Raw genomic sequence first — 72,089 nt, 5'->3', positions numbered from 1 at the left:
GATGTGAGGAAAGAAAGATATCTGGTGGTTCTTAATGATTACAGAACCTTTAATTACTTTTGACAATTTATATTCCCTAAAATTGTGTTAATGATTTTAGTCCTTTCTTCCTTCCTGAACCATGGAATGTTTCTCTAAATAGATGAATGTTTCTGATGTTCTTATATTTATTTTTCTTATCAGAAGAAATGCTCCATAGAAAATCTTCAAAAAGTGGGAAGATTTGTGCAAACAGTAAGGTAAACAAACTTCGGCAGTAAGAGATACTTACAATTTATTCATAGTAATTTATGTCCTATTATTACATTTCCATATGTAGCATATCAAGAGCATTCTATGATATGCTTAAGATATTTAACATTGCTTGGTTTCAGATAATTCAATAGAGTCATAATTTTTGATTATGCCTTCCTTATAGAGAAGTGAGCTACCGGAAGATTACATAAAATATTATTTATTCTTCCCTGTTTTAACTGTCATGGCAGCTAAATGCAGTATAGAGTTTGCTTAATTTTTTTTTTTTGGAGACTGAACTTGCTTTATTTTGCCATAAAGGTACAATTCTTAGGTGGTGCTTGTTCCTTCATTGAAGCTACCTTGAATCGAGTACAGCCTCAGCAAGATTTTAGGATTATTCATACGACTTCTCAATTCAAAAATGTTTTTCTGCTAGAGGAAATGTTGTTATCTTTGGTAAAAGGCATCTAATCATCCTTGTTTATTGATGGTGACAGCATTTTCTTTCAACAAGCAAGCAAACAAAACCACAGCAAAGCTAAACAAGCCACACACAGAAGGTCCAACTGAAGTGTTCTAAAATACTCTAGAATTGCTTATTGTTGGATTCAATTTCTGTGTGTAATAATAGCACATTTTTCTTGTCTTTAAACTTAAACTGGTGTATTGTTGCTCTAATTATTTATTATATATTGTCTTCTAGGACAAAATGCATAACTCTTCTTCTGCTTTCATGGATTCTTATTATGTTTCCACTTAACAATATTTGCCAGCAGGAAACAATGATAAAACATATTCATGATTACTTTGATCTTTCTCATCTCTATCTGAATAGTCTTGGTTTTGATGTTGTCCTGCTGTTTATTTACTTGCTCACACAGCCTAGGAAAATAAAAAATAGAATCAATACTTTAGAGTCTCCTATCAGCTGTTGCTAAAGCATTTATGAGCAATTCTTGCTCTTTTCTCAGGCCCCCTGTTCTGTTCAGCATCATCAGTCCTCCCTTTTGGTACTGATTAGTGTACTTCTACTTCAGAAACAGAGTGCTCCATTTATCTTTCTGCAAGGTTCTCACTCTTGGTTGTTTGACATTAAAATACATGTTTTTTGGATTAAAATGATAACAACCACTGTTACTTCTACCTCTCTCATGTGTTGTTACTGCCTCTGACACACCAAGTTAGAAGCTACTATAAAAAACAGGGGATAAATTCCATCATGTGCCTGTTTAATGCTGCATTCTGTACCTTAATCAAATATTGGAAAGCAGTTGTGCCAGTGCTGGTGTTTAACTGCATTTAGGGAGAATTTAAGTGAGCATTATCTTCTCTCTATTTCACGGTCCAAGTTCAACTCTATGCTTCATGCATTAGCCAGAATGATTTTTTTTTAACAAATATATTTGGCTATTATTTTAAAGACGTTCAGTGGAGTGTACAAAATGAAAAACAAATTAAGGTGTATGGAAACCCATGAAGCTGAATGGGATTCATTTGCCAATATCAACATATATTCAGAGTATCTTGGTCTCCTTTGAATATTGCCTCATGTGAGTAATTACCTTAACTCAGCCTTTTCAGTGAGTTACCTGCCAAGGCAAAATCAACAAAAAATGTCTTGTGCATTCAAGATGGAACTACAGACTGGTTATTTTTAGTATTGTTATTGAAATTGAATTTTCATCCCAGCAGCTAAAAAAAACCCACAGAAGGAGGAAGCTGTAGTGTTTCATGGACTGGTTTGCAGAGCAGTGCTCCTGGTACATTTCCAATAAAGTGAAGTAATAATTTATTTTTTAAGTGGTTTGAACTTACCGACATTCTGCAACCTATCTCTATTTCATGTCCTGCCACTTCTAAGAAGTAGACCTGAACATCATTCATCACTCCCTGTTCAAACAAAAAGCCCGAATCCAATTTATTAGAACAGAATGATGATAGCCTTTAATTTCTCTATGGAGATATTATTGTTAATTAAATCAAAGTCCTTTCCATATGTAGTGCTAACAGTCCTAGCCCTGCATCCATTCTCCAAACAGTGTATGACATTGATGGACTAGCTTAATTAAAGTGTGAGCATTAGAGAAGGAATGTGGAGAGCTGGAGTGATCTTTACCAACCCACCTTTAAAAATTGCAATAAATATTTAAAAATGAAATGTTCATAACTTTTGCTGAGGATACCCATTAATGAGACTGGACGGAAATTCAAGACAATTATTCAAAGTAAGGTTGCTTTTGGTTACACCATGGCTTTTATTTTCTTTTCAATTATGTTATACTGTCTTACAGACAGATTAAAACCAGAATGCAACTAGTGCAAAAACCACTTTTTCCACAGCTAACAGTGAGGTGGGATTCCTTCTGTAATTTGACATTTTCTTGCAGTTCTTGTTTTTTAAGGTAGCAAACATTTTTATACAACACGGACAGTATTTAGATGCACACAGTAATTGCTGTTAGACTGCACTAACTCCTAAAGCAAAGCATCAGGACTTTAAAAATACACATAAATAGCTCTAATAAGCTGAATTACTTCCTCCAAATGTTAAAACAGTGGTTGGGGATTGATCTATTGATTGACACTTCTAAATTGATATGCTGGGAACTGTATAGTCAAGGAAGGAAGTGTCAAGACTCATTATGAAACATTTTTTTAGTGGTGAGATATCTTTGACTTGGGCCCTTACTGTTTCATTTATAATTTTAAGTTTGTTACTTCACCATTGTCATGTTTGAATATCTTTCACAATATCTGCAAATTCAAGACCAAAGTTTAGGAGACATTGTCAAAATTCTTCCATCTTTAAGAACATCCATCTTAAATACTTTTTAATCAGTTCTGTTCTGAGGCTGAACTGTTAATTTTATATCAGTGAAATATATGCATGATTGGAATTTTTGAGATTTATCTTCTTAGTATTTACTTTACAAATTTTTTTTTTTACTTTTGTGTATTTTAATAGTTCATGTGGCTTCAGATTTTTATTCAGATTCAGGAGGCTTCTGCTTGATTTTGCTAGAGTAGAATTGAACTGATAATATCAATTTTTTTTTTGTAAGAGCTACATTTAAATGTGACTATTTAACTTACACTGGAAATAATTAAATTACTCAGACCACATGACATAACTTTGGTGGAATTGAAAAGTGCTAACTTATTAACTGCTGCAAGTGCCAGAGTATAAAAGAAAGGGAAGAAACCATTTTAATAGAACATCAACACTGAATGTATGAAAGTGATCCTCAGTATTTTCTAGAGCCTCAAAAAAGCATTTTTAATGTTAACACAATTTCTCCCATCTGTCCTCCACTTGTTAAAGGTCCCTAAAATGATAATGGAAAAGATGTCTGTGGATGGGATGAGGTAATATATTTAAATCCCTTTTCTCGGAAGATTAGAGTGACGCACAATATTTTAAACCTACTAATCTCTGTGATGAGTGCATATGGAAGTCTTGCACGTCCAATAGTTTTTAATTAATATGCAGTTATCTTTGCACTTGGGAGGATGGTCTAGAGGCTGAGGTACTTAGCTTGAATGTAAAAATCCAGGGTCAGTTTTCAGTTAAGGCACAGATATCCTTTGTGGTACAGGGTTGGTCATCTCCATTTGCCCCTGCCCTTGCTCTCCATCTCTAATGTAAAAATTTTATTTCCCTCCCAGAGCTTTGTAAGTCTAAAGAACTGCTCATAGGTTTTACAGATTTGGATAGTGTGATGGAATATCAAGTATCTGCCTACAAAGACAGATATTATAGCCAGGTGATTTGAGAAAGAATCCACCAGATAACATTAACCACATCACTTAACGAAGGTACTGATGCACCTAGTAATTGTGCAATAAAGTAAAGATCTTTACCAAAATATCCACTTCAAGTATAATAGGGGAAAATCAGAACAATCACCACCAAAACCATCAACTTTTCTTGGTCACTCAGTACAGCTGTGTGCGACCTAATTAAGTGAACACCGCCTGGTAACGTCAGTACCAGATTTAAATGCACAACTAGCCTTTTTTTTTTCTGGCTGGTGAATAGACAGAATTAGGCCAGATTCAGGTAAGAAATATTTTCTACAGTATGTTTTCTTATAACGTTTCTAAATGCCAGGAAAGAAAAGAATGGTTTTATTTATTCTTTAGCCATAAATACCAACCATAAATGCATTTGGGAACATGAAATAAACACTGCAGGCAGCCACTAAGCTCTTGCTCTGCAGTTCCTGAGCCCTGCAGTTCCTGAGCCCTGCAGTTTCTGCCTGTGGGCATGCTCTTAAAATCAGAAGTCGTGATAATGTTTAAGTGCTAATGACCTGTCCAGAGCCCACTCTTTACAAAAGACTCCAACCCAGAATTTTGAGCAAATGTGCCTCCTTCTTATTTCAAAGTAGATTTTTGTCATTGTTAACTTGAACAGAAGATCCTTCACAGGAATATTTTGATTTTTTTTTGGTAAACCACTTATGACAGGCAAAATGAGGCAGTGCAGGTTGTCAAGTCTCTATATCCACGTGTACATAAATTATGTAATGATATTTTTGCAGAACTCAGAGTCCCTAACCTACGCCTCATTCCTATAGGTTAAAGAGAATTAAAAAGTAGGACAACTGGTATAGTTTCACCTAAGTTCCTATAAAAATTTAGATTTTAGTCCGGTTTTATATGAATTTTTAGTATGTGATGGAAGATGCATAATGGTCTCTTTAATAAAATATATCCATATTGGTAATAATTTTAATTTCAAGGGAACGTGATAAAAAATTACTTTGGGATGTTTAAAAAAAATGAAAAAATCACATGCAAACTATTAACTGAACCTTCATCTAAACATTCGTATTTTAAACACACAGCTACAGACTTCCTTTCAATCTCTTAAGCTATTTGCAGGTGCTGTGATTTTTCTCTTGCTCTATTGTTCCTGAGAAATTGGCTGCGGAGGATGTACTGCATGATACAAGTTTGAAACAGAACTTTGATTTTGCCCCTTTCAGTCAGCCATCTCTGCAGTGATGAGATGCATCAGCTTACCACTTATTTTCCTTTGACCTCTATAAGATGCTGTTCTGTGAACAAAAGAACAACGTTTGGTGGTCCTGCCTTCTGTGAGTTCCCTATGCTGGAGTTCTGCAGGAGCAAATGAGCTCCACAGTGATTTTCTCAGGAGAATGAACAATAAAAACCTGAAACCCTGAAGCTGCAAATCACACTGAGTACCCTTCAGAGGCAGAGTTTGCAGCCTGGATGGTAATTTGTCTGACATTTCAGTTTTGGAGAGTGACCTTTGTGAACCGTTTCTGCCCGAAAATGGAGTGCAAAAACTGTGATCATTCCTTTAGAAGTGTCTGTCAGACAAATTACAATCCACCTGGCAGACAATTAGGAAACCTTTGGTGTGCTTGCATGTCCAGCTCACATCCAGAAAACCTACTTTGTACACAGTGAAATTCTGCTTTTCACTGAAAAGTTAAAAGATGCTGTTTGGAATCTTTTGTGAAGAACTGTTGATAGGCTACTGAATGATGAACTAGATAGGGTTACAACAGCTGGACTAATGATAATATTTCTATGCTTTTTCTGCATTATAGATTATGCTTTTTCCCTCAGCACTAGAGATTCTGGAACATTCAAGAACTCTCATAAAGTCCTGGACTAATGAACACCTCCCTAGAAGTATAACCTTCTGAATTTGCATCACACATCTGTATACTCTAGTGGAGTTATTGGGCTTATTTATTTAGATTATTGCTTTTTTACCATTTTTCGCTTCAGCAATACTTGGCCAAAAGCGTTTGTGTTTTTGTTGGTTTTGTTTTGTGTGGTTTTGTTTGTTGTTTCTTTTTGTTGTTTTTGTTGCTGTTTTTGTTTGGGGCTCTGGGGGGTATTTTGTCTTGTGAATCAGCATTGTTTTTTATACTTAAAGCACTGGCTCTTTTAAGACAAGTTAGCAGTGTATTTGCTCTGTTATGTTCCCAAATACAACCCTCCTTACATGTTTCCAGTAACTACAAAGCAAAAATAATCGATTGGCTTCGATATGTATGTCTACAGGGAGATGAGTTAAATCCCATTTCTCCTGTCATTACTGAGGCTCCACTGCCCCTCAGGCATTCATTTGAACTGTTAGAGCATCCAGCACATTGCAATTAGGGTTATTCTGAATATATTAAACAGTAGCTAGAGGTGCTCCTATGAAGGGTTAAAAGGAGATTTGATTGTAAATAGCCTGTAAATGACCTATCAAGAGCTGATTCTTCAGTGAGCTGTTTTCATATACCTGGAATCTGCTTGATTATCAACAAGGTATGATCTGAGCATACAGTTGTATGGCTGGCTATAACCCCTTGAATATAAAATTAAGTTTTTTAAGGTGTAGCAAAGCACATAAGCCCTTGCCTAGCTTTAAACACTCAAGCAGGTACTTTTATGCCACGGCCATCTTACAGGCGCTTTAAGTAAGTATTTTTGCAGAATCAGGTCTGCATGTATTTACATCAGTTTCCCTATTTGGATGTAAGCAACAGAGGAACCAAGCAAAATATGGAAATCTGTGCTGAAAAAAAAATTGTTCTGCATGAAATTGTTAAACAATCAAAACGATAAAACAGGTAATTTTTTTTAATAGCCATTGTATATAAAGAGGAATAGATAAGGAATAAAAAATGTTTTCAGTTAAAAAAGAAGAGAAGAAAGAAAATTAAAAAAGGTTTACATTAAATTGGAAACTTAGTACCATATGCAAGTTATCTATTCACATAGCAAATGTGCTTGAAGCATGATTGTCTAAAAGACTTAAAAATACATGATTGCACTGAAGAAAAAGCATTTATAATTTAAATTAACATAATCAGTGCTTGTACCTGTAAGTAGTAAATTTTGCTTTTAAGTAATTTTAATTATTAAATAGAATTAATCTTACATTGCAGGGAGGTTTCTGTAAAAAACAATGGAGACAAATAAGATTATACATGGTATATTAGAGCTAAGAAAGATTAAGTGTCATTTATTTATTAGATTTCTTTATACCTAGCAGTCTTTAAAAAAATAGTTAAGTCTTCTCTTTGTGAATGAGCATCTTTATCATTAGCATTCTGATATGTAGTCTCTCTCATTTCATAGATTTGCTCTGGATATGTTAGCTCTAATATCACCAGGATTTGAATCAATAATAAAATGAAATGAGCAAACACAGTAGTGAGGACTTTAAATGAGAAAGAAATAAGACTTCAGAGCAGATAGTGCAGTAGGAGTTCCACTGAAATCAATAGGCATTCACACATTGAGTAACTCTGCTGGAACAGGATTCCAAACAACCCTATAATAATTTAATGAGCTCCTGTAAACTGTTTTTCTGAAACACTGAAGGCATTTTTCTAATATGAATATAGAACATACAGGTTTTGTGTGTTCTATAGCTTACTCAAGAAAATATTTAAAGTAAATCTGAGGGATTATCAGGTCTTGGTTTATGAATCACTGTGATTGCTGGATTTTTCAGAAGCAGCTTGTTAACCTAACATCTTTTTCCTGCTCTAGACTGTAGAATAGTATATGTAAATATCTATGAAGTGTCAGAAAAGAACCAATATACTTCTGCAATACACATGTACCGAATAGAGTAGGTCATAGACATTCACTGTATATAAACACTTTGGGATTTAATAACTTTGTCTATCTGTGAATTATCCATGACCTGCTAATGATTTTTTTATATGACTGTGTGCGTTGTATGTAGTTCATCAAATAATCTTACAACCACATTAGGCTTGTGGAATTTTGTAAGTGCTCCTCCGAGTGTAATTTTCAGAATGAGTTATTCATGTTGGTTACCCAAGTCACAAAAAAGTGTATCCATCCTGCTATTCGTTGACCTAATGTCTGCAAACAAGATGACTGGAGTAATTGGATCTTTGTAAACAGGGTACTAGTTAAGAAGAAAAGCAAGTGTTGTGAATCTTAAAGCCTTTACGGTCTGTTTTTTGTACTCCTTTGTACTGAAAGAGCATCATACACAGCAGAATACCATCTGCAGTAGAAATACAAACTCTTTTGTGAGTAAAAAGGCATAAGCTAGATTTATGAGAAACCTTCTTACTATCTAGCCCCTGCAAGCAACAGATGCTTTGGAATCCTTCTCTGAGCTTGGTAAAGCTGCTTGTGAGGCAAAATGGTCAGTCACATTTTACAGAGTCCTTGTTTTATATTTTGTATTGTCCTTTCCAAAATCTCTTTAGTAAGCTTTCTTTTGCCTAAATTTAGAATCCAAACACAAAACAGCTTCAAAAGACCTAAGCTGTTGCTCTCTTTTAAGCGAGCGTACATGTAGTCATATTTCAAACTATTTTCTTCGTATCTGTAAAAGTTTTTTTACTTAGTTTCTTAAGGAAAGGATGATTTAAGACCCCTCTGTCTCTGTTCATCACTTTTTCCAATAAGTTTTGAACCTAAATAGCCAATTTCAATCAGATCAGAAGTAACTGGTAAATGGAATGCAAAGGGAAAAAAAAAAAAAAGGTTACCATCTCCAGTGAAAGAAAGCTTGGCAAGACTGGCATGTTGCACACCCTTTGTGGTAGCAGCTGTGGTGTTTTATGTGATGAATATAAGAGTCAGAATTCATTGTGGTGTTCTGAGAAGGCTGTGAGGGCACTGAGTTGTATCAGACTAGGCTTCACTAGCTCCATCCTTGATGAAGGTTTTGTTCCATTTTTTAAATGAAAGTCAGTATTCTCAAGTGTCCATTTGACTAGAGGGACAAAGAAAAATCTTGGTTCTTTTGCATGTTTCATGATAGAAACTAATTCCTACTAATACCACTACTCTCACAGTTGTGATTTCAAATAAGGTGGGCGAAGTAAGTATGTTGGCTAATGGAATATGACTCCAGAGGCCAAGGGAAACACAGGACACCCGAGAGATAGTGCTCAGATGTATGGGCATGTCCTCACTGCTGATGCTCATCCTTTACTATTCCACCTCTCACATGATGCTTTAATATGGGCTGTTTCCAAGGGACATCGTGAACCCTCTTGTACAACTATCAGAGTGTTAATGAGGTTAGGAAAGTGACTTTTCAATTCTATTCATGAAAGGAAAAGAAAGATAGAAACTAGCCTGTGCATTTATCACATAAAACAAACTGCCACTGTAAGCAGAATTTTGGAAGTAATCCATTTAGGATTGGATAACCATCATTTGAAAAATATCAGCAAAGAAAGCAAGCAGTGGTGAGTGAGGGCCATGGGCTAAAATTCAGTTTCTGATATTGGGTAATGCCAACAATTCTGGCTTCTTTGCCCATATGTTTCTATTTGAATTCTACTAGCTTAATTTTGTATGGAAGTGTCAGTCCAATCTTCACTTTTTGGGAGGGTGGGTTATTCCTAAAGGCTAACTCATTTCTGCAGCTTCGGTTTCTTTTTTACAAGTAGAAGGGTAAAAATAAAGTTCTGTACAATATGCTGCATACAGATATTTTCCAAAAATAGCAGCTGGTGCATTTTCTGCATAGAAGAAGAATACACCAAATAAGGAAAAGTTATGGAAAATTGAGACAACTATTTTAACAACATTTAATGGTTTATAATGGCTTTTAATAGTAGGATATAGATAAGGGATCTAGACAAGAGTTAATTACTGAGAAATATCTTAGGGAAAAGAAAGTAATAGCAGGGTTGTAGCAGTTTTATTTTTAAAAGTTTCAGTACCAAAGTCTATTATAGAAAATATATTAAAAATCATTTTTGTTGGTTTACATTTAAAGCTGTGACACATTTTTGAATCATTCTCTGAGGCAGGCATTAGGAAGAAGATTGTTGGATGATTGTATCAACACCTTCTTTGTTTATTAAACACGTAGACTAATGACAATTACTTTATTTGTGAGTTTTACTTTTGAAAGATAATGAAGCGGTTTTACTATGGTAAAAGTGTATGATATTTTCTTACCTGCATATTAAACAAAGGTAAGCAGACAGGGGTTTTTTTCCCATTAAAATAGGAAAGGTAAAGAAAATAAAGGTGTGAAGGATTCTTTCCTCACTTCACTGGAAGATAAGCTATAAATCTGCCACTTCCTTGAGGTATGTCAAATCGTAGAAAAAATCTATTTATATGATACCAGGACAGTTATTCCTGAATCTTAGCATCTAGAGGAGCTCAAAGGTTACATGGAAGGAAGATGATCTTTATCTGAATGCTGGGAAGCCACATGCTTTTCTAAGTGTTTATGGAATCTGAAGTTTTATAATTTACTTAGACCTCATGCTCCAAGGGAAACAGTAATATACAAAAACAGTCTTGGTCTCTTCTCCCAGGTAAAAACTGACAAGACAGGAGGAAATGGCCTCAAATTGCACCAGGGGAGGTTTAGACTGGATATTAGGAAAAATGTCTTCATTGAAAGAGCGATTAGGCATTGCAAACAGCTGTCCAGGGAAGTTGTAGAATCACTATCCCTGAAAGTGTTCAAAAATCCTGTGGAGGTAGCACTTAGGGACGTGGTTTAGTGGTGAACACAGTGGAGATCCTGGGTTAATGGTTGGACTTGCTGGCCCTAGAGGTCTATTTCAATCTTAATGATTCTGTGAGTCTAAATTTAATCCTTTTGTGGGTCTTTCTGTTGATGCTCGGTTACTTTATCACCTGTACTGGATTAGACAAAGTGTGGTGTTGCTGCTGCATTAAATGAACAAAAATGAATCTCATGTTTCTCTTGACCACCTGGGATTAACAAATCCGCACCCTCTTCAGAAGAAAGTATTTGTTTTTAGGCAACTCAGCAATCTTTAACAGCACCTTTCTCACTTTCATTTTTTGGCCAAACTTGCTTTCTCACACTTACGCACATATTAGCTCTCTTACAGTCCTGTGTTATTGACAACATAATTGCTTGCAGCAAGTGCTTCTGCTGTGGGTAGTTCTGATAAACATTGTAAGTATCTGCAAGGTACGTGCTGCAAAACAGTTCCTTGAGTAACTAATCTGTAGTCCTGTGCATTGTGTGCGGTGACTTAAATTGCTCAAAAGTCATTTGAAATCATGCAAGGAGAATGGCAAACTGCCTTAACCAGTAAGCAGAAAACAGCAAATAAATCCTCTGCCTGAAATCATATCCTCTTACCCTTTACCATACTACTCACACCTCTAAGTGGGCATGTCCATTTCCACCACCTCCGCTCTAAAGAACTATTTCCTAATGGTAAGCGTTTCTAACTAGCTTTTCTAAGAATTGAGCATGTGTCGTGTTTCTTCCTAAAGCAGAGCTGGACAGGAGTGATAGTCATAGAGCTGTTTGCTTTGCCTCATTTGTATTTTCTTTAGCCCCAGGAAAGAGATGTGAAACATGAAGTAATCTGGCTGGGGCTGCAATCTCAGTAGCCATCTTAACTTTGCCCTTGAAGCTGATCCACTATGTAGAAAGGGGTGCAATAGTCACAAGAAAAGAGATAGCACAAGTGACACAATGACTCGCACAGCTCAAGCATGCCTGCAGAAGGACTGCTGGCATCTACTCTCTGCATGCAGCAGCATTTGTGCAATTTACATTCAGCTGTCAGTGACAGCCCAGAAAAGAGGACCTGACTTGAATGAAAGATTACTGAATGCTATTTTCACCCTCTCTTTGCATTTTAGGACCAAGGACACCAGTTTGTATCATTTGACATTAGCTCTTTACTGCACACATTTAATTTAGCCAGGAAAATTACTTAGCTAAGCTTCTGTAGTTGTCAGCAGAGTCTTTTCCTGATTACAATTCAGAGCCTCTTTGCTTTTTGCTTTGAATTGCCTTTTCACTGACTGCTGGAGGAACTGTTTCGGTTTTGGAGACAACACTTCAGGAGGAAACACTCCGGAATGAGTGTCCCCTCCGAAGGGAAAAGGGCCTCCCCTTTTCCTCCACCAATGAGACAAATGGGTCACAGCAAGTGAATGTGGAAAAAACAAACTGTTTATTAACACCAAACAAAACAGGGTAGAACAGGAAAAAAAAAACCCCAAACCTCAAAATACAAAAAGTTCCCGGAGAGGGAACAGACACCCGGGCTCGGACCAGCCGGGGCCACCCCGCAGGCTCCCCGGACCGGCGAGGAGGGAAGGGAGGCAGCGGGGCAAGGGGGAGGGAAAGGCAAAAAGAACAAGAAGAACGCACCAGGACCTTTTCCCAGCTATCCGGAGCACAAAGAAACCCAAGGAGCAGCCCAGCGCTCCCGGCGCGCTCCCTCGCCAGCCCCAGAGCCCCCGGGCCGCTGGGCCCGGCCGCTGAACTGCCCCGCGCTCGGCCCGGCCCCGGGCCCGCCTCAAAGGCCCAGCGCCCTTGGGCAGCGAGCGGCGGCTCGGGAATAAAGCGGCTTCGGAACGGCACCCCGGGACAGGATGGACTTTGCCAGGTGATATATTTGCCAAAGTAGGTACCTGCAGACCCTCTCACCAAGTATCCAACCTGGTATGTTTTAACTGCACAGTGAATGACTATTTGATTTGCCCCCTCGTAGGCAAAGGTGGGATTGCTTACATGCTGGTTTGCCTTAGAAGTGTCAATTCCTTTTAAGTGAGGTAGTTCTGAGGGCACAGAAAACTTCCGTCAAATTAGGAAAGAGTAGTAACTTGTAAAAGAATATATCTTGGTAATCCTACACGGCATACACTCTGGCTTTAGGGGCCTTCAAGTTAAGCAGGTGCTGAGTCAGGTATTTCAGGGACTGGAGCTCTGGATTTGGTATTTCTACCTTAGTTCTGTAGTTGGAGTCCAAGGTTGCCTCTACTGACTGTGTGCTCTGATGTTTTAAGTTGGCAATCTAAATTTTAGTGGTAGAATGTCTGGACCCAAGCTATCTGAAACCAGAATTTATTCCCTTATCATTTACTTCATGGCTGCTGTTACATCGTTGCTGTCGATATTTTAAATTTATTCTTTAGGTCCTTGTCTTGCTCTGGGAAGTTGGGATGAAGTTTTTGAGTTTTGTGGTGTGCTGCGCTGTTTGCTGTAAGATATTGTATCTTGCACATGTGAAGTAAGACATTTTCCAAATAAGGAAGGGACAGGGAAAGAAAAAGATGTTAATTGCACGCTTGCTAAGAAACTCAGATAAATGAGTGTGTCAAATAGAAAAGGACAAAATTGAAAGGAAAAGACATTGGATTTTCAGGGTTCTCAGAGGGCATTAAAACAATAAAAGTGAAAAATAATAAAATTATAAGAAGTGTTCAAGAATCTCTTTAAAACATTAATTGGGTGCTAAAAGTGAATACACATGCGCAATACTTCCTTTTAACAGCAGTAACCTGAAATGACCACCTGCTGTCTCTGCAAGCTTTCAGAGTGCTTGTCCCCTTTGCAGCTTCTTTCCTTTGATACACTTTGACAGAAGAATCAAGGCCTGTGGCTGCTCGAAGTGTGGCTTGGGAGCTGTAGGCTCCTCATCAGTTTATGATCTATTTTTTAAGACATGGCATTTTTCCTCTGAATGGCATCCTGCTGGTGTTGTGTAGTTAATCTGCTGGAGTACTATAGGTTCATGTGCCAGTATAACTTCTTTTGTTGGTCAGAGGCAGGGTTAATAATGATAATAAATGAACAGCATTTTATGAAATGTCAGATACTGTCAACTGTGAAAACCACGTTGATATTGCTTATTTATGGACTACTGAGTTAGAAAAACATTAGCAAAATACCATGATAGTCATAAAACTACACTGTTTATCTTTGACTAACATGTGCCTGAGGAAGGGGAACTTTCACAAATATAGATGTGGAATAGAAACCTAAGTGAGAGAACTGGTTACTACTGACAAGGCAGGAGAGAAAAGGGGGAGGAACATTAAAATTGTCTTGTAAGTGTACGGCTTGTAGGAGACAATTAAATAAAACAAAAGTAACATCACAGAATCATAGAGTGATTTGGGTTGGACGAGACCTTAAAGACCATTTATTTCCAACCACCTGCCATGGCAGGGATACCTTCTGCTAGACCAGGTTGCTCAGAGCCCTGTCCAGCCTGAACAGCTGAACAGTTCCAGGGACGGGACATCTACATCTTCTCTGGGAAACCTGTTCCAGGACCTCACACCCTAACATTAAATAATGTTTTCCTAATATCTGTTCTAAACCTACTCTCTTTCAGTTTGAAGCCATAACCCAAATATTAACGCAGTTAATCTTTTTTATCAACTGAGAACCAGTTGAAAATAGTGATGGCTGCTTGGACTCAGAGTCCAAGCAATATTTGTAACATGAAAGCACTGTACAGATGTATTACTGCCACAGTTACAGTTTGAGATGAGACTGAGCTATAGAGAGGGCAAGCAGCTCCCTAAGGATAGCAAATGTACCACTACATGTGTTGAGTTCAGAGCCGGAGCAGTGCCAGAGGTCCAGGTTGCCTGGCATGGGGTTTAGAAGGGCATGTGAGCAGAAGAAAGGGACGATGATCTTTTAAAGAAGGCATCTTAAAAGTTGTGTGTAAAATGAGTTTGAGCTGCTGGTGCAGTCCAGTTTCAAAAGGATGGGGAGGGTGGAGTGGCTCATGTGAAAGATTTTCTATATCCTGCCCTAGAGCTGCACAATACATGCCAAAGCTGTGGTTTTCTTTGGAGAGGTGGTGGTTATTTCCTCTAAAAGCCAACTGCTTTTCAGCAGGTAAAAAATAAGACATGTTAGAAATAAGACATGTTATACTCTTACTGTTATATAGATGTTGTTACAGGCCCAGCGTGGCCCTCAGGCTGGCCCTGCCTCAGTTTCCCCTTAAAACTTTGTAATTCTCTCTCCACAGGACAAGTAAAAAATTCTTTACCAATAGTGTATTTAACAAAAAAAAGGGTGTTTGACACTGGATTTATATTTTCCATAATAGGAGAGTGCCTACATAGGAGAGTGCCTCTAAGTTGAGGATTAGTCATTTAAGCTTTCCAAATGCAATTTAAATTGTAAATGTAAACTATCAGAAGGAAACACCTGTAAGTATTAAACCAGACAGTGCTGACTTTCAACCATATCAATAATTTGTAACAGGACAATGAATTTGTACCATCCAATCAAAACAAATAAAGAGTATCTTCTTATTATCATAAAAGCAATAAAAAGACTTGCACAGCATTCTTTAGCTAATTTGTCTTTCATTCTGCACCATAAAGATAACAAAGTGTGCTGTTCTCTTAGAACATATTGTTTTACTCTCTATATTTTTCATCAGTATAGTCTGGAGTATATTGTTTTTTAATTTGCTGATGAAAACCGTCAATTAGAATTAGCTTGAGTGCTGTGGGAGGATAACGACAATAGATATGAAAGGAACAGAATAGTATCTAGCATAAATTAATGATGCATTTATTGTTCATCTCATTAGCTTGGTGCAGGGCTTATTCTATGAGTAAATAACTTACTGTTGTATCAAAAGCTGGGAGAGTAGGAGGATTTGGTTGGGGAACCATCTAATTATAGTCACTCATCTTAGAATGAAGGACTCCACTCCTTTGATAAAAATCTGATTAAAAGAAACAATATTTTTCCAAATGTCAACATGTTATATACCGTTGCAGCCTGTGCAAATATATTCTGACACCCGTGTCATTTCCTGAGTCTGTCTAAGGCTTGTAAAACTTTCTGTTGAAAAAAAACCCCAAACTCACAACTTAGGGAAGACAAACTGCCTTAAACCTTCTGTAACTCTTAAAAATGCTTTCCATTTAGAGTTCCATAAGCCTACATATAAGCACTTGCAACTATTTCCAATTGTGGAAAAAAATTCTCCCTCATTATGCATCCCAACCTTCTAATACAAGTTACTATGCTAACATTTTGATTATGCTGCTTTTCTATTTCTCTAATCAAGACAGTTATTATAAAAATGACGAAGCCAGAGTTCCAGCTACTGTCACTGGCAACAGTGAAAATTTGTTGCTTAGCAAAGTCTGAAAATACCCATGTGCCTTAGTAAGTGTCTGTTCAAAGGTTTTTTCTTTGGGGACCCATGGATGGATCCTGGGCACTTAACTCGTAAGACAGTTAAGAAACAGGATGCATTCCTGTCACTCTGTGTTCCAGACAGTAAGGAAGGAGGACGGACACATGCAAATAGTTCTATTTTCATGTGCAAGTGTGTTTAATCTAGATAGCTATACTAATAATTCTATGTGTTTGTATTTTAAAAGGTGTCAAATATTAGTATTTTTGAAACTTGAATTTTCTTTAAATGCAGGAAACCAGGAAAGGACAATAAAATTGATTCTGAGGGTTGGGGTTTTTTTTGCACAGAAATGGCCTGATCACCAATGGAAAAATTCTTAACTAGCTACGATATGTTCTCTGTAAATCACTAATAATGTGCCATTCTGAATTCTCTGATGTATAGTGGGTTGTTTTCAATCTTAGGAAAAAGGCAGAATTTTTGAAGATTTACCATCCGGTTGCAAAAAAACAAGCAAAAAAAAAATTGTGTAACTGAGTCAGCTGGAATAAATTCAAATAGTCAGATCAATGTGTAGTCCTTCCTCCCATCCACTGTACTGGAGGTATGTAATTTCTAATTAATGTTTAAAATGCAGTTCGCTTTTACTTAATATTTAATTCATAGCTATAAGCAAAGTATGTAATCTAACGGTAACATGAATAATATCTCCATTAAACAATATGCCACCTTAAAAGTATGTGAAAGAGGAAATACAAAGGTGGTTTTGTTCTCTTCTGTAATAAAAATAAATATTTCAAAAGCTTATTTGTTTCATCTTTAACTAAACTAAAATTTTATGTGAGATGAGAGCAGCAGAGTAAATGGGGCAGTAATATTTTTTAAGACAAAACTTGCAAAACATAAAGTCTGAAGTACGTGACAACTCCATGCAAGCTGACAATTTTTGAGTATTGCCTTTGAAATCCAACTGTTGTGCCAGATCTCTGACTTGATGATGAAGAAAATGATCTCCTCACTGTTGAGACTAATTTAATCAGGACTGTAAAATTTGGGTCTGTCTCATCCAAAACTAGTCTGCACTTTGTAAGGCAAGCTAAAAAATTCCTTAACTAGAATTAGATTAATTTGATTATTCATATGAGTTTTGAACTGGAATTAATAATAATAATAATAATAATAATAATAATAAAAAGAGGGAGAGAAAATTAAAAAAAAGGAAAGAATCCCCTAGGCTTCTCTGGGTAAATACACAGTGTAATTGTTTTAGTAAAAGCAAGAGAACAGAGTCAATTGGACCATGTTTGCTGTATTTATCCCTCCTGTTGGAAGGAAGAGAAGAAGCACCTCAGAAACATCCTATCTGGTCATTTAGAGGGAACAAAATATGGGTTTGTATCTCTTAAAAAATTAAATCTGAGCATGGAGCGTTTCTCCCTCTTATCAGGAGACACATTCAACAATGCTGACTTTGTGGTTGGGAGTATAAGGGGTCATAAAGCACTGCATTATGTCTTGAAGTACTTCTGAGCTTATAGTTTTATCTCACAAACTATTTACTGTGTAAATCGGAATGAAGAGTTTTGTTCATATTGGATTTCTTGGTGGTGGGAAGAAATAAGGTTATTTCAGGCTTTTTGTGCTGATTATGCCCTTGTACTGGATGAAAAATAAAGGTCATATTTAAAAAAGAAAAACAAAAGGATAAAAGAGGAGTAAGGATTTCTTTATTTCTATTGTGACTTTTCTGGCTGGCTTGTCTGTCTTGCCACGTTAGAGAGTCTGCTTGAATCAGTCGTAGGGGCCAGTCTTTTAGAAAGTGTATTAATTATGGGCTTTGTTCTTAAAGACCCACATATAGGGCCCTCTTTAAATTGTCAGACACAGCCTTAGAAAGAAATTATAGAAGTGTGGGAACAAATTTTAGCAATATGATCCAACCTTGCAAATTCTTTAGGTTTGCATTCTTCTTCGCACAGAAAGTTTAATAGGGGAGAAAAAAACCCCCAACCTGTAAATGTCGAGTTTTAAAATTTATAAAAAAGTGAAATATGAAAAAAAGTCTATTTTGATGACAGGCTGTGTAGAAGAAAGAGAATAAATAATGAGAGCTGTGCTTAAAGTGGCAGCCTTAGATTCAGTGTCTTTCTAGGAATGACAGGCAGCACTGACTTCTTGTTATTCAGTGACAGATGAGGCTGGAGATGCCTTATCGCAAACCGAAGCAACCTTGGTTTAATCATTAATAAAGCAGTGGTAAATTTCTGCCAACACAGACAAACTTTAAAACAAGCTTTAGGTTTGGGCTTGGACATGTGCTAATTTGAGCAAATGGCTACATGTTGAAGGAAGAAGCAGGGGGAAGCAGCAAAAATGTTGGAAAACTAGTCATCATCTTCAGTGAATAAGTACAATTGCCTGCAGGTGTTCAGATATTTCACTTCTGAACACTGAAGGCAGTGGAAAAATGCTTCCAATCCCATGTGTTACAGAAGACTGATAAAATTTATTCCCTCTCTTGAGACTGAAGAAATGTAATCAAGCATGGAAATGCTCTTCGTGCAGGCAAATCACACTGGCATGAAGGGAAGAAGAAAATGGAACGCGAGTACATGAATTTTTGTGGTTGGGTTGTGGGAGTGTGGCTTTAGAGATGGCATTGACAATTATTTCCCTTGAGACTAAGAGTTCATAGATGTTTCTCTGATATTGGGTTAAAAATCAGACTCTGCATAACAAATTTATTTTCCATGTTTGTGTCTGGTTATGTAGACAAGGCACTGCTGAGAAAACAGTAGTTGTGTAGTGCAGAAAATCCTGCTCTCATCCAGGCTCTGGCACGTGTTTCTGAGTGCCACCTGCTGGCTTTGGCCTCTCACACAACCTCAGTATGCAGGGATTTATCTGAAAGTGTGTGTGCAGTGCCATTTCCTGGGTACATCTTTAGAGAATATGATTCTGTCTGCCTGTCAGCTGTCTCTGGGATATCCAGACCAAAAGACAGCAACTGTGTATGCACTCCAAGGCTTTCCTAGTGTCCATGTTTTACTGGATGAAACTCTAGGTATTGCTGCTCATCTTTGCTCTGCTCTACTCATGACAGAAAGGCAGTAAGGAAACAAAGGAGAAAAAAAAAGATGAGAAATGCTTATTATTCTGAACAGGAAGAGTTTATCTTGAAAACATGCTGCCTGCATAAATGTGTGAGAGCGCTCTTGTAGAGCTATCTGTTCTTGTGTCCAGGCATAACTCAGTAAAATAGGCAGTAAAAGTCATGCTAATAAATCTCTAAAGGACTTTACCTTCAGAATCCCATCCACCATTTGAGCATGGCATGTGTGCTCTGTTTAAAAGGAGAGAATAGGTGCGTGGTAGAAATGCAGCTTGTGGAAATCTAGGTCTGTGATGACTATTTGGCTACAACTGCAGCCTTAGCTACATGATTGGGGTGTTGATAAAGCAAAATACAGCTTGTTCCTTGAAAGGGTCTGCTGTGAACAGACACTGTCTTCCACTGGATGGGAAGTGCCATGATGAAAAGCACTTGTTTATTCTCCTGACTCCCACAGAGACCAGGCAGGAATAAAGTGGCTTGTAACTCAAATCCGTGTAACTCTCAGTGGATTGCTATTTACAAACTGCCAGAAGACAAGCTGTCTCTCCCCGTGGCATTCTCTGAGGAGGCCTCCGTTTTATCTGTGACATTCATTACACATGTGCCTGCACAGCACCTGTCAGTCACTCTCAGCTAGAGAGACAACCATCACTTCCTGAGACATTCAGTGAGTTAGCTGAACAAATTTAAAAATACAGAATGTTGGAATTGTGTGAGTTATGGATAACTAAGAAAGCTCTGGTAACGTAGAGAAGCATGTACTAAGCTCTAGACTCTTTGTTCTCTGATTTTGTATTTTTGTAGTCCCTATTCAAGTGTCTCTGTTTTGAAAGTATTTGAGAAATATATTCCTTTGTTTTTAAGCACTGTTTTAAGGACTGAGAATTTAAAATGTGGTATGGTATGATTTGAGTTTTGTTTGGTGTGTGTGGGTTTTGGTTTTGTTTTCTTTTTTTTCCCTTCTGTTTCGGTAACTAGAAAGTTTTTGGGTTTGCTTTTTTTTTGTTTTGTTGTTGTATCTTGCCCAGAGCTATGAACACAGAGAGAGTGCATGGCCCTGTGGCAGTCACAAGGAATCCCACTTCTTTTCCTGAATCCTCTGCTGGTTTTGACAAAAGTTTTATCAAACTAGGGATGTCTTGAGTGAAATGTTTCAGGGTCAGTTCTTTGGCATTTTTAATGAAAATTTTTCAGCAGTTGAAAACTAGCCTGGCTTATAGGGGAAGAGAAAGCAGCTGTAATACATAACGAAACAAATGGGAAGAAAAGAATGTTGATAGCAAAGAATAAATGAATATAAATGAGAAGTTAGGAATTGAAGACATTTGTAAAGGAAGCAGAAAGACACGAGAAGAAATGGCCATTTAATTAAGGACTTAGAAAAAATTTTTAAAGTGGAAAAATTCTAGTAAACCTGGTGCTAGCTTGCCACTATGCGTAAAAGGCAGAAAGGTATGTAATAATACAGGAAAAACAGAGGTAGTCAACAAATATTTCTGTTACATGGTTTACCAACCACGTTTCTGAATTATGTGTTAACCTGTCCACTTTTTCTTGGTGAAGATACCAAGTTTCCCAGCTCAAGTCTGTTCAGTGATCTCCCCTGGGTGGATTTGGGAGGCACAGAAAAGTGCTGCCCGGGAAATTGTTGATTAAGCACAAGTAGGTAGGGGTCAGCAGTAGCAGAGAAGTTGTAAGGTGGTAAATAATAAGAAATGAGTGGGACAAAAATTACTTAAGTAAAGATTTGGGATTTTCAAGGTTTCATTTTGAACAGATTTTCATTTGTATCTAGATACTTTTCTCCTTAATCTGCCAAATTGCAGCTGTCCCTTCAAATACCTAGGGTTTCTCAGTAGTCTCCATAATGGGAAACAAACAACTTGGCTTTTTTTGTGTTTTAGAAGACAGATGTTCTCTTCTTACAGCCCTTTTTACTCCCCAAGCAGGCATCCCATCTGTTGCTCCCTTATTGTCTAACTTGCTGGCTTTCTGAAGTGAAGCTTGCTACAGGTTAATGCATAAAATTCAAAGTTAGTGCTGATCCAGAATGCTCCTCTTGGTTCTCTGTGGAAAAGGAACAGGATGATGGGCATATGATGATGCTGAAGCTGAAATACCTTGTTTCAACAATTAATGAGGATGACAATGGGCCTAACCTTGGACCTCTTAAAATCAGCATTTCTTTATAGTATGTCCAAGTGTTACAGAAAAATTGTCCCAGAGGACCACTGCCATTGCTTTTCAATAAAACTGACACTGGAAAAATCCAGAAGATGAGAGGAAATCTATTGTTGAGCCAATACTTTGAAAGGGTGAAAGAGGTTACAACGGTAATTATAGGCCTGTCAGACTGACATGCATCTTAGGCAAAATAATGGCATGGCTGATATAGGACTCAATTATAAAGGATGAAATAAGGGTAATAATAACTGTTAGACTTGTGGAAGACAGATACTGTAAAGTTGATATGACACCTTTTTGATGAGATTACAGTTTGGGTTGATAGGTCTAAGAGAGCAGTTGAAGTAAGGGAGGCTTTTTTATGGGAAAAGGGGACTTGGGAGGGCAAAGAATTTTGATTAAGCAGCTAGAAGAGTACAAAGTCATCTCAGTACATACTGTATGCATGAAGAGTGGCTAAATGAGTGATGAGTAATCATCAAGCAGTCACAGGTCTTGTGGTCTTAGTCAGGGGTGGCCAGACAGTATTCCAGGGCTTGCCAGTGGCCTGGAATAAACACCATCAATGTGCAGATGATGCAAGGACCTTCCTTGAATCACCGATGAGTCTGTCTGTATTTGTGTGAAGCAAGGTAAAAATGCTCTTGTTTTCCCCAGGTTCTCAAGTACTTAAGGGATATTTTGCAGTCCTCTAATAAATACAGGTGTGTCTAAAGTTCCACCAATCCCTGTGGTAATTCTGTCAAGTAACACCAATTCCCTCTTGGCAATTTAGAAAGAATGCTTTGCAAAAATGTGAATTTTAAAATAATATTTACTATTATTACCTCTGCCATATGAATATCCTGGTTAATTACAGGCATTCTATTTGTTCTTTCACCATGACTTCCTCCATTTAAAAATTTTTCCTCCTTGGTAAAATGTATTGAGATCTGCTGATGAGATGGTGTCTGTTCAATAATATTGCAAGCAGAAATATTTTACCTGATGCTGTAGCACCAGTCTTTAGAGAATTTGAATTGTAGACAATCTTCAAAGACATTTTCCTCTGTCATCATTGTGCTTTTTCTAAATTGCATGGGATGAAGATTCTGGGAGTACAGGCAGTGTAAGTGAGAGTTCCTTGAGGTTAAAAAACCCCAAGTACCCCAAATAACTTTGGAAAACTGTCATTTCTAAACATTTTGTCTGCACAATTGCTAATCTTTTTAATCAGTTCAGTACTCTTGTTGTTGGGTCCCACTCTACAGCACACAGCCGTCCTTCTCACTGAAGCTGAATTGTGTTGTTATTTTGATCAGCTCAGATGAGTAGATATAAAATTAATAATATTAGCAATATCTTACTGGACCTTCATTATTCATCTATCTTTTAAAATATTTTATGAATATACCAGGTGTCTGAATTATATTTGTTCTGTCAAAGGCTGTAGGGGAAGTAGTCAAACATTATAAATTCCAAATTGTATATTATTATTATTTTTATTATGTTTTATCAGTATTTTTGTTCTTCACTTCTTATCTATGAACATCAAAAAATATATCTCTCTGTAATGAAGAATTGTTGTTTATTGTTTGGCAGTTCAATTTAGACATGCTACACTGTAGATTGGCACATTTCTTTCCTACTCATTAGCAGGGAGTTCTTTAGTCTCCTCTTTCTCTGCTTTTTTTAATAATCACAATATCCCACTTTTCCAGTGGGACTTAGCCTAAGATTGAGCAAAGAATTAGACTCACATCAGACAGGCTGGACTTATAATAATGCTGAAGTAATATAACATGAAAAATGGGACCTTCCTGCTCTACATATGGTTTTAATTATTGTTGCTTTTGGAGTCCAATTAAAAAAAAATACACTAGAATTCAAAAAAATACACTAAGGAATAGAACCAATGTTAAAAAATCTGCTTTATCTTTTGAAATGGAAGTATTCTGGTCCAAACATGGTTTAAATAATCTGCTGTTTAAAAATTATATTGGGAACTGTTTATTGAATAGGAGCTTTTGAGATTTCTTATTAATAAAAATATGGATTTTAAAATTTCTTATGTATATTTGCATTTTTATTTTTACCATATTGGCAAAATAATAAAATTGTTTTTTAGCTATTCGAGCACCAAACTGATCATCAAAGGATTGTATTGGAGCCATATAAGCAATCTCTTTTTTTTTTTTTCCTTGCTACTTTTATTAACTTGGAATTTTTGGGTTAGTTAATGTAAGTAAAAAATATAAGAACCAAGTCTTAATATTTTCTCTAAGTATAACCAAATGAATTGTCTTCATACATTTTTATGACATGATATTCCTAGAATATCATCCTAATTTGCCACCAGATTTAAATAACTTTGGAATTCAAACACATTTTTAACCTAGTGTCAGTTTAATTTGCTGATGTTGTATGGTTGAAGTATTTGCACAGATTTGTCTTTTAGTTAAGGATGGTCAATATATGAGAGAAAATAATATTTAAGTTGATTGTGAAGTGATTAAACAACATTAGGGTATGGTCTTTTTGATGTGCTCTTGCTGCACTGGTAGTACAGAGGTGATCTGTACAGCCCTGTTAAAACTGTGTGGTAGGGACCTATACACAGCTAACTGAGGATTGATCATGTTCAAATTTATTTAACTTCAGTTAAAAGTGTCCTTTTTCTTCATCAGGACTTGGATCAGGTTCAGTGATATTAACACAGTTAGAACATCTTTGTACCATACAAGCAGCCTAAAACATACTCTTGAGGAGTTTGTTACTTTTATTCTTACTTGCTGTGGATTCTGCCAAAATATGATTGTACTTTGCGTACTTAAACTATCTGAGTCTATTTTTCTTCTCAAAACCTCTATATGTCAGGCTACACATTTTAGGGAGGCATAAACGTTTTAAAAGCTGTATGAACAATGACACTTGGAGAGTACCTTTATTCAGGTACTGTTTGTCTGTCTCTCAAGCTTTCTTGAGTGAGCAGAATTTACACATGTAAATGTCTTGGTGTGCCTGTGCCACAGTGATTTGCCTTCGGGCACATGAGAGAAATTAATCAAAAGCCCCCGACTGAACTTGGCTGTTTCTGCATCCTAGGTCAGCCTCCTTAACCACCATGTCACTCCTGCTGTTGTGCTGGACCTAACCTTGATATAAGATATGTGATTATTGTCATAGGCTAGCTGGCTCAGTTGAGTACATAAACAAGACATGTTTTGACTTAAACCTATTTCCGAGATTAGAAATAAAACATAAGACTGTGGTTGGATGTACCCTTTCATTTCTTGATTACCTTGTAATCCAGAATAGATGTCCTAAATTTTAAAGCTCGCAAGTATAGCTGACTCAGAAAGATAATAATTTAACACTGAGGGGTTTGCTGTTCCAGTTCTCTGCTATTAAATATCTGCACTATTAAGTATTGGGAAAATGACAGGACTGGGTGACCTCTGATCTTTGAAACAGAGGTAATTCTGCATATACTCAGGTTACTCTGACAAAATTTTGACCTCATTATGAATAACTGTGAGATTCTTCTGATTTCCTCTGCTAGAAAGGTGCTACCTGATTGCTGCCTTTCCTTGCTGGTGAACCATTGAACGATCCTGGTATTTCTTCTCTTTTTGAGGGCAGAGGTGAAAGCTGTCTGATTGCTTGTCTGCTAATCCCTCCCCAGTAGCTTTTGAACCACCTGTTTGGCTTCATCTGGTTTGGAACGAAGGTAGGAATCTTGAAAGTGCAAGTTTCATGAAAACCCAAAGCTGTGAAGAAAGAGCAAAAATGTTTGTCCTCCCCGTGCTCTTAAGAGAAGTCCAGAAACAACTCAGCTGTTACATACTCTGGTTGGTTGCAGGCAGCAGGTCAGTCAGCATGAAAGTAAATTGTCTGGTGACTGCATGCACTGTCTGTTAGCAAGTGGAAAAGTCACACGGATGCTTGTAAAGGTGGTGTGGAGTACAGCGGGGTAAAAAAGGAAGCCATGAGACAATAGATGGCTTTATGGTAGTAGAGGTATAAGGGGAAGGGAAGACAAACATCAATAAGAAAATCTGCCTCATCATCTTTCTGAGCTCAGAAGTTCTCTGGGAGTGCTAGTCATGGTAGTATTGTAACAATGAAGCTATTTGAATGACAATAGCACACTTCTTGATATTAAAAAAGAAAAATACAGTGCTGTGAACGGGTCTTGGTGTGGGAAGGAGAAATGCAGTTCAGAACTTATGTCATTCTAGACTGTAGAAACCTAAATTAGTGAAGTTAGATTCTAGAAAGATCATTTTGAAATGACTGCTGGGTTTTTGGGGATGGGGCTGTGAGAATGTGTACTCCAGTGCAGTAAGGTGTTGTGTATGCCACTGCAGTAATGCAAGGCACTCTGAATGTTGGGCTGCTGCATAATTCAGATCACTCTTTTTAAAACTTGTTAATGGAGCTCTTCACATCTTCCTGCTGCAGAGTTTGTTATACTTCGCTGTAAAAAACATCTTCCCTCTATTTTTTTAAAAAGAGGAAAAGGGAGATATCTGCATAAAATTAAGCAGGAATAAATTTTGTATTTACTATTTATAGGAATCTAGGTGGGTTAGCTGAGTAGTAGTTTCCTATGTAACAGTATAGCTAGCATTCCCCTGGCCACTGAGTTGTATAGTCTGTTCTTGGGAGTCTAGTTTCCAAGCAAATGCTGGAAGCACACTGGAAGGAACCCATGGTTTTGACAACTGCACTGACCTTTCAAACTGCACTGATCTTTCAAATATGTGTTTCCATGCTTTCCTTGCAATGTCAAAAAAGTTGTACAGATCTAATCCAAATTTAAGTTATAAACATCTTTAGTAAAATGCTGTTTATATCATGTCCCTAGCAGAAAAGGCATTTTTGAGTATCAAAATTTTCCTATTAAACTTGACTAAAATATGTATTCTACATTTGAGATTTGAAATCTCTGTATGGTTACGCCTTGGAAATGAAAGGGGGGGAGTAAGGGATTTTAACAGGAAAGAAGCATCATGAATAGTGAGTGTAATACGCAGAACAGCACAATAAAATACAGCCACAGAATTTCTTTGGGCAACTTGCAGATGTTCTGGTGTAACCTTAGTGGGAAGTAATGTAAATGTTTTCTCGTTTAGAATGTTCCAGTTTTCATCCATTAACTGGCAAGTGGTGAAGTTAACTTTAACTTCCAGTGAGAAACACCTGACTTTTATTGGTGACTACATTTGGTGTAGCAGGAAGAAATTTGCCGTTCGCACATGCGGAGGCAAACAAAGAACTCCATCAGATCGGGATGGAACTGGGGCAGATTAATTAGGTCCCTGAGCAGCCAGTCAGGGACTTCTGGGCTCTCTGCTGTGCTCTCACACTCTCTTCAGAGCCTGGAGTTTGCAGATGCACGAAGCAATGGCCAGACTCTGCTCCTGTTACAGTATGTGATAAAACTCCCAGTTGAAGCAAAGTTAAGCCAATACTGTGCGTATCTGAAAATCCATCCAAAATGTTCATCAGTGGTTACTCTGGAACATGGATAATGAAAACTATTTGCTGCTAAGGGCATGAAATATATTCCTCAAGACATTTCTAGCTGTTGTTGTCCACCAGTTCAGCATATAAGTATACTTATTTTAATACAACAGGCTTGTCTAGTACTTCAAATTCAATGCAGTAAAATGTGATAGATATTATTCTGTCTGCATTTGCTGGTGAAAGTGCGTGCACATCATAGATAAAAAAATAAAATATTAATTACTTTTAAATACACGCAATTTTCCACCTGGGGACAGAAAGACAGAAAAATGCTAGTCATGTAGCTTAATGCACTAATAGAAAGGCACTCCAGTACCACACTGACATTAGAGACATTAGAGGTATAAAAGCCTCATTAGAATATTTATAACTGGTAGCTTGTAAGCGATCCAGACAAAAGAACATGTCTTTAGGCTTTTGTAATGTATTGCATACATTTACAGTTGTGTAAAAATAGTTATTATTTAGAATGCATTCCTTAAAATATGAAGGTATTTGTTAATGCGCAATATGTGGCATAGCTGTGGATCAATTATTACCTTGCCTTTTTCTTCTTTCTTTCTTTGTTTTTTTAATTTTTTTTCTTTTTTTCTCCCTCTGGCTGCATAGCTGGCTCCGTGGCTATCTATTATTAAAGATGTAAGAGAGGAACATTTTAGTTTTCTCACAAAACCAAAGCTGCCATACTAGAAATATATCCTTATATTTATTCTCTGAATTTAACTTAGTGTTAAAAGAATGTTTATTCCTATGCATTATTCCACGCTGTTGCACAGAAAAATGTGATGATAATGATGACATACCTGGAAATATCACAGCAGTCTTTCAATAAATCTGCTTATATGTCACGACAAAGTCATTTAATTTCAGGCAAATGTGCCTAGAGGCATTCGGTTCATTTTGGTTGAAGTTTGTTCCACAGATTTGAGGTCTCAGGGTTTTGAAGGTCGTGGTTTCATAATCACTGTCTTTTCTAAAGGGACAAATCAAAATGGAATGGTTTGCAAGTTATTCTGATACTGTATTACTTTCACTGAAAATTCTAAATCCCTCCACATGCGCATGAGAAGTGAGGGAAGGAAACTCCCCAGAAATGCACTAGTAGCTAGGCTTTCTTTGCAGAGGTTGTTATTTTTTAAGCTTTTAATGTCATACCTTGTACCTTGTAAAATTACAAAAGACTGATTCCCCTTTGTGTTGGGAAAATGTTAAGCTAGAGAACAATCCCGTAAGAAAAATTAGAGACAACTAGAATCCAGAATCTTTGGCACCAGAAGAACCCCATTGTTCTATTAATTAGTAGGTAGATCGTAACATACTCTTCTCTGGTTTTGGGGGGACTGAACACTAAAAAAGAGTGCAATTAGATGTATGAAACAGTCTGTTGGCTGCCTGTGCTAGCTGAGGTCCATCACCATTCTGATTATACCACGATATCATGACTCTACCATTTATGTGTTCATTTTTGTGTTGTGCCCTGAAGAATGCAACAGGTGTGATTCTCTGTAAGTGTGAACAGCTTCTGGTTTGTAATCCAATCACAGCTCTGCTGGTCCACCCCAGAGAACACCTAATTGTGACCAGTGGTACTCGGAGCTGTCACTAGGCCTACTATTAATAGTCAGGGTGTTTGTGTTCTACTTTTAGCCTTGAAGAAAAATACTCTTTGAACAATATGTTACTCATTATCCTAAGGGGTAAGGTGACTAAGCAGTTTACTTGCCACCTTAATCACTGAAGTTTATTATCAGTGAAGTTTATTTTGGGGTTTGACCTGAGGTAGTTAAGGGGTTACCAATAGGCATAATTTTTTTGACCAAGGGATAGATCACAGAATGTATAAATAAGTTTGGTGTTTTGCCCTTTCAGAAGAATACCGTAACATTGACAAGATTAAAAATCTAATAAACAGTGAAAATTGGTATGGAGTCAGTGCAGACAAGACACTATGTCACACCTCTAGGCCTTCTTTCCATAGAAAAGCAGCATCTGTTTAACTGAACTCACATTTAAATTAATCAATTTAGTTACAATCCTGAAGCCCTCATATAAACCTAAATGGCTTTACAAAAGGCTTATATTGATTTACCTTAAGTAGATTTCTTACTGATTTAAGCTAAATCACAAGAAACTTGTTGCAGGCCAGTTTAAAAGTGTTTATACAGATCTGTACTATTTAATTAAATAGACCTGCAAAAATAGTTTTAGTGAGAAAAATGCAATGTTTGTATTTAGACTTCCAAAGTCAATGTGCATTTACTTTCCTTTTGCTCATAATAATAATAATTCATTATTATACAATTATATGTAAAGAAAGCTCTTTCACATGATGAAACAAGAATTAAAATGGCAATACTATGACAAAATTTCAAAATGCACTGGAATTTTTAGGCTGAGCATAATTATGTGACTGAAAAATTTACACAAATTAAAAAATAAAAACCTTCTAAGTGTGTTCACTGGTTTTGTTCTACAAGAAAAGATGTGAGATTACAATCTTTGGAAGTAGACCTTGTTAGGAGACCTTCCTTTTCCCCAGAACAGCATAGCCTTGTTATGCCACTGTACTCAGTAGCTAGCTAATTCTCTAAGACAACTGCTCCTCAATTATTGAAGGAAGGTTTCAAATCATTTCTTCTCACTCTTTTTTCTGAAACTGATAACTGACTACAAGTCTCCTAGGCAGACGCTGTAGCCACCAGATCGTGTAGCACTTGGGTCTCTCTTGTCCAAATGAAACATTTACTTCTAAACAGCAGGACAATTTTCCAAAACAGGAGCTTTACAAAGGGGTGACCGAGGGAAGATAATATCCAGAAGATATCTTCCCTATCCTGGGACTCAAAAGACCTGGAGTCATGTCCCTTCTTCAGACTTGTAAAACTTCAGCGACAGTCAGTAAGGAAGAACTGTCCCAATTACCTTCTAAAATATGATCTAGACTGCAAACAGAAAGGATAACTGGAACCCAGGTCTCCTGCCAAGCACTGAACACTTCTGCTGCAGTACTGTAAAGCCAGTGCTGTTATCTTGTCCTTCCTCCTACTGTTGGAGTTAGTTATTAAAAATAAATATTCACGGGACTATTGCAGACTATTTCTCTAATTTAAATTAGGGTAATCTCCTGGGAATTAATGGATTTGGACTATACCTAGGCAGAAATGGTTTTGTTTCTCTCTGTTCTTTTTTTTTAACTTTTCCTTTTGTTTTGGGTACTAATTTCACTATGAACCTGAGGAGTCTTTCTGGAGAAAATATTTGTTGAGGCCAGCATGTTTCTATGAGCAGTTTTGGTTGACTGACAGAAAAAAAAAAGATTAAAAAATCGCAAGATTAAGTTTATATGCTTTTGAATTAAAGGGGCTGCAAAATAATTGGAAGATAATCTAGAAAGTTTTTTAATGAGGAATTTTGTGGTACTAGTTGTAAGCTCCTGGTGTATGCTTCTGAAGTCTGAAATTCAAAGGCAGCATAACTTGGAGGGTGGTAGAGACTGTATTATTTGGAGCCATTTCTAACTTCTCAAAGGACAGAACTCAAAATGGTGGGTAAATCTACACAAGTTCAGTCATGTTTTTAAATCTCCACTTTGTAAAGTGTCTCCTTGTAATGAAGAAAAGGATGTTAAAACTGAGATTATAAAATTCAGGTCCTGGGCAAACATAATGACGGTACGCTTTTTTTATTACACAAGAAGCTATATTTAAAAAAGGCATGACATGTACAGTTCATAGAGAAATTAAAGAAGTGAGTCCAAATCATTATTCTGGGATGTTAAAGTAGCATGCGAAATAGGTGGCAAAATGAGCAGCAATGATCAATTCACTTTGCTGCTGAAGTGAACAAAATCACAAAGAGACAGTGGGGCCACTGACAGGATGAAACTTTGACACAACAGAGGGCCAAAATGAATTCTTCCCCCTAATAGTTATGAACTGTGGAGGTGGTAATATTCCAGGAACAAAAAGAGATTTTTGCTCACGTTTTTCCCCCTTTCGTTCCCAGCACATGAAACATTAAAAGCCTTTATCACCGTAGGAGAGCAGATTATAATAAAGCAATTAGAGTGATCAAAAGCAGACGAAGAATCACGCTCAGAAAAATCATGTATTAGCCTTCAAAAATTATTAGCAATAGAAAAGAAAAGTCTTCTACCAAGAGGATTAAAAGACGTGATCAGTAGTATGGAAGGGAAAGATGTTTTTGTAGAATAGTGGGAACTACAGGAACACCCCAAATTTTCTTGGGAAGATATAGAAAGCACTGGTAAAACTACAGGATAGTCAGACACAAAACATGCCATCCACTGCAAGGTCTGTTGGCACTGATTTATAAAGAGGACACTGAGACCGACAAATACGTGGTTTTCGAACATTGCTAAATTAGTAGCTAACATTGAAACAGCTACATGGCAGAACTGACTGAGGTTTTAGGAAAACATTTGATACTTAGATAAATTTACAAAACCATGAAACATTATATCAGCCAAAGCTGCTGAAATAGAATGAAGAGTAGTGTGGGCTGAGCAAACATACAATAGTAAACAACAGCATGATTAGAAAATGTATGATGAACAGAAAATCAGTATGAAAACTGATTCACTTTTGCTCTTCACAGTATCATTCACAGGATTACCAGTAACCAGGTTTACTGATTTGTGAGAGGAAAAAGAGAATCAACAGTAGTATCTCAAATTTTGAAAAAGCACCACTGGCTTAATGGAGAATTAAAAATCACACATTGATTACTCTCCAATCTTTCTATGTGCTAATGATACACACACTTGCTGGTGTTTCCTGCTTAGTTTGCAGCATCTCAGGAACGTCTAGAAACTGTTGATCATGGTGAATGGGAGGAGCTGCAAAGGAAGTATTTGCTGGAATCTAGAACTGCTAGCAATATAAACAAGCATAACTAAACAGAGACAAATTGAACTTCCACACTTATTTCAGCACTGTCTTTTTATATGCTGCTGCCTCAAAATGAATCGTGTGCTCCCTGTACAGCCTTATTTCACTAAAGTATTTCCAGTTTGTCAAAAACTATACAGAGTGGTATCACATACAAAAAGGTATTATCTTCTTGTTGGAGAGAAGTGAAGGTAACATAACTGTGATTCATTTTTAACGCTGGGTAATACTTGGAGATGCATCATGGATACATTTATTATTGTAGTGGAATAAACCATACTGTGCAAGGCCTTGAAGAATGGTGTTAGATGTAGGGTGTCGTACAGTACATTACAGCTCTGCTGCTGCACTTAGGACTCGCTTGACACTTCTATTATCCTCTCCCGATTTATTGCTGGTGTTCATATTACAGAAGCATCTAGAAGTCCCAGCTGAAATCATGCCTGCATTGCTCTGCAGAGCTTTTGCTCTGAGTGGGAAAGATATGGAAGTGGGAGGGGAAACAAAAAAGATGAAGTGACTTGCCCTGTTCACTCGGGAGGTGAGAGATGAGGGGGGTCTGTGCTGGAAGCTGGGTAGCCACACAGGCAGAGACCTGAACGTGCAGGCATTTGCTTTAGCTCTCTACGGGTTTGTTAGCTCAGCTCTCTGGTAATACAGTCTCACAGTTTTCAGCTGAGAACAAATCTGCCAGCAAGCAGAATGAGTTTGCACCTACCTATAGTAGTACTGAGGGCCATATTCTCACTGAGAGCATTCTGTTTAAAACCTGTGTTTTCCAGTTTTCATTCCAGCCAACTGGTCATTATATTACATGCCCCATTTGGATGTACTTTTATGTCAGGAATTGTTGCTGTCTTATTCCAGCTGGATTACTTGCCTAAAAACCAGATAGTTTTGGGGTTTTAATTTTTTTTTTATGTAGCTCAGGTGGTCATTTCCAAATAAGCAAATTTTGCTCACCTAGTGTATTTATAATAGTCACTGCTTACAGTGGGATGGGATTGCTATGAGGGAAAATACTGAATAGTTCGGTAACAGAATAGGAATCTACAAATACAATACTGCAATTTTTCTTTGGCTGTTTGCAAAACAAGTTCCTGAATGCTCTTTAGTTTAGCTTTTATATTAATCAAAGGTATATTTATAGGTATCTATTTTAGTCTACATGCCTAGAGAGTGCCTTTATCCTTATATGAATTATTAACGGCTAAAAATGCTCCATGGTCTTTTCAGAGTTGCAAGGGGTAATCAGTCTTGGAGATTGCAATGAATGGAAGTATTGATTTGCTAATATGAAGTAATTTGTGTGATCTAAATACAGTGCATACAATATGTGCAAATTGATTCCAGTTAATCATTTTTGACTGTTCTCCTAAATCTTGGTAAGTGAGAACACCGGCTTTCTCTACTTGGATTTCTTGGTGGCTTTCAAAGGATTGATTTTTCCTTTAAATATTTGGGCCGCAATCCAGTTTACCACTTGGTGGCCTGCTTAGATTTAATCATGTGAACATCCATAATGATTTTAACACAAAAAAACCACTTCATGCTTAAATTCAAAGGGATGTTGACGTATTTTGCTGCACAAAGGTCTAAGCTTGCATCTTATTTGATTTTCATTTGATAGTAATTACTGGACAAAAATATTATCAGCTTCATGTTAGGTGATACTAGATTAGTTTGAAAAAACAGAGCAAAATGGAGTTAAATTAAATGCACCCATTATGCAGCACACATTTACTACACAATCAATGAAAGATTTACAGGATTAATTAATCTAAACAACTCATAAAATTGTTTTAAATAGTTTTGATGGGAAATGCATGTGTTGTTAATTTTGAATTTATCAGCCTACAAATAAGTATACACATTTTAAAGGAATGGTAACAGCTAATACTTGTCCGTAATTTCTATAAATATATTTATTAAGCTGTTTTAAATAGAATGGTCATATCTGAAATGTGAAGATTGTATGGCATGAAAAGACAAGCTTGTAGATTAAATAAAACCAGGCATTATTGAAAAAAATGTTTGAAATTATTATTAGCTTCCATATCCTAGTATCCTGATCACAGTGCAAATTGACTTAGCAAATTATAGTCTGCCTATCTAAAGTTTCCGCTACAACTGAATTTGAGTCATAAAGCACCTCTCTACTTCCACTTTCAACCTATGGTTTTGTGCTTTTTTTGCCTTTAATACAAATCAATTATCTCTGGACTGTCTGAATTCCAGTAATATATTGAATAGCAAATTGCATATTATTTTTTTTTCTGTACTGTATTCTGATGGACCATAATCCTACAAAAAGCTTTCAGTCTACACACAAAGACATCTAACATAAGGACTTAGGCAGCTGCATGGCCATATCATTACTCACATCACTTTTTGTATTTTTCAATGCATATTTGTATCAAAATAGATATGTTCATTTGAGTTTATGGAAAGTGACTGAAATAAGTCAGAAATGCATCGTGATGCATCTATAACTGAATGCATATGTGCAAATGCTTAGTGGTGCTACTGATTTAATTTGTGAAGTTATATTAAGAGATGGCTTCTATGTACACTTTTAACATTGCCTAATAAGACGGTGGTATTTTAGAGCCTTCTGCAAAGTTAACAAGGAAATCATAGAAACAAGGGAACTAATTAATGGGGGCCTATAAACAGTGGAATCTTAGCTCTTCATAATTGTAATGCCACTACATGATGATTCAGGACACATAAATACATGCAAAAGAATAAGTTAAGAGACAACAGAAAAGCACTCTGCAGTAGCACTGTCACCTCCCACCTTTCAGGAAATGACCATCTGAAAACCAGTACAGAAGTCAAAGTGTTCCCAAGAGGGGTTCTGATTTCCAAACTGAGAAGCATTAATAGAAACACAAATTCTGGAAGGATGTTATTTAATTAGCATGTGGAAAGGGACAGAAATTAATGTGTGTTTTTAATAATTGATTGTCACTATATAGTAACTGCCAGATTAAATGTGCATTAATTATGTTCGATGCAGAGCACCATGGCTTTCTTTCCTCACATTGCTGTGTACATGCAGTATCGTGAGAAAAGTTTTTGCCCCTTCCAAAAGACCAGAATATGAAAACAATTTACCCTGTGTATGATAGAGTGGGACAAGGTATCAATTTCAGCTAGTCAACTACTTCCTGCTAACCCTGTTGGTGCAAAGGAGGTCTCAGACAGACTTCAGAGCTATAGTGCCCATCCTGGTATATGATACAGGATTACCACATTGATAACAAAGCCATATAGAATATTATTAATTAAGAAATATAACATTTACCATAGCACTCTGATGTCCAGATTATTAATGAACTTTTTTGAAGCTGCAGATTTGTGACAGATTTTCTCTTAAGAATTTCTCAGCACTTAAGTCTGTCTGACTTATCCTAAAATGCTTCTACTTCCATGAATTTGATAGGTGAATGAATAAATGTGTGCAAGGGAAGAAGGAAAATAACAGAAATTTAAATGAGGGCTTATTACAATGTGAGAGTTTTTTTCCTGATAGCTGCTTTTAGTTTAGTTTTGGTTTAAAGTGTGTTGGTAGCAAGGGGAATATCTTTAATATACCAATTCATGCATTTCAACATCCTTCATTGTATCTTGTTTTTGCAAAACGCTGCACTGTAGAGCTTCATAAAATGAACAAATGGAGGTAATTAATGCCTTTTCACTATTTGTGCTTAATCTAATGTTTTTAGAAGTCTAAAACTAATCCTAAAGAGAATTATATGAGGATCTGATGAGATTTAAATTATATTTAATTATTTTCTATACAATTACTTAGAAACTCTGCTCATATTTTAGAGTGATGGACACCTGGATGACTTAATGCAGAGCCTCGCTCTTTGTCTTACTGGAGCACAAACACTCCACTGCTCTTCCAGCACAGAATATGTTTTCTTACTTGTAACAGCTGCTGACCTGGACATACATGCACAACTAAAGTATAACCTGTGAACAGCAAGGAGATGCTAAAAATGTTGTGTGTATGAAGATTCTGAAAACCATGAGTTAAATGAAAGAAGTGGGGTTCAAAGGCCAGAGTAGAGTGCCTGGTCCTTCAAGAGCTGCAGGATGGGGATTCAGTCCATCAGGGAGCTATGTCATACCCTGGCTACTTGTTCCAGAAGTTCCTGCCAGAAGACCAAGAGGCTTCATTTGTACTCAGGCTCTCTAGACACAGGTCTACCTATGTGTTCTGTGTTCTCTTCTGGTCTAGTACCATTGAGACCTTCTGGCTGCTGCTCTGCCTTCTGGAATAAGAGTACTTTAGGTTCACTCTGGCCACTGCAGCAGCTTCTCAGATGTGTGATGCTATAGAAATAATGTACTGTTTTCTCAATTTTGTTTAGTTCAGTAAAACTTGAAGAGCATTTTAATACAAGAGGTGAAGCAAAGATATTTTTGTCAAAATAATGTTTTTCTCTTCACCTTGAGCTCTCATTTTGCTATTGTCAAGCACAAAATGACAGGTTCACATTGCAAGTGTTTTTGTCTTGACAGTAAATTTCTTACTACTATCTTATTTTTGGTGGTATTTCTGCTTTAATTTCCTGTTGTGTATTAGGGCCAGAACACAACACTTGGAATTCTTGCAAAGCATGTGTTTTGGGTAATACAAAAATGTGGCTTGGCATCTTTAATCTTTATTCATCTGTGTGGCACAGCAGAAAAGAGTGGTCTTGTAGGCCTTAAAATCAAAGAAAGTGACTGAACTATCTAGAAGAAATTCTGACAAGTTTTCTTGACATTAACCTTATTCCTTCAAGAATAATAGAATATTTTTAAGATGGAGGAATGAGACATGAAGAACTTTGCCTACATTCTCAGGTATTCTGTCAGTCCTGGCCATGGTTAATCCCTTTTCCAAAAGGTACTCATGCCTGTACTCCACACAAGATTCCTAGGGTAAAGGGGCTTGCATTCAAATACTTTAGGTGAAAGATGGGTCATCCTAGACTGGTGCATTAAAGAGAAACAATATTAACATGGAGGTTTCTCAAGCATGAGGAGGAGGGCTCTCAACTTATTTAACCTTATTTTGTTGGGGATTCTGAAATATTAAGTTTTATTTTAACTGGTGAGAAATCTCTTTGGAGTTTCTGAATCCCTTTCTTTTCTTGTTTAAACACTTTTTCTTTTAACCTGAAAGCTCTTTCAGTTTTCATTGTTCATAAATTACCTCTTCACTTAACTGAAAATTTTTAAGCCAGGAGTTTAATAATTCAACTGCCAAGTAAGAAGAGTGATAGCTTTCCTTCTTGGGGAAAATGCTTGGTAAAGCATTCTGCCAAAGCTATGGAGACCTGTGTCATCAATTGCAAAGCCTTAGCAGAATTCCAGCCTGATTGTCACTGCAGCTTGATCGAGCTGTGGGAGAAGGCAACTCAGAAATGAAGAGGCTGACTTGATACCAAATTGTTTAACGTGGAAACAAATGAGTGTCCTGTGTCTAACCAACACACCTTTCACCAATGCTTATCTAAGTAAGAGCCATATAAACTTTGTTACGCGTAAATATAGCTGTAAATCTTAAAACAAATTCAGTTTTAATACAGTACAGTTGATCATATACAATAATGAGGATTAAAGTCAAATCTAACTTGTTCTTTCATGTAGTTGAGGATTAGATGGATCTCTGAATGTCACTTATATTCAGCAGAAGTGCTTCATAGATGACTGTGTAAGAATCACCTTTGAAAGCCAGGCACAGGTACCTTGAAGGTGCAATCAGTATATAAAGTCACTGCATGTGGATAAGTAATACCAGTTTAACTTTGTCTCACCTCCTAAGTATCACTCAGCTCAACAGTGTCCTATCTCTGAGCTGCAGGATTACCATGTGAATTTCTGTTTTCTTCATCTCAAACTCTGCTTTCTTTGTGGTTGGAAGAACCATGGAGCAGAGAGACTTCATCTCAAGTATGCTCCACTCTTTCCAGCTATTCACAAAAACCACATCAATATGTACAGTGTATTTATTGCTTTGTGCTGTTTTTGCCAGCATCTGGAAGACGTGCAGAACATTTTACTGATCATCTTCTCTTTAATGTCAAGAACAATTCATTGCATATTTTTTCCCTGTGCATAATACAGTGAAAAAAAAACAAACAAAGAAAAGTGTTTTTCCTTAAACTGTGGTGGTTTAAGCTTAACCACTTTTAATTAAAGACACTACTTTAGCAAAACTATTTTTATGTCTAGGATTGAGCTGTGTTCTTCCTTTTGAAACTAGATTGTATATCAGGAATATTTTCCAGCTCTTGAATGTGCTTATTTCTTTCCTAACCATCACAGAGAATAAAAACCAAAGAAGCCTGTTTGTAAAGCCTTTAGGATGCAGATCTGAATTTTAAAGCTGATAATGAAAGATGAATGTGTATTTTTTTAAATTCTTCTTTTTCTCTGAGGATCCTTATCAAAAATATGAATGTGCAAAATAAAGCATCTAATAGAAAATGAGGGAAAGTACTCTGTAATAAATCTACCACTATTTTCTAAGAATTTTGGCTATTTAATTTACTTATTCAGCTGAAGCCTAAATAACGAGGAACATTAAGATTAAATCTCTCAAGAAATATCAGCTCCTGAGTAAGAAATCCTGCTGCAAACCTTCTTCTATCCAAGGACTAAGCTTCAGGTGAGATAATTGCCTTTGACGTGGGCAGAACTGGAGGATCTGTTAGAGCCTACACCAACCTGAATCTCCAAGTAAACAGAAGTGCTGTATAAAAGGTCTCATTTCTTCCTACATTTTTGCTGGATATGCTACTTTTTCTAGGAAGATATACCTTAAAATGACCTGGGCTTGCCACTAAGATTTATAAAAGAGAACTTTAAATTCTTAGTTAGAAGAGATCTAACTATGTATGCAGATCTTGCAGACATTTCATTAACTTTTGCCTGAGAGTATTGGTAATGCAGCTTGTGAGCAGAGAAAAATGAAAGAGCCATGCTGGTCAGCCAGCATATTCAGTCACAACAGTTGACAATGGTGTTGACTATTGTAGTAGGGATCAGGTTATTAATAGTGAACCAAAACTGAGAAAAATTACAGTTAAAGCCTTTGGAATGTAGCATTCTTGTTAGCCTGGACATGTCTCTGTATGTGGTTAACCTTTGTCACTCAAAGGGTTGTATCTTTATTTCGCTCAGTGAAGTTGCCGTGTTGTCATTTGGACATCCTGTCATTCATCAGCAGGAAGCTGGGCACTCAGTCTCTGTCAGAAAGTGATACTGGGGCTCTGAAAGGTTTGTTCTCTACATGAGAGCCAGAGGTTTGTTCTGTTAGCCTGTACAACAACATATCTGCTGTGTGTTAATGAAGCTTCCTATTAAGTGAATTCTCAAGTTCTCTGTTAACAGTAGAAATCCTGGGTTTGCATTGTAGTACCTTAGGATTTTCTGTCATCATGCTTCCTATTAGAACAGTGTTATTATGGGCCAGCAAGCCACATAATTTACAGGATCTGAGGCTCTGGCCTTTTGTCTTTGCCTTTCCAGTACTAAAAAAGGTAACTTACCAAAGGGAATGCATTGCAGGATTGATTCTTCACAAACAATAATAATGAAAAAGAATATGTATATTTTGTTAGAAATTAAATGCCTGCCAAAACCGTCTTCATAATTTTCCTATAGATTTTTATTTTCAGTTCTCCATCCATTCTCATATTTACTGCAGTGTCTTTTGAAAGTGGATAGCCTATTTTTCCTACCATGGATACAGCTGAACAGTGAAGGTTTAGCTTGAATACTGTTGGATGTTTCTTTGCGTAAAGACAAAAGATACCAAGAGAGTCAGTTTGGGGGAAAGGAAGTAGAAAAGAGCAGAATTAAAAAAGCCCTAGCTCCATGAAACTAAATACAGAAAGGAGTTCAATATTTTTGGCTTTGCATTTGCAAAATGCTTTTGGATTAAGCACTACCTAAATACTGGTTGTGTTATACATTAGGCTTTTACACTTCTGCTCAGAAGTGTTTAATGGACACACCTTGCCACACCTAGGTAAAAGTGACAACTGCCTTTGTCCAATATTTGATGGTGTGGCCAACTAGTGATGAAACCCCAGACAGCAGATACTGAAAGTGTAGAGGGGAAGATTAGTCTTCCTAAATTTGTTTCTGGACTTCTCTTGCTATGTATTTGTCTTGTCTTATGCTTTTGTGTAAAAACACAGGATGAAAACATATCATTAGTTAGACTGACTTTGCTGGCTGAAGGGCTTTGTACGATGGCTTGAAAGTCTGTTATTCCTCATGGAAACTATTCCATTAGATGCATTTAAACACAGTAGACAGAAGGAATAGATAAAGTACAACTTTCTTTTGGTAACACTACATAGTATGCTGTATAAAACTTATCATGTGGACTTTTTGCTGGAAGGAAGATGTTTTAAGCATTTCCAGTGGGAAGAAAAGGTAACATTTCTATAAAGACAGAACAAAAATTTCTTTGTTTTTTGTTGCCTGTTGCCACTGTTCTGTAATGGAGACAAAAATTCTGAATATATGTGCAGTAAAAACCCTAAAGCACGTAAGACAATGAACAGATAAATACAAGATTTTAATTTCAGGGCAACAGATAAAATATAATTTCTAACAGAATTGATTCTTCAGAACTATTCTCTTGATAAATGAAAAGTAAAGACACTTTTCAACTGCAAATGTGTGAAAATTTATGCTTTCTCAAGGATTGTTGTGCTGTATTCATGCTTTTAAAAAGAAGCAGCTCCCTTCTAGGCCCTCAACATAGAAATCCTTTGGTGCTGTGAGATATTATGTACCTAAAAAGATACAGAATGGAGACACACAAATTTTGTAGTTGAATTTGTACTTGAAATGTGAAGTATTGCTAAGCCTGAAGGCAGAGGAGGAGATAGTGTCAGGATGTCTGGAGTTTTATTCACCAGATATTAAACAAGTAAATCGCACCACATCTGTACTTGCAGGAGCTCCTGTCTAATAGAAGAAAAAGTCTTGTCTTAAAAAATGCAATTAAGCTATCTTGCTTGTTTTTTACTTATTTTGATGGTAATGTAGGAAGGGCACATATTTCTTGAGTGTGTGCATACAATTTAAGTCTGAGACACCACTGACACAGGGAGTTGAAGATATTTTTCCCTCCAGGGTGCTTGCAGATGATATGTGATGCTGTGGTTTTCCTAGCAGCAGCTCGAGTCGATCTGTGCTTTACTGTTACCAAACAACTATAAACACAAGGATGGGGATTCTCTCACCTGTACACCTGTAATGTTATTTGCATATACAATTAAGGCAAAGAGCAGAAAAAGCACGTAGTTATAGGATACTGTATCTTTTGAATCCTAGATCCATGGTTGTTTAAGTTGGCTAGAATTTACGGAGAGCACAGCTGACAGTCATTAATCCTGATGTTCTCTCTTCCCTACTTCGCTATTTGTTAAGCATCTTTCATTGCGATCTGAAATATTAATTCCCTTTTTTTTCTGCTGCTTCTAAAAATTTATTTTATGAGCAATTGTTAGTGACTATGTCTACTAGGAAAGAGAGTAGCTCTTCTCGAAATGTTAATTGATATGCAATTTAGCTGTCAAAAAAGACCCCGAAAGGAAACCACAGTAAAACTTCATTTTCAATTAAGGCACTGTTGCCACAGCAGTGCTGTGAGATACTGTGTGAGACTCCTTCACATCTAGGCTCTTGGAGATGGGGTGCATCACAGAGGTATTGTCTTTGGCTCCTAATGGAAGGGAAGAAATCAACCTCAGTGTAACTCTTTTGCATGAATCAGTCGGGGTATCATTAGCTGAGATGACTGCAGCTCAGGCAGGATTCAAAGGTGTGACAGTTGAGATCTGGGAATAGGAGAGGGAAAACCAGACTTTTGCATAGACTCTCCCACATTGTTCAGCACAGCATTCCTTGGTTTTCACCATATAATGAAGAAAAGGAACAGAAAAGTAAACGATCTGCCTTTCCAGCTACTGGAGTTAAAAAAAAAAAAAAGCCTAAAATTGATTTGCATGAAAAATTGAGTTACATAATTTTCTTTGGTTAGCCTTTTGTGCAGAAGCACAGAGGGTTTCTCACTTTTAGTGGCGGTTTCTGGGAAAAGACATCTTGGCAGTAGGTGGCAGTGCAGCTCTTTCATTGCAGAATTTGTGACAGCAGCATAAATCCAGCATTTACAAAGCGCAGCCTTTTCCAGATGCAGGCCTCAGGGCCTTATTCAGTCCTGCAATTCACTTCTTATTGCTGGGGTTGTCTCGTTAGGAGATTAACTGTTTAAAATGCAGTGCTAATGTGAAAGTTTTAATTGGGAAATCCTGTGCATGTTAAATTAATCTTAAGTACTTTTATCTGGAATGCCTGCTTCCTTTCCACAGCGCTTTGTATTTGCATTCACCTCACATCCTTTTGCATCATATTAAAAACTTTAAATCGACCAACAATGCTTTTTACATTGCTGAAAATCCTTAAGAAAGATGGTTTCTGAAGCCTCCTAAATCCTGAAGTGCAGGTATTGGTAAATGGAATGTGAGGGGAATGGTAGCAGTGCTATAGTATATTGACAGACAGTTTGTATCCATGGAGAAAATGCAGGGCAAAGGTTTCATCCTAACCACAGTTTATGTTTCATGGATAAGCATGGTGCACAGTAGGAAATTGTGAGAACAACTGGGATTTGCAGTTTGAAAGAAAAGCAGATAGTAACTCAGCTAAACGTTTAGGTTGAGATTTTCAAAGTGGCCTTGGGGATTTTGTAGACTGGAATCTTGGGCTGCTTATAAAACCCTCAGTCCTTAGGCCTGTTTTCTTTTCTTTAGGGCTTGTGCTGTTTTTAATTAGACCACATCATTTAGACAAGTGTAGGGAATGATATATGATAGAAGGAATACATTGTTATATGTAGAAAGGAAGAAACTGAAGTTGCAACTCTGCCAAGCTACAAATTCTGTTCCAGATCTTACTTTATGTGACTATTTAGATTTTGTCTGCATACTTTTCTGGTTATTGTTGCTTTTAAAGTCTTTATCTTCCTCAGAGGCACTGTACATACCATTTGGCGGTCTCTTTTTTTTATTGTCCCAGGCATTTTTTCAGAGTGAGCACTTTAGGCAGAGCACTGCATGCATATCATTTCCAGATTTACTAGTCTGACAACCCAAACACAGGGATCCTTGTGCTAGTTCTACGTTGCCCAGTGTAGACATTGCTGAAAACTTGAGAGTAGTCTACAAAGCAGAAAAATGCAGACAGCTGGCCATGCCTTATACATAAATATTTTGGACTTTGTGATTAAATGGGATTATTTATTATGCAACATCCTGTGTTATTTGTTTGTTTGTTTGTTTCTTTCTTTCTTTCCTAAATGCCTGAATAAAGAAGTTACCAAATAAGTTAAATTACAAAGATCGGTCATACAGCAAGAGGCTACTAAAGGGTGGAACTAGCCCATCAGGATGAAAAGTTTCTGTGTATGTTTGTAGGTAAAGTCACTTCTGCAGAAAAAACAAGTAGATATAGGATACTGTACCTTGAATCTTAGATCCATAGTTGTTCAAGTTGGCTAGAATTTACAGAGAGCAGATGCTGAAATAACATTGATAAGATTCAAAGATAGAGGGTGGATATAATTATTTGAATTTGGGTCTACTGAATAGTCTCTTTAAATCATATATAAATAGTGTAGCATAGGAATTACTGTGTTCTTTATCAGGATTAAATATAATTATGGTAAGGCTTTTTGCTATATGTATGTCAGCTGTGAAAGCTAAATTTCACATTCATCTCTTGTGCAGAATGCTTTTAAGGTAAAAAATATGAGCCCATGCTTTGCCAGAGGAATCAGAGCAAATCTGCCAGCACTGAGGTTTTCATGGTGCTTTAGCAGTTAATATTTAAAATGCAGATGTTCATATTTGTTTGCATCATTTCAAGGATTCTGATGAAATGTTCCATCTGATCTAATCTCAGAACACTCAGAGAAATATGTTAAAGGGCATGATTCATGTCTTGTATTTGTATTTGCAGAGAATATGAAAAACATAAATATTCCTCCAAAATACAAATATTTTTCAAATTATTAAATCGTCTTTTTCTCTGTAACCCATTTTTATACATGTTATATAATGCATGCATGGTGCTTTATTGTTGAAGATGGTCTGCTTTTATTTGCCCAGAGCACAGGATTATTATTTGTCATTAAATAGTAAACTGAAGTGTTAGTGAGACTGATTTGCCCCAGTCAGGGAGAAAATGGCCGAAGGCCATCTCCATACAGGAGATCTGTATCAGATAAGACCCAGTAAACCTATAGATGTATAAATACCTATAGATGTATAAATACAGAGATCGGTGCATGCATGGGTGTTGGTGTGTAGAGGGAGGGGAATAAAGGCTGAAGTAATTGCAAGAGCAGATATTCAGCTTGGTAAGGTATTTGGAGGGAAGAGTCATGGAAACACTAATCCTTGGTAAAAAAGATTGATAAAGTTCTGAGCAAGGGCCTTGAGGGGAAGCCGTATGAGGAGTGGCTGAGGTCACTGTGTCTGTTCAGCCTGGAGGAGACTGAGGGGAGACCTCATTGCAGATACAACTTCCTTGTGAGGGGAAGTGCAGGGGCAGGCACTGATCTGTTCTCTGTGGTGACAGTGACAGCACCTGAGGGAATGGCCTGAAGTTGTGTCGGGGGGGTTTAGATTGGATATCATGAAAAGGTTTTATACGCAGTGGGTGGTTGGCTACAGGAGCAGGCTCCCCAAGGAAGTGGTCACAGCACCAAGCCTGACAGAGTTCAAGAAGCATTTGGACAACACTCTCGGGTACATGGTGGGAATGCTGGGGTGTCCTGTGCAGGGCCAGGAGTTGGACTCGATGGTCCTTGTGGGTCCCTTCCAACTCAGCATATTCTATGGTTGTGTGAAATTGTCATACTTTGAGAGCCAAATCCATCAGCTTTTTCAAAATTAAGTGTTTTAGGTACATTTGTAGCTGAATACTGTCTTTTGATAAGGGCAGAGGCATGGAAGTTTGAAAGGAAGCTGATAAATGGCAAATTTTCTTGCACGTAGGAAAGGGTAAACCTTGAAAGCCTGGGAAAAGATGGTCTAGTAGCACATTGATGCCCAAAAAGATTGGCAGCAGCTTCATGGATAACCTGCAATACTGACAAGTTTCACTTTAAGCCTTTTAGTTAATGATGCACCGTTTGTGAACATCTGTGGTTTAGGGTGAGTTAACCAATTAGATCTTAGAAACTGTATGCGTCCAGACTTTTAAATGATGACTAGAAGAATCTGCATATAACAGATACAAGAAGTTACTAAGTTAGAATTGATAACATCTGTTAACATGCAACTTTTATTTTAAGCAGGGAAACTGGACCTTAAGTCACATTCTGGACCAGGTTTTCTCACTTCTCCAAAGCTATGTTGCTATCAAAAGAAGATGTACCAATTGACCTCAACAAACATAGCATCTTTCTTTGCATAAGCTTTAACATAATATTCCTGAGAAGTGCCAAAGCTCTAAAAATACATGTTTTCCTATTTTTTATACTTTCTACTTGACAAGTGCAGAAATGAGCCTATTTAGATTATTGGGTTAGAGTCCTGTAAAGGGGTGAACAGTTACAAAGGTCACAGTGTAGATCAGTCCCCAAATTAGTTGATGCAAAGACCCTTTCCTGAACTGTCAGTGGATGTATCGACACTGTATGTTGCCATTGCCCAAACTATAGGCCTGTGGAATATAACACAGATTCAGTTCAAAAGCCATGGGGAACACATTCTCACGCTCCAGCTGGTATTGTGGCCTTGTCTGCAGGATGTGTTTACTTTGTTTTAGCGCTGTACTGACACAGCCATGTGCCTTTCAATCAGCTCCAACATTGGGCAGAGTTAGCTCACCTCTGTTCAGAACAAGAGATGTCTTTAAGCACTGTATTTTTATCAGTAATCTCATTTCACACGACACATAATAAAACATGAATGAATTGGGGTCCTTAGATTACAGTCATTTTAGCTACTGTTAATCTGTGCTGAGCAGCTGATCTAAACATTAAAGGCTCTGTATTTTATTATTATTACTACTTCCCTGACCCATGCATTCCCCTTGCCTGTTTCATTGATAGAACATTAATAACCAGTCATGGTAAAGCATTATTTAGTTCATTTGTCAGTCAGTTGAACAGCTGCAGTGTATCGACACTTTTGGTCCACTTAATTAAGCCCAAAGCTACAAACCAAAAGCAATTAATTGCAGCAATCAATAAATATTAAATGTAAAGTATTGAATACAAACTTATGATTCCATGGTACATTGTAATAAAAGATTTTTGAAAAAATTACTAAAGCTTGGCTATATTCTTCCTTGGAGGGCATAATTTACTGAGAATTTGATAGCACAAATGCGACAGAATTTCCTCTATGGGACTACTTCTGGAAATTCTTCATCTGAAATGGTTCATAAAACATGAAGTTTGCAGGAACAAGTAGTCATGTAAATAAATACATTATCCATAGAGCAGCCAAGGTGAAAAGTTAGTTTAGCTTTTCAGATTAATGCACTACTGAATGTGCAAATCTCACTCTCCTATCTCTTCCATTCCTACACATCAGGTTGGATTTCCAGTTGTCTCTATATCCATTGTTTAACCTTAAGGAGTTTTTTAAATAATGGCTCCTACTGAATATTAAAATAAGGCAGACCTTTCATTACTAGTTTGTCATGAGTTGAATTAATCACAGTTGAACAACTTTTTAAAACTATGCCTCAAGAGTTTTCAAGCTATTAAATATTTTTCTATTATAAGGACTCAGAATTGTTCACTGCAGAGAATAAAGTACCACTTTTGCATACATTACACAAACACTTAGTGCTTCATGAATCCACAATAAATTTTCTTGCTGATTACTCATGTAATCTAAAGATCTCCTGCTGTTTTATGGAGAGTCTTATTAATTTCATTCAAGTAGTAAAATTAGCACCTGTAGAGAACCCTTTATGGCTTTTAAACTTTTATCATATTTATAAGAACCTGCTTCATTTATCATGTAACGGTTTATTTTATCTCTCAAAGTATTTATTGATTCTTAAGGATGTTTAATGAAGTAAGAAATGTTTAAATAAAGGGAGTTATCATATCAGTAACTCTGCTTATCAGTGACAGATTCAGGTGGGATCACAAGATCTGGAAGCTAGATTTTTTTAGGGTTGAACACTGAGAATTTAACTGTTCATTTTAAAGCCAAAAGGAGTGCTGAGACATTAGCGTGGAGCCTCCTTGCCTGCTCCTGTAAGTAGGAACTGAATAAGTACTCATTTCCTGGTATATATGTTGAGATTTTGTTCTTGAAGAGTCAGAGCCTTAACTGGGGAATTCAGTAATAAAAATAACACAAACGGATTATAGAATACCAGGCATAGACGATGAATCTTAGAAAGGGGTCAGGCCACTGAGAAAATTGGCCTTTCAGCTGAGGCAGAGAGCAGAAAACACAACCTGAATCCTTCTTTGATAATCAAGCTTCTGTCACATATCTGCACAATATTGTCTTTTTCTTCTCTGCATGGCTAATCCCCAGTAATGCAAGTTTTTAGCAAACCTGTCCATATGTAGTCTGAGATGAAACATGTTATAATTAAGTGCTAATGTTATAATGAGGACAGTAAGCTTAGAATACCTGAGTCAATACAGCTGAGTATTATGGTTTGCACACACAAAAAGTGTTCCAGGAAAATAATGCAGTGTCTTTTTCTGCATGAATTAAATTCTGTACCTATGGCTCAGAGGTAGTTTTATATTTTTTCTGGAAACTGCCTATGTCCAGTTGTTGAGGTGACTTGACAACAAGATCAGAGTATCACTGAAGGTGTTCAAGGCCAGGTTGGATGGGGCTCTGAGCAACCTTGTATAGTAAATGTTCCCTGTACCTTTCTGCGATTCCATGTTAGGTCCCAGAATATGGACTTCTTTATGATGGACAGAAGTCCGTCATTAAAACCCCAGGCTCATCAGAAACAAATTCTGTCTGAGCATTTGTTGTAGTATATCCAGAGCCACTGATCACAATGTTACTTGGTCTGTCAGATGGTTGTGGCACCAGCCCAGTGTATGTTTCCATATATGTGCTGTGTGCCCATCCTGGTGCTCTTTTTCGAAGCAGGGAGAGGGATCAGGATTGCTTTGTTGCTGCACTGTGAGATATCACCTTATGACATGATAACATCAAGGGCAATGAGGGTCATTTGGGATGTGAATTCAGTGTTGCTCTCATACCCTTACCTGGGGCACTGCTTTCAGGAGTCCATTAATAGCAGTACCCAGTCTGTGGGGGAAACAGGGGGATGCTTTTCCCCAGCTTTTTATGCCCTTTTCCTCCTTCAGGCCTGTTACAACAGCTTTTGAGGATTTTGAATTCCCTTTGGATGTTAAGCAAAGCATGTTCTTGTTGCTAAGTCTGCCAGGTTTAGAGTCAAGACAGAGGTTTATTGGGAGGTTATTCAGAGGTCTAACCTGGGGTTGGATAGCCATGAGTGGCATGGAAGGCTGGAGAAATTGGGCCAGTTTTTGAAGGATTATTCTGCTCCAGTGGTTTGGAAGTTCACCCCTGAATGACCAAAGTGCCCTGATAAAGTGATAAAAGAGGTGAAAAAAGTACTGTGGAGGAAGTTTGTACGGGGTGCACCATGGTCAATTGCTAATGTGTTTTTTTCTCCATTCTTTTAGCAGCAGAGTTCAGGCCACAGTTTGCTTTTACCTGGATGGGTAGGCAGTACACCTGGAAGTACACCAGGAATGGACTGCCCCAGGGGCGGAAACAACCCCACTGGTTGCCATGGACTGATCCAGACTGCATTGGAAGAGGGTGAGGCTCCACAACACTTGCAATACATTGATGTGCCCGCCAACCAGCAAGAAGGAAACACAGGCTTTCCTAGGCACTGTGGGATTTTGGAGGATGCGTATTCCAGGTTACAGTCATATTGTAAGCCCCCTCTATCAAGTGACCTGGAAGAAAAATGATTTTAAGCGGGGTCCTGAACAACAAGCTTTTGAATAAATTAAATGGGAGATTGTTCGTAGAGTAGCCCTTGGAGCAGTCGAGTTACGACAAGGTGTGAAAAATGTGCTCTACTTGCAGCCAGTGAGAACGGGCCTTCCTGGAGCCTCTGGCAAAGAGTACCCAGAGAAACCTGAGGATGACCCTGAGATTCTGAATTTGGGGATACAAAGGATCCGAAGCCCGTTACACCCCAACTGAAAAAGAGATCCTGACATCTTGTGAAGGGTTCAAGTTGCTTCAGAAGTGATTGGCACTGAAGCACAGCTGCTTCTGGCACCCCGGCTACCAGTGCTGGGCTGGGTGTTCAAAGGGGAAGTCCCTTCCACACATCGTGCCACTGATGGTGTGTGGGGTAAGCGGGTTATACTGCTCACACAGCAAGCTTGAATAGGAAACCTCAGTCTCCCAGGGATCTTGGAAGTCATCAAGAACTGGTGTGAAGGAGAAAATTTTGGGCTATGAGCAGAGGAGGAGGACGAAAAGGTGACATATGCTGAGGAAGCCCCATCATACAATCAGCTACCAGACAATAATCAAACTCTTTAAAATACCTTCTGAGTGTTGCCCATGTCCTTACTTTCCTCTGTGGAATTTGTGACCAGAACAGTGTTGACAACACACCAGTGTTTTAGCTGTTGCTGAGCAGTGCTCGTACGGTGTCAAGGCCTTTTCTGTTTCTCGCTGCCCCTTTATGGGATTTGTGTATTCATCTTTGTAAAAATGATGACCTATATGACTTCCTGTGTAATAAGGACACGAGAGCTGTGTGCTGTCATGTAGGAGTCATCTTGGAGTATTGGTAGTAAAATGCAAGCAGTCTAGGAGTGTTTTGTACAATATATATGTATTACTCCAATGAACCATTTATTAGAAAACATGACTGAAATCACTCAGTTTTTCGTTTTCTGAAGATCACTCAGAAACAGCAGTTGTAGGTCATCAGGAAAATAGATCTTAAGGAAAGTAACAAAATTCACTTTAAATTATATGAAATCACAGATTTTGGCACAAATTCTCTATGAACAGAACAGAAGATGAAATTTCTCTGTGAAATTTTGGGGTTTTTTGGTTTTTTTTTTTTTTTTTTTTTGATCCTGGAGTGAAATACAAAAACTAGTGAAAGCGAAGAAAGATTTTGGAATGGCACCTGGTGGAAAAGGAGCAAACTAATATCACTAAAGTTGTGTGTGAAAATATTAACTTTGTTCTCTTCTCCTTCCTTTTCTCTCATTTGGATTATATATGCATATTTTGATATTCAGTTTCAGACATTCCAGTCCATTGACACAGAAATGAAATGGTCTCCTTCCTGAATGGATTTTTTTTCTCTTACCTTATTGAAGTAAAGGTTCAGAAATGCTAACAATTCTTGATTTAAATTATATGAAGGCATTGCAGTAAGAATTTAAATGGCAGCAGTTGCATAATTCCTATGTTATGAATAATCTTCACCTGAAAATTAACTTACTAATTACAGCAGTTAAGTGTAATTATTCTGCCTTTTAAGGTACCTTATTACTGCTTTTTAACAATAAGACAAAGTCTGCCAAAGTTAATTATCATAATAATAATTTAGTGCACACTTTTGGTCTTGTTAGGAATACAATATAATCTTGGAGAAATGATCTTTTCTGTGTTAATCAGTCATTCACAAAGCTGTCTTTCATGTTTCTTACTCCTCTGAGAAGTGGATTGAAGCTTGGTAATTGGAGAGACACCAAATGACAGAAGAGAATGTATTGCTCTATTCCAGGGCCTGGTTTTTGCCAAATACTGAAATGTTTTCAAAGGCTGAGTTAAGATTCCTAGCAGTAATATAAATGTCACAAATTTTAATAATTCCCTTTAAACCCCCTTCATTCTTCTGATCCCAGACCTCTCAGATGTATACATTTCTTATTGATTTAGTATGTCACCAGATACTACCAGACAAGCAGAGACCTCAGGTTTTTTTGCTATGTTTTCTACTTTTTTAAATCAAGGTCTGTTGCATTTATATAGTTTCTCACATCTGGCCGTAATTTTATAAAATTGGCAAACCCCCATCTTTAGGAAAAAAATAATTTTCTATAAAGTACATCTGGCAAACCTGGTTTTTATTAGTAGCATAGGCTTTGATCTATTTAATTCTTTTTGTAATAAAGTCAAGTGACACTGGTATTCCTTCCTTCATGAATAACTGTCTTTGTATTCAGGTGAGATAAAAAATGAAGCAATCCTCTCTGTGAGACACTCTAAATGGAACTCTATCACAGAATCCTTAAGAATAGGTTTATTAAAGTAAATTTTTGTTTATTAATTGTGAACTTGGAGAAGTTTCTCTACAGGTGTGAGACTGTGTATGAAGAAAGATGAAAACTTTATCATCTAGTGTATCATATTAGTGGAGCAAAACTTTTAATACATTTGCAGAGACCCTGAATAGTAGCTGAATTTTCTAAAATAAATATTGTATTTCCACTATGACACTTGATCCCCTCACTAGCCCCCAAATTTATTAATCTCTTTTGTATTGAGACCTTTGTCTGCTGTAAATAGATAACAAGGACAAGGCAGATTTTAAATTTGACATCCAAATTTGTACAACCAGCAGCCGTCTGGTGCTTTGTAAGCTAAATTTGACTGACAGTATTTGACAGCCATAACAAGAACCTAAATTTACAAAAAAATCATTTTGTTTCTAAAAAAAGATTTCATGGAATTTTGAACTAAGGGGTTCCTAGGTGTAAAAATTACGTGTTTGGAATACGGGCATGGCGCATAAGAGGAAAACAGTTTCTTTGAGGATGTCTGCTTCTCATAGCATATTGAACATTATTACTTTTTACAGTTGCCATGAATATCTGCTGACCATGGGGTACAAAATGTTTATATTCAGTACATCTTTCCTATTTTATGTTGAAACCTTTCATTCTTTAACATTATTTGAAAGGGCCGTCTTCTGGCTGCATTATAGTTGATTCTTATGCTTAACATTCCTGCATTGCTTACAAAGTATTACAGATAATAATTTTGACTCTCAGAGACTAGTAGTGGGTTAATATTTAACTCAATTCCAATATGCATTGCTCAAAATAGCATTTGTGTAGAGATGCCTTTTGGTCTTTGAAACAACATAGTTATATCTGAGTTTTGTACTTTGCTACTTAAAGCCCCTAAAATATGAATTTAAAACTGGAGATTCACTTTTTTTAATAATACCCTCTATAATAGGAAAAACAGTCTTCATGATTTTGGATTTTGTTTTTCTTAAATACCTGTGGAACAGCCGGTGACAGCAAGGGTGATGAGTGTTGCACCAAATATAAGGAACAATTGCAATGATTTGACAGTATTAAAATTTCACTCTAGCAAGACTTTTACTGCAATATAGTTTAAGCAGTCTATTTGTCATATACAGAGACAATGAGAAACATTAGTTGCCTGTTTTTTTTTATGGTCCTTTTAAAAGCCCCTCCTGCAAGTGAATTTCATACGTTACCTGAGTGGTTCTGAAAATTATATTATGATAAACATTTTAGAAAATGTAGAGATTGATTTTTAGGATAATTAAGAGATATAATTATCTGGAATATTTTATTTTTCTTTTAGATCACTGGAGTTTTTAAAATGACTGGAAAATTCTCAAAATTTTTTTCTCATCGACAAAGACAATGCCTTTGAAATATGAGTGTCACTTCAATAGCTTGTTTTCTTTCCAATTTATTTTTATTTCAAAGAGCTATTTCACAGTATTTCTGTGGCCAGCATTATAGGCTTGCTTGAATGGAGAAAGCTCCACCGAGACAAAGGCCTGAAAAACCATTTAGAAAGTAAATTCTTTGCTGCAGTTTTGCGATTTTACAGACAAATTCTGTTCTCATGTGTGAGAATGAGTGTGCGTGTGCTCTCGTATTCTCCAGAGCTCCTAGAATTTAGTCTACTCAGGTGAGTGATAACCCAAAATTAAATGAATGGCATCCATAGTAAAATAAAATTGCATACAAGAAAAGAGAAGCCATAATGCAGGATATAAACAGTACTTATGCTTAGCGATAAGTTTTCTTTGGCTTTTATTGGATATTGTTTAATTTCAGTGGTAACTAAACTGTCTTTTTGTGTGAAGTAGTGTATTTTACAGCCCCACATCAGCTCGGGAATTTCACATCCTCTCCTGAATTTTTCTCAAAATCTGCTCACACTCTCTTTTTTGAATAAAAGTTTTAGGAAAGCAAATAAATTTATTCAATATACATGCATAAACAGTGAGTATTACCTCACCTTGCACTCTTCTAAGTCCTTCACTCAATCTCTCTCTTTGCTGATACAAGATTTTGGGGCATCATCTGGCTCACATCTCTGACTTCCCTGCTTCAGCTCAAGCACATGGATGCCCTTTTCAGTAAGTGGAGAGGATGAGATGATGCATGCCCTTATCTCAGCAGATAATCAGGCTATTGTAGGATGCATACATTGATTCTTCAAGTCAGACTCTGTGATTAAGGATTGTTTTCAATACTGTGTAGCACTGACTGTACTTTGAATGAGCTGTTTTGAATAAAAAGCCCAAGTGATTTTAAGTTTTTTTTAAAAGGAAAAAAATAAAAAAGCTTAACAGCCTATCCTCTTTTGCAGGCAAGGAGTAATCTGTGAGGGCAGCAAAGTTATTATGTGAAAAGTGCAAATCTCAAATACCTGCATTCAAGTCACCAGTAGGAGTGGGTTGCCTTATGCCAGTGATTCTGTCGTGTCTTCCCATTCCAGCTGACGGCATGACCAAGCAAAAATCACAAACTAATGGCAAATGACAAAACCCTCCAAACAAACCAATAAACAAACAATCTTACTGAAAAACCCAAAAGCTTTATTTGTAATTCCTTTAAGTAAGCCTGGTATTTCATCCCCTTGCCTGAATGGTGTTTGATGAGAACATAGCATAGACACCACTGCTTGAATAGGAAGGAAAATCAGAACTGTGATTGGGTTAGAGGCAGTGTTAAACTTCTGCATTCTTTCTTGCATTTTTAATGGAAGATATTAAAATACTAAATAGCTGTCTTGACTGAGGAAAAGGTGACTGGCTGCCAATCATTTTAAGATATTCCATGTACATATATTATTAGGAGGACTCCTTGAGCAAGATAAAATATATACTGAACATTTCTAGGAACTGTAATAACATTCAGTGGCATGGGATTGTCGCCTTATTTAGGGTGAGGAAGGGAGGAAGGTTCAAAAGAGATGGATGAGGAATTAGAACAAGATTAGCATGCCACACATGAAGAGTTTAGTGTCTCCTAATAGTAAAATCTGAGCAAATTCTGCATTGTTACCACAGCAAGCATTAGCATAGCTGTGTTGCTCTACATGATAAGTAGTGTAGCAGGAATTGACTTGAAACACAATTACATTTTTAAATTAGAACAGGATCAGTATTATTCAACACAAATATCAAGAAAATGACAGATCTCTGTGGAAGAAGTAAAAGAAGAATCCTTGTTCTATCTTAAGTTGGGCAGCCACTTCTAGAAATAATGGGATGTGCTAAAGCCATACTGGTTTCCTTTTATTTCTGGGGGATGTGTCTCAAATGAGGAAAAGTCATTGCTGCATTAAAGAAGAAATTATGAATAATGTCTGTGTATATGTGCAGGATGATAAACAGAATATAAAATGTGTCATCTTTACATCTTCTGTTCTTAAGAACCAGACTTTACTACGGCTAGATAAAAACTGGGCTTATTAGTCTGTCAAGATTTTATGAGAAATTGAAAACTCTGTCTGAGAGCAATGTAGAATGAGAAAAGATGTTTGAAAACTAGCAGGTTCATAGGCCAATAATACTATTTCCTTCCCATCTTTGTTTTTGAAAGTCTAACACACTACTGTCTTTCATATGGTTTGTTTGTGCCTACAAACTGAATACAGAACATTAATATTTTAAGCATCAATTTAATAATAGTTAACATACTCATTAGTAGGATATACTAATAATTAAAAATGTAAATAATTACAAGTGGGAAAGAGATAAGGCTTATGAGAGCCTCCTAGATTTGATTTGGAGTGAAAAACAATTAAAAAAGTTATTGACAGCTTTAAGTACTTGTTAATGAAAGTGGGAATATTACAATAAGTTTTGTTTCCTGGCTACAGGTTGAATATTACAATTTTGTTTTAAATTCACTAATGCATTGTGAATGATGGAAAGAACAGGGTCTTTTCTATAACATTACTCAAAAACCTACATAAAAGTCATGTTTCTCTTGCTCTTGAGGTTGTTTTATTGTCTATGTGTCACCACAGCTGAGTTGTCATTTTTGAGGGAAAGTTTCATAACCCTTCTGTAACTCTAGTTTGACACTTAATTAGACTTGGCTGCTTGATGAGATTGCAGCAGTAATTATGTCTGCATATCCTTTTTCACGTGAAATATGTAGTCATTAGCCATTGTCAGCTATTTTGGCCTTTTGAGAAGAGAGCCAGCAAACAATTCTAACAGCATTTGAAATAAATGTCTAATTGCCTGCTGCATATCTAATTAAAATCTAAATGCAGACACTGATGAAAATTCTTAGACATTTTGAGAAAAGTAATCTGAAATAATTGAGAAATCTGGTCACTTTATAGGTACCTGCCATTGTGCAAGTGTAAGCTTGACTTGCCATTCTAATTACAGTTTGTGTTTGTCTGTAACTGGATCTTGCCCAGTGCTAAATGATAGAGGTGACGCAGGTGGCTTTGCCATAAATACTGAATAGTACATGTGACATTAAATACTGAGCTTCATATTTCTGTAGAGCACAGGGTGGAGCTGTTGACCACAATGGATATTAAACTGCACAATCAATATTGATTAAATACATCAAAAGAGATCTGGTGACTCCTTGTCAATTAGTTTGGGTTGGTTTTGTTTTAACGTCACAAATTGCCTGTGTATTTATTGCTTACTATATTTAGTTGCTTTTTAATGACTTCATAATTATAGAAATGCTTTTTCTACATCAGTGGGCTTTTGGACATATTGCTGCAGCCATGGTTAGTTAAATATATGAGATGGTACTTCACACTTGTGATCAGAAGATGGGAAGTGTACATTTAAAGGTGTTGTATATACTTTGTCCATGTTAAGAAGGATTACTTATCACAGAATTATCAAGATGACGATTAAATTCTTAACATGTAATTTGCTGTGTACTGTAATTTATTTTCTTTTTCTGCTTGTCTAGCACAATGTCTCCCCCTGCGTGTCTGGCACTCATGCAAATTATTTAGAACCACATATTTATATGATTACACACTTTCTGGTTGGCACTGCCAAATAATCAGAAGTCAGTTTATTACTTTCTTGAAAGGAAGCTCACCACAGCATTATCCATTCTTTGCCTGAGTATAAAGATAGATTGCTTGCAGAGATGACTTAAGTCAGACAATCGATCTGAATGACTCAAACTTATGGAATTTTTAATCAAAGTATTTGAGATGTATCAAGAATTCTTATTTTGAAAGAATGTGACAGCTTTATCATCTTCCACTTTGTTTAGTATTCTTTCTGTTATCACACAAATAGAAGGGGTAGAAAATAGAGTGTAAACTCAAAAGTATATTATTGAAACGTGCAATTTGCATTGTGATCATATTTCTGGTTGAATTTTTAGCTATGTTTGATAATAAACAAAAGACACAGGATTTCTAAGTCTTCATTCTGTGTTAGCAATTTTTGGCATCGAGAGGAAGCAAACCTGTGTTTTGAAAGGGATGCATGGGATGCACTGAGTGCCGTGTTTTGAGAGATTTGGCATCCAGCCATCTTAACTTATGTAGCATCAGCACTTAGACAGATTTATGTGACACTGAGCCAAACATTAATCAAGATTTAATTGATTTGCCATTATGAGTCAGAAAAACTAGGTCTTCTTCCATACAGAACAGCTGTTTTGCTATTCCACAAGTGCTGTGAAGAATGGACTTTCTCTTTAGGAAAATAGCAAAAAGGTACCTTAGAAGATAAAGGTACCATCTATAGTACAGATTCAAATCCAAAGCTCCAATAACTCAATAGATAAATGCTTAATATTTAACTGCTGCTGGCTGGCAGTTCTTCAAAGGAGAGATTAAGAAAGTAATTTGTCATTAATTTCTTCATAGCAAGAGGTTTATGCATTGCAATCCAATGCTTTGAGCAGTTCTTCAACCAAAATAACAAACTAAAAAAATTACATTGCAGAACAGATATTTAGAGGTTGATATTTTAGAGGATGATAAGCATTATTATCAAAGTTATCAAAAGTACAGTACTATATTTTAATTTTCTCTCATTTATTTGTACCTTCTTACACTATTTTTATAAATAGTGTTTTATCAGTTTCTACATAGTTCAAATAAATTATAAGATTTTTAAAGTTCACACTTCAATTATATGTCTTGTTTCAGTTATGCCATTCCTTAAGTAAAAATTCTGATAGAAATTCCTGTGTTTGTTAATAGTAACCACAAAGTTGAGGAGACTTAACTGAGCTGGATTCAGAATTCTGTTAATAGGCATGAAAACACAATAATTATTTTTCACATTTGGAATCAAACAACACTGCAGCTTAATAACTTCAATAGACAAAACTAATGGTTGATTTACAAAGATAAAACAATATATCTTACTTTTCTGTTACATAGAATACCTTTAGAAAACAGAAATAAAAACTAGTTTAGGTTGCTCTTTGTTTTTTTGCTGTATGATAACTTGAAGTCCTCTTCATTTTTAAACTATTTTCCAGTAAATGTTTTGCTAAAAAACAAAAGCAAACTCTTGTTAGTGCTTATGTGAATGAAGACACTAAACATACTTACAGTTTTTTATGACTAGAAGGTAAACAGATGATGGTTCTTCTCTCATATCACTCCTCAAATACTTGTGGAAGTGGGAACAAAAAGTATTGTATGGCTTAACCTTGAAGCCATCATTCAGTGGAGAGGACAGCATATTCTCATGTCTTTGAAAAACTCGGCATCTCAGAGGTATTCCTAAACACTTCAGAAAATAGACAGGATAAATCTAGCAAAAGATTGCAACAATGTACCAGCCAAAAACTATCTTAAAGCTTATAATCTGGAAATTTGGATGCCGCCTAAAGAGGTTTAAAAGTTCATAATTAAGGCTGTGCAAATGGAGGGCTCGTGGGGTGAGTTGGATGAAAACCAGGAATTTACTGAAGCTTCTTTGGTGCAAAAACATTAAGATCCTGTTAACTGTACTGCTGTAAGCATGTGACAGCTTGATACAAAAGTAAGTTGCACATAAATCTAGGGAAGCTAGTGTTTAGTTCTTCAGTTTCTGGATCCTCAATTGATACTTGTATCCTGCATCCATGGGTCTTCTCTCAAAAGTACATACTATGTGAGGATTACTTAAGGTTTGAAAACAGTAGGAAATTGCAAAGAGATATTTTACACTGTCAAAAAATGGTCATCAGCATTAAAGAACATGTCAAAAATTGTCATTTAACAAGTCAATAGAAAAATTAGTTTTCGAGAGGAAAAGCTTCGACATTTCCCCCACCCAAGACTATTTATTTTCTTGTATTCAGAAAAAGAACAGTTGAATTGAGGATAATTCACATAAAATATTTTTATTCTTCTTATCGAAATATCTTTTAGTGGGCAAGAATTTAAACAATTTGAAGTCAATCTTGGGTTTAGAGATATGGTTTTGAAATATGTTAATATTTCCTGGCTTTAAACATTGTTTAGGTGTTGATGCAGAAGCCCTGACTGGGACTTCAAGAGAGATGGTTATGCACAGAGGTGGTGCAGAAAGCTGCTGACAAACAGCTTTGGGGAGCTGGAAGAGACTAGGCTGGCTGCAGCCAGAGCAGCCTTTGCCCTTACAGGATGTGTAAAGGAAATTTGTAGGTAGGCAGTGCTTGCTGTTACACCAAAAGGAAGGGAAAGTTGTAGTGTAGACATTAAAAGTAATCCTGGCAGTTTGAACATCATCTGAAATGGTCAGAATAGATCAAAGGCTCCTTGAAAAGATCTCTAAAATATTTCTTATTTCCAGACTTAGCAGGCTGATTACCTGCTTTATTTTTTATTCAGGTTTTAGTTACCTTCCTGTCCATAAGGCTGAGAGAAAACTTATGGGATAGATGAAGACGTCTGTGAAATGGGCGAAACAGAGACCTGTTCTGTGCTGTTGCTGGAACGCTCCATCTTCCCTTCTGAAAAAGGGCAGCTATTAAAAAGAAGAGAAAGGTGACAGTTATATTTGCCCCTACAGATAGCTAGATAGTTGCTAAGAATAAAGAATTATAAACAGAATCATGTAAAATTACTTTCTGCTTGCCCAGAGCTGCAGATGCTGAAGAGGCACAGATTACATCCTCTTTAGCTATGGGTGTCAGTCGTAAGGGTCTGAGGCACAGAGCTGCAGTGGTTTAAAATAGCTGGCCCCATTGCACATTATTTCTAGACCCATTTAATTCCTGGCAAGAATAGCACTGACCAGGATTTCTAAACAATGTTGTAAGATAATTTAGTTTTGCTGCTTGAAATTTTAATTAGGAAACTGTTTTTCTTATTTGGGTCATATGTTTCATTGAAGTAGGAAACAGTCATCTAATACAAATGTCTCAGCAAAGTTCTCAGCAAAGTTAGTAATTATAACAAGCAAGGGATATGAAGTTTTCTCTGAGACTGAGGATTCGAGTTCAGGAAATTTTAAAATCAATTTCAATATTTATTTGGGCTCACGTGAAGATGCACACACTCTCATAATTACATCATCTGGCTGTATGACTATACTGCAGCAAAGGAGTTCACTCAGGTAGGCAGAGCAGTCTGATATTTTGCTTTCATAGTAACTTAACACAGGCTAAAATTTCAATAAATGGATGTGAGCCACCTGGGTAGTCAGGAGTGGTGTCTACTAAATGGGAATGAACCTGCTTGATTTGAACCAAGAGGAGTAGAAGGTAGAAGGAAAAATAAAGAGCAAAGTTTGAAGGCACGGTAGGACACTTCCTAGTTACTCCTGTGTGTTCTTGACTCTCGTTCCTTTAGGAGAGCTGAAGCACTTCAGTTTCATTGTTCCCTGAGTGTCTCATGAATATTTCAGTTCCAAATGGCTGAATGTTGCTTTTTATTAGTCCATTTAAATTGCAGCAGAAATATATTTTCCTGCATGTGGCTGAGATTTGGAATCAGGGAATATTTGTGGCATGAGGCAATAAACAAAAAGAAATACATAGAGTACAGTTCAATACAGTTGTAACAATTGAATGCTTTTTGCAGTTTACACTCACAGGGCTTCACAGACGAGGGACTTGACCTGACATACTTTTTATTTTATATTTTAATATTAATTTCTTGCCAGTAACACCGCCTGCTTCTCTCCTCCTGAAGAGCCATCAGACTGTGAGAAACAGATAATCCCAATAGTGGTTTCTTTTTATTTTTCCAGTGCAGTTTTCTTGTTTACTTTTTCAGCTGTTCTCAGTGCACCAGTGGACATCATTGAAAAGAGCAGTTGTGCTCAGCTGTTAGTAAGAGACGTTTGTAAATCATGTTTTTCATTCATGAATTTGATTACTTTTTTTGTAATTGATAGTATATTGTGGGCACATAGAACAGATCCCTGTCCTGCTGAGATATCAGGTAAACAAAAGAAGAGGATCCATAATACATTTAATATAGACCAGTCAACTGGTCTATTCACAGTTTTCTTTTTTTCCATTTAAAAAAATATTTAATTATTGTCCTTTCTTATTGGTGAAGTTACTGAGGTTTGGTTCTTTCATAACTAAGGCAGACAAGAGTCCTCAGACATTCCCTCTGGCCAGGTTTCCTGAAATGCATGGCTAGTATCAGAATGTGATTTCCAAAGAAGCTCATTTTAAAATATTTTGCATTGGTAATGAGAGGCAGGATGTTACAAGGAACAAAACCCCTTTTATGATGCATTCTGCTGGAATTTAGCATGGAGAAGTTTGTTAGGTACCAGCATCCAATTTAATAATCAGGTTATAGAAAGGAGAGGATTCCTAGGGATGGTTTTAGCAGTGGAGATGTCAGGTAATGACAAGACCCAGAGGCCAGCAATTGATAGATGCTGTTCCAGCATCCAGAGGTATCTGTTGCTTCTAGAAATTCTTCTGGGTCAATGGAATGTAATTAGGTTGTTGATGGATCACCTAGTTTGCTGTGTGGGCCTTGATCCCCTTTGGGGTTTGTATTTGATTCCAAGGAATTAGAACATCTTTGTTTGGGACTAGGATAAGATATTTTGTGAGTTTCCCATGAGATTTACACACAGCATGCTTCAGTAGTAAGCAATCTTCACCCATCCTCCTAATCTTTTTTACCAGCAAAATATTGCTGGCCTAGGGGCACATTATACTTATCCACCAAGTAGCATCTGTTTAAAAGCCAGAACCAAAATTCACAGCATCTCTGTCACCAAGAAAAAAAAAATTATGCAGGTTTTAATATGTGCATGCTTAAGCTAATTCTTTAGGAAAAGGGCCTTAAGTTATAGATATAGAAAAAGAACATCAGTGGAATATTGTTACTACCAATCAAATGAGATGTCTCTGAAGGGTGTCCAGCCATGTGCATTGGAAAGAACACTCTTCTTTCCTCATTTTCTTTGCTGGCACAAGCCGCAGTCTGCTGATTTTCACATAATTAAGGAATGCATGATGAAGGCAACAGGCATATTATTTGATATAAAGGCTTAGATGAAGGTGCCAGCTAAGTCTGGAAGATTCTTTAATTTGATGTGACTGCTGTCAGGAGCACAAGCTTGATGAAATTAGATCTACTGGCTACCACCAGAGTAGTTGGTGAAGTGAAAAATGTACATGCAGCGTTTAGATGGGTTTCCTGAAGTCACTGACTGTATATTTTCATATATCACTCCAGGGCTGAGAAGTACAGTGTTAACCTTCTATGTACCAAAGCTGACAATTTGCATTTGATAAAATTCTAAAGCTTCAATAGCTTTAGCTGTTTTGGATCCCGACTGTCAAAACAAAAGCAAAGCCTTACACCATTCAAAATGCTTGGCTCTTTGCATCCTTTACTGATCTGTCAGGGATGTAGACAGGGCATACTTAACTAATAGCTCACTAGAGATCAAAAGAATATGATTTTGCAGGATATTTGAAATGACTTAGGATGTTTTATGCATCTAATCACTGTCAGAGAGGGTGTAGAGAGAAAATATGTGATGTTTAGTGGGATATCCAATAATCACTTGTGAGCAGAAAGTCCTGCCCCATTCTTCTCCCCATCTCTGGCATGCACACACTAAAGCAGAGGCTGGAGGCCTGTCTGGCCCCTGCTCTTCTTGGTTGTACAAGCCCAACACATAAGCAGTGAGGTCACTCTTCTTGCATTGTGCCATGTCCTTTGGTTTGAGGCGAGGATGATAAATGAGAGCACCGACAAATAAGTTGTTGTGAAGCTTTTTTGCTGAAGACACAGCTGAAGACAGAAATATGTCTTTTCTGTTGGTGCTGAGTTTGTTCTGATGGCTGGGCAGGATGTGTTTGAAGGAACAAGACCACCCTGGAACAGTTGTCATGTTCTGGTAGTTTCAGCTCTAGCCTGGGTTCAGATCAATGCTTGAAAGCCTAATGCTTTTAAGAAGTAAAAAGCCTCTAACTCCCTCAGTGTTCACTTTGGCATCTAGATCCTTGTTCCTGGAGTGCATCCTCGTGGTGTTGAAGGAGCAGACCCTCAGAATGGCTGAAAAAGCAGCAAACTGAAGCTCACACTGAGAAGAGCGAATGTTTCAGCATCTTGACAGGTCATCCAGTAAAAATGACCTCCATGTTGCCTATACACCAGATAATCCACACTTACAAACAATTAATCTGATATATCTGAAAGACTTCTTATGGCCAGATACAGTGACTACTTCATTTGGATTTTTACAGACTTGCATATAAGATATTTAATTTAAATTTAACCAGAGACTTTAAAAAGTCCAAGTTTTGCTTTCCTTTCTGGATTAGTGTACAATACATAAATTATTTTTTACAATGTTCTGACATGTTTTGTTTTTGTTTTTTTTTTTTTTATCCTGACATGCTTTTTTTCTGTTCCTTTGTTGGTCCAGAAAACAATTTGAAGGCACTGGATGTATGGATAGATTTCCCATAAGTAAACCAGTATTTTTCTTTTGTCTTTCTATGCTTTGGAGATGTTTTTATTTAGCTGTCTTCAAAAGAAGCCTTGAACTGAGCAGGAAAAATCTGGATTTGGTCACTAAAGTGTGAAGTCAAAACCTGCTGTGTCTTTGGCTCTTGTTATGTTATATGATCTACTGGAGAAATACACAAATTATTTTTGATCCCTGGTTTGAGGGAAGAACACAAGTAGCATTTACAATTTGCTTTTACCTTTTTCTGACTTCCCACATCCCTCTCTCAAAACTACTGGTAAAGTTAAGAACTTGTGGACTACCTGCTAGGAATCTAGACTGAATCTTTACTTAATCTACATATCCTTTTACGTTAAAACAGTAGGGAATAAAAGTGTTCTTGTATTTCATTAACTGTTAATGGCTACATTATGATTTACAGATTTACAGTTTTCGTTACTATAGGCAGCAACATTTAGTTATAAAGAAAGCTTTTCCTTGAAATAAACTAATTTCTGTGCAATTTGTGCTGATTTATAAGTCTGTGAGTTTTCTGAAACTCTATATAGGAGATTCCTTCAGCCAGGGAAGAAGGGATATATCAGTATGCAAGGCTACAACTGCTTCAACAAGCTGAGGGGCTGGTAAAAAAAATTCAAAAGCAGACTGGAAAAGTAGAGTAAACTGTCCATTAGCAACTTAATTACTAATCTTCTGAGCCACATATGACTACCAGCTTAATGAAGGTAAGGAAATGTGTGCAATTTGTATCCAAGGTAATTACAGGGACACTGCAATTTTCAAAAAATATTAATTTTATTAATCTTAGGAATGCAAATGCACTGAGAAAATTTGTAAAACAAAAATGATGGCAAAGGGGATGAATAAAAATACTTTAATGTAATTTAAATTATTGCAAATGTTTGTCTTATGAAGCTCCATCATCAGCCTGAAATTCATTTGCAAATGATCTACTGAAGCTAAAAGTGGAATATGGTCATGTACATGTGTAAAACAAAAACGTGAGGCTTAAATGTTTGTAAATTATCTGATTTATTGGTAGCTGGAAACTAGAATCTGATTTACAATTGCAGTCTCATTCACAGCATGGATCAGCTACCTACAGCTGAGGTGTAGATATTACAAAACCAATTATTGTTCAGTTATCACTTCATTTGCAAAGGGTGTGATTTATGAAAAAAGGTCATTGCAGCCATGTCTTCTCTTTTTTTTTTTTCTTTTCCTGTTCTTCTGGGTTTTTTTCTTCTTTTTAAAACACTGATTTTTGTCTTCTAAACCAATATTTATTTAGGCTAGACTTTTCTGTGTTCTCTTTATGTATGACTCTCCCGAAATTATTAAGCATGCACATATATGAAGTATGCATAAATTACTAGACTTTACACAAATAACACAATTTTATTTCCACAAGTGCCAAACTTCCTGTTTGGGGTGCCAAAAATATCTTAATCGCCAATTCCTCTCCCCTCAGTTTTCTAAATCTAGAAGAACATAAAGCCAGATGATTATGTCTTGTATTCGGTTCTGGTTTTGACCAAGTTCTGGGGGATGGTGCAGTTTCCCAAAAGGAAAGTACCAAAAGCACAGTGCCACTGAGCTCCACTGAGTTGTACCTTTCCTGGAACTCTACATGAGAAATCCCAATTCTAGGGCTGGATCCTTTTATAAATTTTGAGGGGATGATAATTAGGTCCATACCTTACTTTACTCCTGTTACTACTTTAAAACAAGAATCACTCTTGATGATGGAAACTGATTACCAGTGGAGGGCAAAAAAAAGGGGAAAAAAACCCCAAAACAAAACAAAAAAGCTAATAACCATAGAAAGCCTGGAAAAAAAATGTTTTCTAAGCATTTTTATAAGGGAAATAGCTATTAACCCTGAACACCAAGCTTGATAGTTCATTCCACTATGTTTTTCCAAAAGTGGTCTTTTAAAGTATTGTGCTGAGGGGGATGAATTCAAGCATGGCCATGGGTCTAAGAAGACTTGGAATTCACATCCATTAAGATGACAGACAGCTTGCCAGATGGAGCCATTCGAAGCAGCTCTTTTCCTTTCCAACTCTGAATGCTGCACAGTGATTAAAATAATGAGACTGAACTGCTGCAGTGGCCGGAGCAGAATTCTGCTTCCATTTGAAGGGGGTTTGTTGCAACACATGCCTCTCTCACTGTCTGAAGATTTTTAAATTGGAAAAAGTCAAGCAAACAAACCAGAAGTGGACAAACATGAGTTATGTAAGTATAATAATCAGGTCAGCAGTAAATGTCACAAATTAAGATATTTTATTTAATAACCATATTTTTGTGGGGGCCAGTTCCTAATCCATAATCCATGCATGATTTTAGGAACATCCATAGATGATTTTTCCAGCAGGCAAAAGTGTAATTAGCTAAACTGTATTTTAAACACATTAAAGAGAAGAGGTATAAATACCATTTCAAGCATAGTGATCTAATGCATTCAAAATTTTCTTGGGATTAATGACTCCTTTACTAAAAGTGGTGTCTCACAAAGATCTTTGATCTTTTCTCCCCAGTCACAAGTTGCTGTGCATTTTTGTCAGTCTGTTCTGTATAAACAGAACTTTTCTTTTCTACAATAATTTTATTTGCATTTGTGAGTATTTGTATTTATTTGACTCTCTTGATGGGATAATGATGTTTTGGACTTTTCTATTAGTTTCCATAGAATAGTTTCAGTGAGCAGTTTTCCATGTACATTTCTGAGATTTCTGTGTGCCAGAAAGACTCTTACAGATAGCACTGACTTACCTGAGTAAGAAAAGGAAGACTCCTTAATGAGGGGAAAGAAATGAACAATTTTGATTTCAATTATATTTGGGTCCTCCATTGGACTTAAAATCTGCGCGGATCCAAAATGCTAATAGTGTGCACATTCTGCTTCCGAGTATTTTGTTCAACAGTTGGTATGTTGGCAAAATCGAAGAAAAATTATTGACTTATTTGGTGGCAACAAACTATTAAATGAGGTAAATGAAACCAGTGTTGTCTATTTGGGATGCCTATTTTAGGCTTTCTATTGAGATACAGTGTTCTAAGTAACCATAGGCTGCATTTTTAGAAGTGTTGGGGTCGATCTGAGCTTCCATTAAATTACAGAATGGAAAATCAACCTAGAAACTGATGATTTGTGGATGTACCTTTAGGCATTCAAGTATTGGGGTTAGGGTATATGTAAACGTTGGAAAGTATTAACATTAATGCTGCTTATAGTGGTAACTTAGTGACCTAATTTTCCAAAAAGCCTATTGAAAGTTAATGAGATATATGTGGCAAAGTACCCAGTTTCTTTTAGAAGAAGCTTTCTTTTAGTCAATAAGCTCTTAAATGTCACTGAAAAGCACTATGTCACATTTTGGTTTTAGTCCAACTTCAGTAGTATATATTGGTTTTAGTGAGACAAACCCAATATTTTGTTTTCACATTCACAGGCTAAGAACATTATATTCACTTGTATTTTTCCAACTGATAAATTCAACAACTAAGTATCTACTTTTCAAGATGTTTCTAATAACATGATGATAACATTAAATGGATTTTCTGTGGCACTCTTCAGTACAATGGACTATCATGTGTTGAAGCAAGATTGTTTCATTATAATTATGTGGCATTCTTGAAAACTTTTCATTCAGTATGATGCCATTAGAACTGATAAAGCAATGAAAATAGCTGAACAACTTCTACTAATCTTATTTTGACATAATTAAGTCTGCAATGTAAACTGTACAGATCACAAATCCCATATCAGTAGAGGCTGAAAAATCAGTGAAAAAAAAAGAAGTAAGCTAATGAACCATATCACTAACTTGAAAATTGTGTAGATACCTCTTTAACTTAGGTGATAAGTATTTGTGACAAGTTCAGCATGACTTGTGAAGGTTAGCATAGAGCTTTATGCCTTATTTGAACAGAGAAGGAAGAGTCCCTGCATGCTGTCTTGTAAAATGAATTTACATAATAAGCTACAGAATAGCAAATGAATGGTTAATAACTGAGAAAATTTGACTGACAAATACATGGAGCGTAAGAGAGAAGTTAATCTCAAAAGCATTGTATTAAGCTAGATAAAAGAATGAGGAAAGAGTCCCTGTTATATTTCTCTGCAACCAACTTGGTCTCAAGAACCTCCTTTGAAATGCAAAAGTTTCTGTTAGTGTTCTGCATTTATTTCAGCTCCCAAAGGAGGTGTTGATCAGTCTTTCCAAATGCATCTGCGGCATTCATGGATAAACCTGTTAGAACAGTGAAAAAGTAAATATGAAATCCCATCTCCACTGAACAAAACTTACTCTGTTTTCAGTGCTATACAGAATTTTCCTCTGTGGCGTGTGGCTGTGCAAGTAAATTAGCATTTTGTTTTCAGAATTGTATCTGTAAAAGTCCAAAGATATGAATGCAAATAGGGTCTCTTATGTGCTGATTTGTAGATTCAGACAGATGGAGCTCTGTTTAAGAAAACATTGTTTAGGGGGCCACCTGAGAACTCAGCATATCCAGTTTAGCATTTAATTGTTTTTCCCTTAAGTATGAAGAAGACTTTCAGCATTTTATCCTCTTAAGTGTTATTCATGGATGTGTATATAGCATGCCATTCACAAAAGAAATGAGGCAACCTGTGTTCACCTTGTTAGATTTACAGTTGGTAGGAAAAGGAAGGAAAAAAGAAACTAGAGAAAAAAATTAAAAGCAAAGAGCTCTTTGTGGGGCCTGATTTCTCTGATGAGCACTAACGGGCTCTTTGACCAGCCTCAGCTGGGAACCCCCACAAATCCAGCCCAGTTTTTGCCTGAGGTGTAGACCTCTCTCCAGCCCTGTCTCTGGTCCCATCACCAACTGCTCCTGACAGGAATTCATCTGGACTTGGTTCACTGCCATGTCTAGGGCTGATGACGGGCCCTCTTACCAGCACTGTGTCCTGCCTGCCATGTTCTGACCCTGGGGATAATGTCCTGTGTGTGAGAACACAGCCAGCACAGGGGTTCCCCTCAGCTCCTGGCTCCCCATCCCTAAGCAAGCAGCTGGCTCTTGCTGTGCCCTGGCAGCAACACTTGGCAGCACAGTCCTCTGTGATGAGTTCATCCTGTCACAGCCAAAACTTTCAGGCCCACCAGCTTTCCCTTTGATCTCCTCCCTTGACAGAACACATCTGTCAAGTTTACAAAACTGATGCACAGCTATCAGATTCATAAGCTTGAAAGGAAAAAGAAATAGCTTTTTTACAAAACCAAGGATGAAAACAAGAACATTCTGTCATACTACTTGTAAATACAGTAATAAAGCCATTGCAGAACAGAGGAAAAGAAAATTATATGCCATTTTCTAAAGTTAATTTTATACACAGATGTTCTGTAAGTTACACTATTACCAAATAAGATAGCAAAAAAACATAAAGCATGGACTTCATTGGAGCCACAATTTCACTCTAAATCTTCATATTTCAGACATCTGTCTTAAAGAGATCACCAGTAGTGAAGTTTCTACATGACCTGTTTTTGTACTCCCAAGGCTGGTCTCATTTCTTCTATTTTACTGGTTACATGGGTGAGACATCCAGAGATCTTTAAGCTAATCAGACTCTATTCTATATAGTTATAGTAAATTTTAGTTTCCACTACAGTGAATTTATAAACAAATGTGGAGACAGAGCAGATGAGGAGCCAGAAGATGAAGGTATCTGGAATAATGGAGTGATTCAGTTTTGTTAAGCTGGCTTTTCTAGATGAGTTATTTTGTTTCTTATCAGCTCCGAGAATTTTCAAGATGGTAAAGCAGATGAAGAATTTAATTTGCAGTGACATAATGATGTGGTTCTGAGGACTTTAATCAATGTTCTCCCATACAGAAGGACCAGAATAGGAGTGTAGATAAGGGAGCTTATAAGAAAACCCCTCCCTGAGACTGGTAAGATTTATAAAAAATATTGAAAATTAATATCAAAATTGGTATTGAGGCATTGGGATATTTCACTTCAATGTGAAACTAGGTGTTTAAAAATTACTAAATCTAATAATCCAGATATCACAACAAATACATGCTTATCTCTGTCACTGGCAGGTGTTTGATTGCATACACCTTCCACTGAAGAAGAGTTTAGAGTGTTCTATTAAGTATTGATATTTAATGACTCTTAGATATGAGTGCAGGATGGTTATGAAAGGGGAATAACGAAGGCAAACATGAAGCCCATAACTATTCAATAAGTTTAGCCATATTTAACACGAAAAGAAACAAACCAATCCAAAGTTTAGACCTTAGAACAGACAGTTCTATTACCATGACTTACCACTGCCAAAATTCAAAGAGGGATGGGCTGTAAATGCAAGGCTCATGAGACAGGAAATACCAAGTAATGATTACTTTGGTGTATCATTAAAACAAACAAAATGGATGCTGTTAAAAACAATAAAGATTTCAAAAGACACAGGGAAAGTAATTAATCTTGAATATTTACTGTGTAGCCAATAAATAGTACCAGTATCTCATCAGAGTACATTTCCAGATATATGTTTCAGAAATGCCTAATTTGGGTTTATGTAAAATGTAACCTGCAGTTAAACAGTTGTGTATTTAACTCTAATTCAGTCCTTCCCTAAATGTCAACAGCTAGACTTCGCAAAATTAATGAAGACTTTCAACATAGCTTTTATCTGCAAATTATTTACTTCACAGATCAATTTTTATAGTTGTACCTTATATCTTGAGAAATGTCTCCATGCTTTATAAACTACAGATAGAATTCTGCCGGTCTAGGTATGATAAATTTACTTCAGAGAGATCTCTTCATTGACTTATCAAGCATTAACACATTATATTGCATATCCAATTTAATGTGAAATTTATTTTTTTAAGGAAAAAAACCAGTATCTGCCTGAATTTACCTCTGTAAAAATACATTCTGGTTTTGTTAATTTTTAACCCTTGGCCTCGTGTAATTGAAAAGTGACTTCCTCTGGTACAGGGACAGACTAAGAAAGAAAGAGAGGGAAAAAAGAACCCAACAAAATGGTGTAAAAATTATATTCTGACCTAAAACTTTGCAGTAATCTCTTTCAATTAAAAAGGAAGTACTTACTGCTCTTTCTGTATTGTATATCCTCCAACTAAAATATATATTTATCATTGACTGAACTATACAACATGTAATCCTTTTAGAGTTCATATTTGTCATGCTCTCTTCTTTTCTGTTTTCCCATACTGCAGTCTAGGACAACTCCATAACCCTATGATTAATTCTCTACATGTGGTTTACACAGTTTTTGTTTGAGTCTTTAATAAAATTGATATATCACAGAATTAGAAGCCATGCTGTGAATCTGTTTAGATATGAAGAACAAATCTGTACATAAAGCTGTTCATGTTTCACAGAATCACAGAATGTTCTGAGTTGGAAGGGGCCCACGAGGACAATCAGATCCAACTCCTGAGTGACCTACACAGGGATCGAGCCTGCGACCTTGGCATTTATTAGCACCATGCTCTGACCAACTGAGCTAATCTCATCATTTACAGTATAATTAAACAATACTGAGCTTTATCTTAAAGCAGTGGTGCCACAGGCCAATATCATTGACACAGTAACAACAATTACATTGACCCAGATGATCTCATGTACGTGCAGCAATGCTGTGCTCTGCAATGGAGCTATCATTACATTTTACAGAGTAGCAGCAAAGCTGATGACATTAGGAAACTGACCATTAAGGAGCGTCCCTCTGCAATGGACTGGGAATAGGTTTTATTGGTAATAATAAAAATTACGTGTATAACATTTGATAGCTGCATAAGGTTAAATGGCCATCAAACTTTTCCAGTGCTGTATCCTGGGTTCATTGGTATGGAGAGCTTCCTTTCATCAATGTCATGGTCCCACATGGCATGCTCTGTAAAATTTCTTACTTCTGGAGAGAGACTTGTTTCTGTCAGACACATTTCGTATCATTCTCCATGTCTCATATCACTGAAATAAAAACTTAGCAGCCACTGGGCTGCTTAGTTAGTAAAATTTTTAAAATCTTGAATGTCTGAGAATCATTTTGCTGTTGGCAATGTCCTTTTTGGGTCATAACCCAAATTCTTAATATCTTCTTTTAGGTGGTAGTGAAATAATAAGTATATATACATATACCTAGTATAGAATGTAAATTATATTGATATAACTATATATCACATTTATTATACAAAATATGTAAATGTAAAAAGTTGTGATAACACAATATTCCAACATTCCTCCTTTTTTTCTGCTGCTAATTAGAGGCTTCCCTGCAGTTCTTTTATTGCTCTTTAAGAAGTTACTCTTCTCCTGACTTCTCTTTTTTTTTTTTTCTGATCTTTAGTTCCTGTTTGCTTATTATCATTGATGAGCTTGTTGCCTGACTAAGAGATAGCTGTGGCTGCAAATCACATCTCTTCTGCAGTTTGTTCTTTTGGAATACCAGCCTCTTAACATGGAAGGAAATTAAAGAGAGTTTCCTAATTGAAACAATTTGTTCCAGCAACGCCAGTCGTTTGCACAAGGTCCTGTAGAGAAAGCACCACAGATTTCAAAGGAAAAGGGCAGGTATATAATACTTGTCTTAGTCACAGCAGAGTTTTGGGAACTTATACATCTAAACCTAAAGTTTTCTTGGATTGTGTGGTCTGGTGTTGAGCTTCTTTAGAGCCTTTGTTGATTTGTGACAAAGAAGATTAACTTTACCACTGGAACCTACAAATAAATTCTTTAGCCAAGCCAGATATCAGTGAGAGAGGTACCCTTCTCTTAAATTTGGGAAACTTGGGTAATTTCAGTCCTATTCTCTGCACTGTTGTCAACATCCAAACCCTGCTCTAGATAAACCTGGCTGGCCTATATTGCATTTTAAACTTTTAAAAGTGTATTGTAGATGTAGTGGTTTAAGCATAGATAAGGTAGAGTTTGTAGGGAGAACTGACATCTTTTGTTGTGCCAAGTGATATAGCTGACAAAAAAAGGAGTGCTACAGA

The 72,089-nt window shown here is 36.8% G+C and overlaps 1 long non-coding RNA gene across 1 annotated transcript; it reads left to right on the top strand.

Moving 5' to 3' along the window:
- Positions 1-12,319: 12,319 nt before the first annotated feature.
- Positions 12,320-56,105, top strand: LOC116444591. The gene is made up of 2 exons (XR_004240394.1): positions 12,320-12,640; positions 48,607-56,105. It is a non-coding gene; the product is annotated as an uncharacterized LOC116444591 (long non-coding RNA).
- The last annotated feature ends 15,984 nt before the right edge of the window (positions 56,106-72,089 follow it).

Source organism: Corvus moneduloides, chromosome 5 (assembly GCF_009650955.1).
Source record: "Corvus moneduloides isolate bCorMon1 chromosome 5, bCorMon1.pri, whole genome shotgun sequence".
NCBI classification, from domain to species: domain Eukaryota; kingdom Metazoa; phylum Chordata; class Aves; order Passeriformes; family Corvidae; genus Corvus; species Corvus moneduloides.
This window is presented reverse-complemented; position numbering and strand designations above follow the sequence as displayed.